The sequence below is a fragment of the Aphelocoma coerulescens genome, chromosome 4, assembly GCF_041296385.1.
Source record: "Aphelocoma coerulescens isolate FSJ_1873_10779 chromosome 4, UR_Acoe_1.0, whole genome shotgun sequence".
NCBI classification, from domain to species: domain Eukaryota; kingdom Metazoa; phylum Chordata; class Aves; order Passeriformes; family Corvidae; genus Aphelocoma; species Aphelocoma coerulescens.
Window position 1 is genome coordinate 57,479,098 of NC_091017.1, and position 72,089 is coordinate 57,551,186.

Genomic DNA, 72,089 nt, shown 5'->3' on the forward strand with positions numbered 1-72,089 from the left:
ACTAGATTAGTAATTAATAAGGCCAAGACCGAGCTAAACCATATGGATATAATTTTAACTTGATTACTTATGAACAAAATATTTCATAGAATCATAGAATATACTGAGTTGGAAGGAACCCATCAAGATTAAGTCAAAATCCTGGCCCTGCGCAGGATACCCCTAGAGTCACACCATGTGCCTGAGAGTGTTATGCTATATATTATATTGCTTCATCAGTTATCCCATTTGAACTCCTGAGTTAGGGCTTTAAAATAGTTCTATCTCAGAGAGGAAATCCATTAATACTGGTTTACTAATATGTGAATGTGCCGTTTTTGCCAAGGCCAAAAGGAGCAATGACACCATTAATTTTGTTTCTCCCCACACTTCTTTCCCTCTGCACAGACCATCTCCAAGGATCACCATGTGCCCAGGAGTATTCTCCAAATGCCTCTTGAACTCTGTCAGTCTTGGTGCTGTGACCACTTCCCTGGGAGCACGTTCCAGTGCCCAACCACCTTCTGAATGAAGAACCTTTCCCTGATACCACACCTAAACCTCCTCTGACTCAGCTTCATGTCAGTGGTCACTGGTCCTGTCACTGGTCACGAGAGTGAAGAGATCAGTACCTGCCCCTTTTTTTCTCCTCATTATGATGTTGAAGACAGCAGTGAGGTGTCCCCTCAGTCTCCGCTTCTCCAGGCTGAAGAGAACATATGGCTTCTCCTCAAGGCCCTTCACCATCTTTGTTGCCCTCCTTTGGACACTCCCTAACAGCTTTAGATCCTGCTTACTCTATGGTGCCCAAAACTGCGCACAGGACTCAAGGTGAGGCCGCCCCAGCACAGAGCAGAGCGGGACAATCCCCTCCCTTGACTGGCTGGTGATGCTGTGCCTGATGCCCCCCCCAGGACATGCTTGGCCCTCCTGGCTCCCAGGGCACTGCTGACTAAAATTCAACTTTCGTTGACCAAGACCCCCAGATCCCTTTCTGTGGCACTGCTTTCCAGTGTCTCATTCCCCAGTCTGTCTGTACATCCAGGGTTGCTCTGTCCCAGGTGCAGAATCCAGCACTTTCCTTTGTTAAATTTCTTACAGCTGGTGATTGTCCATCTCTAATTTGTCAAGGCCTCTCTGTGGGGCCTCTCTGCCCTCAAGAGAGTTGGCTGCTCCTCACAATTTGTTGTCATTTGCAAACTTATTTAGTATTCGTTCAAGTCCTGTGTCCATGTCCTTACTGAAGGTGTAGAAAAAAACTGGGCTGAGGATGGAGCCCTATTTCCTAGGATAGCATTTAAAGCCAGCTGCAGATTGGAGAATACCAGTGCTGAAATTTATATTCAAAAGATATTTTTGTTTACTAATATTTTGAAGATGAGATTGTACTCATAAATATAGAACAGATAAAATAAATCTTTCCAGAACTAATGTGCTTTAGGGTTGATGAATTGGCAACAATTAATACTCAAACACACTGTAATAAAATGTTTATGAAGTTTATTATTTGCCATTCTTATCAACTAATTAAAAACATCTCCAGGGTTGGATGTGTAATAAATGGGTTGGAGAGAAAGACAGAATGGATATAAACACATTTTTTCGCCTTGAATATTACAATGACTGTTGACTCATGGCACATTAATTCATGCTATAGAAAAGAGCAGTGAGATCATAAAAAGGGCTACACATTATAGTGTGAACTCTGGGTATATTAGGCACTCTAGCTGTAAGTTAAATTTATATGTTGAGATATAATTACTGTGCTGAATTATACTTCTAAAGTGGAGGCCATGTGAAACTACTTGGTGTGCCTAGTATTAAAAAGTAAGAGTTTATTCTGCTTCCTCTCAGCAAAGCTGAGAGACTAAAACCTGTTCTCTTTCCCACTTTTGTAAAAGACTAATGAGCTCAGAAGAGATTTCCTATCCACAGAGCTCTGATTATGTCTGTGGGTGCTGCTTTCTATGGAGATTCTTGTCAAGTAGAAGAATTATTTTCAGGGCAAGCTTTCCAGTGACCTTTAGGGTAAATTAATAGAAACGTGCAAGACAGAAGAGAAGAATGAGATCTGAATGAGTCACAACATATGTTGCTTCATCTTATCACTGAGTCAAGGTGTGCGCATATTCATAGAAAAGAATCTATCATAGAATGGCCTGGGTTGCAATGGACATTGAAAACCATCTAGTTCCAATTCAACCCCCCTGCCATGGCCACGGGCACCTTTCACTACTCCAGGTTGCTCAAAACTCCATTGAACATGGCCTTGGATAATTCCAGAGAGGGGGTATCCACAACTTCACTGGGCAATCTGTTCCAGTGTCTCACCACTCTCACAGTAAAGAACTTCTTCCTAATATATAATCCAAACCTACTCTCTTTAAGTTTGAATTCATTCCTCCTTGCTCTGTCACTACATGCTCTTGTAAATAGTCTCTCTTCATCTTTCTTTTGGGCTCCCTTTCAGTGCCGGAAATCTGCAATTAGCTTACCCAAAAGGCTTTTCTTTTCCAGGCAGAACAAACTCTATTCTCTCAGCCTTTCCTGATAGAAGTGCTCCATCCTTCTAATCAACTTGGTGACCTCCTCTGGACTCGCTCCAGCAGGTCCATGTCCTTCCTGTGCTGGGACCCCAGAGCTGGATGCAGCACTGCAGGTGGGGTCTCACCAGAGCAGAGCAGAGGGGCAGAATCCCCTCCCTGGCCCTGCTGCCCACGGTGCTCTGGATGCAGCCCAGGACACGTTTGGCTTTCTGGGCTGTGAGTGCACATGGCTGGGTCATGTCCAGCCTCTCACCCACCAGCATCCCCAAGTCCTTCTTGGCAGGGTTGTTCTTGACCTGTTCATCCCCCAGCCTGCGTTGATACTGGGGGCTGCCCCAGTATTCTCCTGATATTGTTTCCATTTCTGAAAGGAACCTCTCACGTGAACTTTAGAAGCTGAACCTAGGCAAGGAATGAGGATTCAGTACATCTATTAAGTTATACCAGACTATGTGTGTCAGGGATATTAGTAAAATACTTGCGGGGAGTGAGGTTTATACCAGGATATTGCCTCTTTGTAGGGAATTATTATCGAAAAAGTTTGCAACTATCTTTCTTATTTGTGAAAAAACATCTTTTTTTTTTCTTAGTTGAAATATTTGTCAAAGAATAAGGGTTAATGATGAAATATAAGATTAATGTTATATGACAATGCATATTGAAGTAATTTTTTAAAATGTGTTCTGAAACATAAAAAAATGTTCTCATGCAGGAACCAAAAAGATTGAGATACTTAGAAAATGTGTAAAAGGATTAGATTTAAAGTTCATTTTGTGGAGTATCTCTTAAAAATACTCCCAAAGTTATGTTTCTCCTTTGACTCACTTCCAAAGAAATGTAGGGCATGCTTTGATTTAAAAAAAACCCAAAATGTTATATTTACTTTTCAGTGAATGATTAAAGAAACTTCAGGCATTTTGTAACAACTTTAGTGAGAAACAAACTGAGCAGTCTACTGTTAGTAGACACTCACTTTGTCTGTATTTTATAAACAGCATGGTTTCAGACAACACTTCTAAATATCACAAACTCCAGTTTCCCAAAGGTCATAGAGGCTTGCCTTTTACCCTTGTGTTAGGGAAAACAAAATTCAAGTAGATCCCCAGTGTACTTGTTACAGTCCATTTTAGTCCTATTTATTCTCCAAATGTGTGAGGAATGGAAGACAGGAATATATACAAGAGGCATAGTAAATTAGGGATTAATACCCATCATCTCACCCTCCAAAAAAAAGTGTGATGTCATGTCCCTAAATGTTTGGGCTGGATTACATTATTCTACTTCTCATACTTTTCTTCCTAATGAAAACAGGCAGAGGATGTAATTAAGTTCTAAGGACAATAACTGGTAAATATAAAAATAGAGGCAATTCAAAAGATATATTGAACATGTTGAATGTATTCATTTTAATGAAAAAAACATAGATAATAAGGATTTTGAGATTAATCTTTGATTCTACTTTTTAATAATAATAAAACCTATTTTACCTGAACTAGTCCAGTAGTTACAAAAAGAATGCAAATATGAAAAGGATTATAAGGTCAAAATACCCTTCTGGAGATATTACCATATTGCTGAAAGGGCCATTAATTAAAAAAAAAAGGGATAAAAGAGGAAATGAATCAGAACTCAAAGGTAAAGTCTGTAAGATTGTTTCATTTCTTAGATTTTTTAACTCAGAAAGACATTAATTATCTTCAAACAGTGGGAAAGGCATTAAACAACTTAAAAAATTTCAAGGATAAGGAGCTGTATTAGCATACAGGGAGAATATCAACTTTATATCAGCTTAGCATAAAAAAAAATAGTGAGGGAGCAGGAATTAACATGATTGAATACTAAGGGTGTCTCTTGAATGCTGGATGAGTAGCACAGTGTGAACCATTAGAAAGTCTGCCCTTATTAAGCTACCGTACAAAAATGCTCAAGAGAGAAAAGTTCACTAGAATAGAAATGAACACATGCTGAAAGATGGTAAGTGGCACTGATGACCACTGTATCCTTATCCTGTGTGGTAATGTTTTCGGTTGTGTAATTGCATTTACATTGTTAAATATTCTGTTCACCCTGAGGAAAGTGATATTTCAAACCAGTATATCTTTGCTTCAGAAAGGACAGTGGCATAAATCCTGATAAAACCTACACAATTCTAAATACATAAGGTAGATCCTGTGTGTCAGGGCTCTCAATTGTTCATTGTTGGATTACAATACAAAACGTGTCATTTATTAGATAAACTGGTGCAGCAAACTTGAGGGATACAAGAAATTATACAGATCAGAATGAGAATCAGCAAAGCTCCCAACATTTACCTAACACAACATTTCAAGTTCCAGCTTACACTTTCAAACTATTCAGTTACAACAGTATATATCATATGTTTGACAGTAAAGGCATGATCATTCCACAGCATGTTATGGAACAGACCAATTGTTGGGTTTTCTGCACTGCCATCATCAACATATGTTCCTAGCATTATTGGCAAGACAGAGGATGTGATAGATTCCAAGTTTTTTTAAAGCTGTCTCCATGCTGTCTATAAAGTCTGACTCCAAAAGGCTGAACATGCAGTCAGAATCATTGTGTCTACTATATTTATTAATAAGAAAATTGGCAATAGGTTCTCATGCAGCTTATACCATGACAGCTTTTTTCAGTGATGAGTAAAAAGTTTTTTCTCCCCTTTAACATTTCTTGCTCCAGCTTCCTCATCTTAATGACTCATCCATTCCATAATTCCCTGGAACAATGAAACAAGTTAGTTAGATTCCCACATTTGCCACCTACTAGGTCAGGAATAAATTAAATCCTCCACTCACCTGGGGGTTTTTTGATGAGCCACTTGATTTGTTTGAAGGTAGTGAATAACATTGAACAAAACATAAAAGAGGCTCAGTCATTAAATGCTCTTCTCTGAAAATAAAATATCCTTTCTTCAAATTAATATCAGGGATGATTTCGACAGAAAATGAACTAGATACCACTTTGTGTATTTCACTTCAAATGCATCTAGAAGACCATGTCTATGACAGCTAAAACCACAACTATAAAATCCTATTAATAATACTCTGCCAATCCCTGCAGAAGGTCCTACCATGGTACTGTAAGGTCTATAGGTAGAAAAGGAAGCCAGAGGATTGTAGACAAACCTTTGGCTATTCTCAATCCCAGGAAGAGAATTTTTTCTACTGTGTATAGTCCAGTCACTGACACAGATGTTTGCTCTAGACTGTGATCAAGTTAGAGAAATCTGATTACTTCTGTATCCTTCATGCATAACTTTATATCCTTATAGATGCTTATCATCATCGTGGAATTCTACAACTCCTTGGTTCTCTTTCTATGCAATGTCTGAGTAATAAAGGCAGCTTTTTTTAGCAGCCAGTTTCTTCAGTGTGCTTCTGACAAAAACTGACATTGGTTTTCAATCCATATCATAATGAAAAGTCTCTTAATGCTGTTTATTTTAAGATCTAGAAATAAATTCCTTTTCTGTGTTGGAACAACCACAAAATAATGCTAATTAACAAATGGCAATGTTAAAGATTGCAGTGTTGATCACAGTATACTGAGTGCATCACTTGAGCACTTGTAAGTATCAGTGATGATCATATGTGAAAAAGGACAAGAAACTATCCAATTTAACAGTTCTGCAAGAAAATAATTTTTAAGTAGAACAAGACTAAAATAAGCATTAGAGAGACTTTTTTTGTTGTTTTTTAGCATTTACAAAAATAACTTTCAACTAGAAGAAAATTCACAAATATCTGCTGAACAAGATGAGATGAGAAATTATGAATGCTGTAAATTGGACATTCTGAATGCAACTGATTTACTGAGACCATTAGTGAAACTCCAATTGGATGCAGTATTATTATATTGCTCTACCATAAATATGGTTGATTTAAAAATTCTTTTTCTCAGAGACTGGAAATAAATGTAAGTTAGAGCACTTGTCCTCTGCTATAACTAGTTTTGTTAATAATAATACATATTTGCATAGGAAATTAAAATATAATGTAGGCTGTCATATACTTTTATTATTAAAGTCAGTACATGCCTCAAAATCAGTTAATATAATATCTGATAACATAACATCCAATGTAGTACCTGCACATGAATTTGAAAGCCAATATTATGTAACATAATGCACCATGATTGCTCTTACTAACTTCACCAAGTGGAAGTATTGTCTACATATACATACTTTTAAAATTAGTCTTTAACTGTATTTTGATTGAACTCTTACTGATCAGGGGAAAATTGCGTCATTTGGTGCCTCACTTTCATCAATGTATTAAATCAAACCACTGTTGTCTCTACATTTCTATCACTTGCAGTATCATGCAATATGATAGAATATCAATATCACTTGAATATCAACTCTTCAGTTCACAGTAACAAGGTTGTTTAGCAGCAGAAAAGCAGCAAGGCTTAGAAAGTCAGGGACATATTTCAATTCTCACTGACTTAAAGCATTTCCTCTTAAACCTACACAATTTTTGCAATTCAAACAAACGTTTTATTTAGTTTTTAAGTGGTAAAAGGGATAAAGAAATATTTCACTCTACCTAACATACATTTGCACACCCCTACTACTTCACTGAAGAAATTCCAGGCTTTCCTGATCTGCTGCCAATAGAAACTACTAGGCAGTTCTTCACTCTTTCTTGTGGAATCCTCTGAAATTGCTTTTTAACAGCCTAAATAGACTATGAAGTTTACTGAAAAAAATTCCATCAAATTTTAAAATATGACTGATCTGTCCTAAAAATCTGCCTACACACAAAATATTTTTTTTCCTTTTAACCATTCTTTTGACAAAACAAACAAGAAATAATATTTTTCATGTAGGATTTGGTTGTCCTTACCTCAGGCACAGTATTTTCCTCAATTAGTGGCATGCCTATTATCCTATTAGGCTAATCAGACAATGTAAAATTATTCTTTCAGATCCAACACAGATCTCTGCTTCCCTCAAAATTAGAAGTGCTCATATAATGGACTTTTTACTAGTTGATACAATTTATTATTAGCCAATAAATTTTTCTTTCAATTTTTCAAAATTTTACTGAAAGATTTTTAATACTGGGGGAGAGGGGTGAATTCTCAATTTTCATCTGTCTTACTTTTGTCATGTGGAAATTATCATTGAAGGATTAACAACCAAGTGGAGAGCTAGGAATTTGCAGGATTTAAACCTTCAACTTTTTCACTGTGAATAGTCTTTTGGAGTCCAGTGGCAATTCATGATGCATAAATTTTAGTGTCCATGTCAGTATTGGAGCTAGGGTTACGGCTCCACGCACAAGTTACAGCATTGCAAACTAGAATGCAGAATAATAATGCATATTCATTCCCTTGAAATATTTGTTCACATAAATGTGTTTTCTACAGCTGTCACTGAGATATAAATTATCATTTAACATGGGCTAAAAATGTGAAATGGTTAATATTGATCTGAAAATACATACTGAAGAACCAACCTTACAGTTCTCTAAAAAGGTGTGACATTGAATAGCACTCATGTCAGCAGCACTTAAAAAGAGACAAAACTATTCAATGAGTTTTTTTAAAAACCCCCCACCACAATTATCAGTAAAATGCATATGTAATGCTGAGTATTTGAGGGGGTTTTTCATAGAAAAGGTTTCTGAAGTTACAATCCAAATAATGAAAAGATCATTTCTTGGTTCCTTTTAAGGGCTAAAGAAAATAATTCTATACTTCCAGAAATGTTCTTTCAAACTCAAAACCTGGCAAAACCCTACGTGTTCAACAGTTTCCCCTTACAGTAAAACAAAGCTTTCTGACGCAGACTATACTCAAACAAAAGGTTCTTTAATCTCTGCCAGTTTCTCAAAGGAAAAGACAGTTTCAGCAGTGACTCTGCTCAAGCTCATTTTTGAGGAAACTTTAGTTTTAGGAAAAAAAAAAAAAAAAAAAACAAACCAAAAGCTCTACAGAATTTCTAGAAGGAAAACATCCCTGACAATTCAGGCCTAACACATGTGGGAGTGTGTTTGTTTAGTTCAGTCCGGGTCTACCCCCCATGTTCCGTAAGTTTGGTGTACCCCAGGTGGCACCCCCCCTGTTTTATTTAAATCACCCTGTCTGTCATTTTTGTCTCCTCCCAGGACCCTGTCTGTCACTCTGCCACCCCTCCCAGGCTTCTGGAAAGTTCTAGCCAGGGGGCCAGGTGATTAGTCCTGGGAAAGAAGTCCCTCCCTTCCCCTGTTACAGTTGGTTCCCTTATGTGTCCCTCGTTCTGCTTGCCGCACCCTTCCCTTCCCTGGTTGGTTGTTCTGTACAGCCCCCTCCATGCCCCCCCCGCCATAAAATGCCCCGGCGCGCGATCTGCAGGTGCTCCGGGTTGGGCACCCCTGGTGGTTGAGGTCCCCCCCTTCGGAGGACCAATAAACTTTCTGGATTTAACCCAACTCTGAGCCTGCCCCCTTCCTCCGCCGTCTGCCTGCATCGCCGCGGTCCCTTGGAAGGACCCACGAGCCAGACCTCTGATCCCTCCGATATCAGAGGCTGGCCCCCGTTACCTGCTGTGTCCTGAGCTGACCGGGCTGAGTGGGAACTGTTCCTTGGGGACACAACGGCAAACACAGCTGGAATATAGATGACACTAAGAAAGATGCTTAGACAGGTATACAAAAATTTGTCTCCTTGATAAAACTGGCAAACCAACAAAAATTTGTCCCTCTTGACAAGTTGTTACTGTAACTGACATATATGAGCACCAGGAGGTAATGCTGTGTTAAGTCATAGGTATAGTCAAGCATCCTGTCACTGACAGAGCCAAAAGTGGGTGTTCAGAGCAGTGTATACAGAAAGGAGGAAGGATGTGCAAAGCATCCTCAAGGTTCTCTTCTAGCTACCAGTTGTCTGAACTTCAGGAAACATGTGCGGTTTGGGCACACTTTGGGTTCAGAAAACCTCAGTCATTCCCTTCTCTATGGACACGTCTAATCAGTGTGACTTTTGAAATCCACAGCAGGCACTTGCAATGTGGTCTTCTGAGGCAAGAATGTGGTGCAACACTGGTGTCACATAATCTAGTAGTGAGCAATATTGCCTTTAGGCCATGATGAACAAGATAATGAATACATATGATGGTTCTCATCAAGTCAGTGCCCACTACCAAAGACGAGCACACTACTTTAGTGTTATTACTTTTTTGATTCATTGTGATTGTAATTTGAAAAAGTAAAGCATATCCATAGTAATAATTTGTGGGATATGCCCAGCCCCTGCCCTGGAGGGATCTCTGCTGAGATAAGAGATTTTGCAATCGGCCAGCAGGACTCCCTGGAAAGGCAACCACTTCTTGGGTCACGGCGAGAAAAGACAGACCCACAATCCTTTAGGAGACCCTATGCTGATCCCTTGTAACTCATTGGCCTTCACCTATCCCCTGTATCCCTATAAAAGCAAGCCCTCTGCCCCTGTGGAGAGAGAGCTCTCGTCCCTGGCTTTCCCCTTCACTGGAGGGGACCCACAATAAAGCTCCTTCCGTGCAGAACCAGCCACACGAGCCTCTCGTCTCTCTCTGGTCTGGTGTGGCCTGGAGGCTGCCCTGCAGAGCTGAGCTGAAATCACGAGCTGAGAATCACTAAAGAGCTGACAGCCTCTGCAAGGGCCCCTCTGCCATCAGCTGAGGGAAGACACCAGGCCTCGGGAAGGCGATTCCTTTTGGGACCATCTCTCCGGACCGGTCACCTCTTCCTGGGTCAGAGCCACTGACCCCATCGCCAGCTGTAATAATAATTTAAGGCTGTAAACAAGCATTTAGGTAAATGTAGAATATTGCACTTACAAAAGCTTATGCTTATATTTATTAGTGGTATCTTCCATTCAGGTCAAGTTCTATAAATTAAGTACTTCAGTCTGAAAAGTTCAAGGGTCCCTAAATTTTTTTCACAGTAAGCAGTAAAATTTTTTTTAACAATTCTCATTTCTCCTATCATTTTCATTAGGTATTTTGCCATTAACTTCCTATCAGTCTTTAAGCTGAATTGAAGCAAAAGATTTGCCTGTAATGTGCAAGACCAGCAAGTCTGTAACAGCACATTTGTCTTTATGGGCAAAACCCCCCTTTTTGCTTTTTGTTTTAATTTTCTCTGTAAAGTCCAAGTTAAATCTCTTTTGGGCTCTAATTTTTCTACACTGCCTAAACTTTAATACACAGAATATGCCTGTAAACTAATTTTATTTCCATCCTTATCCTTTTCTCACTTTTATGGAAGAGACTTAGAGATATAAAATCCTTCCTGAGGGTTCCCTGCCCGTCCCCCTCTCCCCCTGGCTGGGCACAGGTCCTGAGCCCTTTGTTATGCAAAGAATCAGCAGTCCGAGGCCTCTTGCCTGGGGCTCTGAGCATCCAGAGCTCCATATGCATCTCCCACTGCAGCAGTGCGAGACTCAAGAAATTCACCCACTCAAAAGACGAGCAAGACTGAGCACGGAACTAATTAGCATGAGAAGTGAGAGGATCATTCAACCAGTAGAAGGTAGAACACTAATTAATAAGAAAACGAGATAACTTTGTAGCCAATGAACTGTGATTTCTTTGTTTGCTAAAATGTATAGAGTGCAAAGTTTTGCGAATCAGCACGATAGCTTTGTGGATTTATCACCTAATACCCATCTTCAAACAAATATAAAATGAACAAATACCAGGGCTCTGTGTGTGAGATTGGCTTATTGCACACTGGGTGATGAATCCCTCTTTTAGGGACTACACACTTAGCTGATACACTTCTGGGAATGTTGCTATATTATACAGAAATCGGATATGATTCTTCCACTAGTTAACTTGACACCTGACATCATAAATTACCTTATGAAGAACTCAGAATAGATTCTCCTTGTCAATTTATTTCTACCATCAGACTTCAATTTTTTTTTTTGATGTTCCTAAAATGCTGTCATAACTCCTTCCCAGTTACATTGCTTGGTTGGTATAAAAAAACCCTACAGTATGTATGTAAATGTCTTGCTAAGTGCAATCTTTGATTTTTGAAGAAAGGCTGTAGGTACCTTTCATCAGGGAAGATTTTAAGATCTCAATAAGGCACACAAATGTGAGAAATATGAGTCTGTGAGAAGTCTGAGCAAGGCACATACGCAATAATTCTGAACAATGCACCTAAATGCTAAATGAAGGGCAGCATTTAAGACAAAGTACCACTGACTAGCTTTGACAGCTGCCCACTATGGAATACTAACTTGCATCTCTAGGAGTAATACATGCCTTATTGAAAGATCACATACATTGCTAAAAACTGCATCACTAGGGAGAGCTGGTGAATCATAAGGCAAAGAAACTAACTCAGTTTTAGTGTTGTAACCTCATGGAGCTGATGAGACCTAGAAATGTACAAAAGAGGCAATAGTGACTATGAATGGAGTAATTTTACCTCTATACAGGGTTGGAGACAACAATATTAGGATAGACACCTGAAGAATACAAGGAGGGAAACTACTGGCTGGATATTACTTTTTCGGAAAAGAGCTTCAGAACCTATTTTAAATTTCAAGCTGAAAATGAGTGAAGGACTGTGCTGTTGTACAGATAACAAGATTGTGAAGAAATCCTTATGTTCTATTTAGCATTAGGAAGGTCTTATTTGAAGTAATTTAGTTAGAAGATTTACTTTCTAGTAGTAAAGACAGGAAAGGGTTGGAACGGACTGCGGAGAAAGGTTATAGACTCTCCAGTAGTAGAAGTTTTTAAGAACAAGTCAGATAAATCTGGATCAAGAACATGTACAGCTGATCCTGCCCTGAAGTAGTGGATGAAGTGGACAAATTTGCCTAGTATCTTCCCAGCCCTATTTTGTATGAATACTATGAATTTTGCAATTATGTGAATAAAACATACAGTCCTGACAGGACGCTGAAATATAGGAGAAAACATAGAAAAGCTGAAAAACTTATGCTCAAATAGCTGTGTTTTAGTAAGACATTTAAAAGAGTTTAGGCTTCTTTTCCAAAGAAGTTGAAAAGTAGCTTGATTATTTGGTTGAAGTCAAAAAGCACTTGCAGAGAAAATGCTAATTCTGAAACCATCCTTAGTTGTGAAAAAATCCCTGTTTAGAAACCAGACTGGAAATAATGCCAAGGTGTTAACCACTGTGACAAACTGGTGGAAGCCTACAGCAGGACTTGAGGAAGAGACCTTTCTGAAAGATGCATTTTGGGGGAAGTTTACTTCAGCAAAGACAATATGTAAGTATGGGAAATGTAGTGGTATGTTAACATGAGAAGTTAGTTAAGGTTAGATTAGATTAGGTAACCTAATAGTCCCTTCCAAATTTCTGTGGTAATTAACCTATGTAATCCTTTTCTGAAATGCCTTAGTGTATTCAAAGCTTGATTTTTGATTTTATGAAAAGTCTTTAAGACGATAGCAATATCAACACAATCTCAAGCACAAGCTTTTTGCTAGGAACAGAAGAAAAATAAAGGATGAAAAGTCTTTCTGCCAGAAATATAATACAGTTTGGTATTTGTAAATATCAAACTGTATTATATTTCTGTTTGATACCGTTTGATATCTTGTAAATGGAATATATCAATCCTAATCCATAGAGCACAAAATAACTGTTTTCTGTGTATGGAACTATTTTGTTCTGTGAAGAAATAAAAAATCCATATGCTTGCAAGGCAAAGTATGTAACCTGCCTTGAAATTGTCAATATTTAACAGAATCTATTTGAAATTTTATTCTTTTGGCTGAGCATGTGCCTCATTATATGGAAGATGAAACTGAGCTCAGAGGGGTAAAAAAATTAGGAAATCACCTGTTATTGGCATTGGTTTCACTAGCATTCCAAATTTTCCATATTTCCCAGGATCAGGTCCCTACATTTTTTGTTCTTCTTCCTGGAAATATCTCTGTGAGTCTAATTAGTCTTTAACTTGGAAATGACAACAGGGGATCTATTCTTTCTGAACAACAGAAAATAAGCTTGCATCTGTTTTCTCTCCAAACTAGCAGAGCTCTCTGCTTAACAGAAATAAAATAAGTGATGAATCTCTTGCCCTCAAAAAAGAAAAAAAAAAACCCAAACAACAGACAAAAACAACCAACAAACAAACCCACAGAATAAAAAACAACAACATATCAAACCTATATCCATGTGCAATTTTTGACATTTTCTGCATTTTAGGCATAGTTACATTTTTCTTCCCAATTTGTCTATGAGGGCGCAATCGGAAGCACATTCTTTCAGACAAAGATGATTTTTAAATGAAAGTTTGTCACAAAACTTCCTCATTAATATATTAATTAAATCAATATTCCTATAGACTCCCAAACCTTAAAAATTCTGAATACTGATGATTAAAAATTCAGTGGTCACTTATGGAAAGAATGTAACTGTGATTCAAACTCTGTTGGGTAATGCAAGAGAAATAGAAACATTGGACAGAGGAGGAACAGTCCTTATGAACTGAAAGAAAATACAAACACATGTAACGTTCTGTAGGGAAAAGATGGTGTGAATGTTTATGGAATATAATGACACCTGCTGCCATTGCACACAGGTAACCCTAAAAAAAGGGGCAGAATCTCAAGGGAGTAATGAGATACTTTTTGACTTTATAAAGTTTTTGACAAATAAAAGCCCACTACTTCCTTTACAGGTCACAAATTTAGGTCTCAGCCCTAATTAATCTGCACTGAGTTTATCATTCTTTACTGTACATTATTTTTTGTTCCAATTACAATTTCGCTGTTTCTATACCTCAATAGAAAATCTTACTTTATAAATTTGTCAGGATAGATTATTTACACTGCTATTCCTTTAACAGCATGTCCAACAAGCCCAATGAAATTCCATATGCATATCTGACCCCTACGTCTCTCTCCATTAACAGGAAGCAACTGTTTCTGCTGATTTAGAAGCAATAGAACTACAGTAAACCTAGAACAAATATTTCAATTTGTCTATAGATCTTCCACTCCTTAAAGCAAGAAAAGCATCCAAGACTATTGCTTCCCAGCCAAGCCCTACAATAGAAGAATGCTCAGAAGCAATGAGCAAGGGAGATGAGCTGTGAAGCTCCGGGAGCAATGCAGGCTGTGATTGCCCACAGCTGCTGCAAGGTTTGCACCTCAGCGCACAGGGCACCTGAGGGCAGGCTTTGTTTTCACTAAACAGCCAATGCATTAGCGCATGGACTCTCAGGAGGTGCAAATGTCTCCCCCTGAGTTCATTAGGGAGAATGGGTATTTCGGAGTTAGGCCAGCGTGGGGGAGGAAGAGGGGGAATATGTGTCTCCACTTAACATGGAACATAAAAACCTAGCAACTAGCAAAAGTATTTAGAATCATAGAATGGTTTGGGTTGGATTATTAAGCATTTTCAAGTTCCAATCCCCCTGCCACAGCCAGGGACACCTTCCACTAGACCAGGTTACTTAGAGCCCCGTGTGGCCTTGAACACTGCCAGGGATGACCCATTCACAACTGGGAAACCTGTTCTAATGTGATAGGAAAGATGTGTGCTAATGTCTTTACAAACAATTCCATGGGTGAAGGTATGGGTGTTAATGTGTTTGAAATGGGTCTTAAGGCGTCGACTAACTTCGGGCAGTAGGTTTGTTACAGAGACCAGACAGCTTGGCTGCTGAAACAGACAAGCCTGAACTTCTAAACTTTGGGGTAAAATAACAAGTTCAAGGGGGGATACGGGGTAGGCAGTTTGGGAAGGCTGCACCTTCATAGTGCCTCAGCCAATGGGGAAAGGAAGAGGCAACGTGGCCGGGAGTTTAGGAAAAAAGGGGGCTGTGTCCTCCAAAGCCCTGGGAGAGAAAAATTCTGCAGGTACGTGCACAAGTGGACTTTCTTTTTATTGGAATAAAGTTGCAGAACTCTTCTGTCTCCTTTATGGACACTGGCTTTTCATAGCATGATTTTCTGCAGAAATGTTTATTTAGAAGAGAGCAACAAGCTTGAACTTTTTTCAACCCACGTATTCCTTTCTGGCAACCTCCAGCACCTGATAAAGACTGGCAATGGGACTCTGGTTGACAGTGTGACTGAACTGTGTATTGAGATTGCTATAGTTTTGCTAAGAGTAACTTACATTTCTAGTTGTATGTTTTATATCACTCTGCTAAATCAGACATACCTTGAAACATCATCTTGAAATAAGTAAATTTGATATTAAGCATGGGTCAGAGAGTTTTGGCTTTGCCAAAGACAGCTCTTGTTGTTTCAGGATGTGAGATGCTCTGTGATATTTTGACTCTGGGACTGTTTATTTTAATTTGTAGCTGCATATTTATTTCTCTTTCTCTATACATAAGAGACAATAGCTTTATGCATAGGAGGTGCTAAAGAAAACATAAAATTCAGTGTTTCATAGGATGGGTGGGCAGGGCAGAGCTGCAGCCTCGGGAGCAAGGGAGGGGGTGCCAGCTGGGAAAGGTTGGGAGTAAGTGAGGACAGCAAGAGAAGAGGAGAGGCAAGGATGTGGTTCCCACCACTGAGCCAGCCCGGGCTGCAGCCAGTGTGCTCACATGCAGGGAAAAACCACAGAATTGTGCTCTGAGTGGTGGGACTTGATGTTGTGCGGGGATTGGCCATCAGCAGTAAGTGTGCTCGTTGTGCTGGAATTTTATAAGGCTTTGCTTGAAAGTCCAAAAGTGGCTTCGTGTTGCTCATGAATCACATTAATCTCTAACTTTTTAACTTATATATATATATTCATTTGCAAGAATGTTTTATGTGTTCTGACAGGGATAACTTGCAGGCAGCTGTACTTGTCCTGGTCCTTCAGTGTGCTTCCTACCATCAGCTGGTAATTGCTACACAGCCTCACTCTCTGTAGCAGGACTGAACCCTGAACCCTGTTCCTTGGGCTGGCTGGTCTGTGGATGAGAACACTAACAGCAGCTGCAAAAAGCTTTGCCAGATGTGGCAAAGATGTGAAAGGATCCGTAACACTTTGAATATGCACGAATAGAGCTCCAAGTGATGGTCTCACAAAGTTGATTATTATGTTTATTTGAACTCTTAAGTAAGAGAATACTTGGTTGGTGGCAGTTGGCTTTTCTATCCTTTTTCCTCTACTATTTATATTTTTTTTCTGTAAGCATTATGAAATCTCTTTGGAAAGTGAATAGATGGTCATACCCTAAAATATTTCTGATATGGCCTTATCTTTGTCCATTGTAATGAAAAAAACCTGCAGTCAGGGAATTGAATATCTGACTGGATTATTCAGTCTTAGGGGAAAAAGTTAAGAGCATTTTACTAGTTTAGGTGACCCTATATTGTTTTACCTGCTTGGAAGAGTGCGTGTCATCAGGCTCCGGATTTCCCTCTTTTCTGAGGTTAGCTCTCACAGCGAGCTAAGAATGAAGGAGTTGTACAGGTAACAGGAGAACATGAAGAGGGTACTGAGGAGCTCGGCTGGGCTTATAAATGCAATTCTGTTTTCCAGCCATTTTTGAAAAATACCATGTCTGCCTTCCCAAGGTGCCTGAAGGGCAGGGGAAGCCAGAGAGGAGACACCATAACATGCTACAAATCTGAGATATGTTTCTGGGGAGGCCCCAGGCTCTGACCTCTTGTGGACAGGCAATTGATTAGCCCTCTGCAGCTGGGTAATAGTGTCTGCTGCAGCCCTGTGTTTTTTGCCTAGGACACAGAATGGTTCCTTCCAGGTGAGAGCCCCAGTGGCACCGTCACTTAATGGGAGTGTCACTGTCACTTCACTTGCCTGGGCAAGCAGTTTTCAGTATCACTCCCAGGTCCAGATGAGCAGCAAGAAGAGGCATTTGGTGCCTCTGTTTTTCCTGTCACATCCACCATTTGGCCCTTGACCCTTAGTGTGACTGTCTGAGGGATAGGACGTCCTCACAGATTGAGGAGTCACAGCTCAGCCAAAGCCTGGGATGAGACAGTTTCTCCAGGTGGCACCATGAACCAGCCCCCCCAGTGGTGGCAGGGACAGCATCACTCTCCCTGCCCTCCATATCCCCTAGCCCTAGGCAGGTGGCAGGTGAATGGGGGATGGTGGGGAGTGTCTTTCTGCTGGTTTTAAGTTTATTACTCTTGTATATTGCATTTAAAGTTACAGTTATGTAACATGAGAAGTATGTTAACAGCATAGCAGAACTTCATGGGTTCATGAAAGAGCTGTTCAAATACTGTAAAACTGCATGTTGTGGTTTAATTACCATGAAAAAGGTACTGAAAAAGGTGCTATATTTTTATGTATTGTCCTTACAATTATCCTGTCTATATACTTAAATAACATTATTAATATTTTGCTGGAAATAATTGGAGCTGAATTTCAATTTTCAGTAGTGAAAATAAATATTTGTGGAATTCCACAATGACCTGCTATGAATTGCATAGACTGTATGTCTTTCCACTTTTAAAATGAAAATTCATGTAGTACAAGTTTAACAACTTGTAAATGGCCCTTCTTAAGAATTATCGCCTACTTCATGTTTGGATTACATAAAGAAAGACAGAAATTCTAGATAAGTAATTTTCAATGATACTGGTTGTTTCAGAGCCTGGTGGTGATTTTATTTCCTCTAGCAGGTAGCAGTAAAGTTTCTAATTGTTTTTGTTTTAATTCTTTCTTTTTTTTTGACTCATCCAGGTGACACTTCTTGATGTGCCTATGTTTGTTTTGCCCTTGCTAGTCCATCAATACTTTCCTGCTGCTGCTGCTGACTCAGAGGCACAAGAGTAGATTTGATTGATCCTCATCAGGTATTAAATACTACAAGTCAGCAATTTCTGCATAACTTAGAGTGGGGAAGAAAATCCTACCTACTACATGAACTGTTAAAAGTAGAATGCTGTTGCTGGAAAGTTAGTTAGGGTACGCTTTAATGTGATGATGAAGACCAGAGTCAAGGTTAGCTCTGAAATGTGGGAGGAGAGTGACATAAACAAGGGAACTTATAGATTGGCACTGTCATTAATTTTTGAGAAACGTAGGACTCATTTTAAGGGAGTAAATAACCCTTCTGTGTAGGCCTGGAAAAATGTCAAGATACTCTGTGTCAGCAGGTTTTTCAGACCTTGCCATTCCTCTTTTGTTTCAGCCTGGGAAAATCTGTACCTGCCTACAGTTTAAGCTTAGTTATGGTTGTTTGGATAACTTTCAGAGGATAAACCTTGCTTGTCACCTAGAAACACCTAATAGTTCTCTAGAAACCTGAACACAAGATACCAGAGTGAAGAAGTAATTCTGCAAGAGGAAAGCATCAGCATGGAGAAGTATTGCCAGTGGTTCAGACAACTCTGCTTCCAGTAGGCTGGGGGGGTACCTGTGGGGCTGATATGCATCTGGAGCTGAAGGCAGAGAGAGAGCATAAAAAGGAGCAGATCAAGGGCACGCTTACCTTGTTACAGTTCCTGCATATCTTGCCAAAAAAGCTGCTTCTGGGAATATGGTCCAGGTAGATGCATCCAGGCAACTGTTCCAGCATAAGATTTCCATCTGGGACCACTCAGAGCCTGGATGAAAGCTTTTATCTTTAAGGCAGCAAGGAAACAACAGAAATGTCCCTTTTGACTTGTTGCAGTGATAATGATTTGTCTATACTAAGCCTTTAATATTTTGCCATTTCAGTTTTTTTCCCCAAGTGCACTCACCTGCATTTTTTACAGGACCAGCTCAGAGCTGTAGGAAATGATATCCAATGAGGGATTTTCTGAACAGATGATAATGATGAGCTGTGAAAGTATCAGGAACCTGTGAGATCCCCATTACTTACACACAGTGAAGTAGGTCAGCCTTAGTGCCTACAAGAGGGTTTCTTTTACCTGCCAGATGGGAACTGGAGGCCTGATCGTACCATGAATTATGCTAAAAGGTGGAAGAAGACTTGCAGAATAAAAAAGAAAGGCTTAAGGCTCAGACGTGCCGACTGTCACAAATCAGCAAGTAAGGTAACTCAAATCTACAAGTGCACTTTGATGAAAACTTAAAAATAATATGACTAATTCTACTTTATCAAGTGAAGAAAAAATAGAAGAGAAACTTTTTTTCCCTAAAATTCCTGTGGAAAACAAAGGATTATTTGTACTTGTTTTGGGCCTACAGGGAAGCTGGAGAGGAATTATTTGTCAGAAAACATAGTAATAGGACAAGCAGTAATGGATACAAAATTGAAAGAAGGGAAATTTAGGTTAGGTACTCGGAAGAAATTTTTTACTGTGAGGGTAGTTAGACACTGGAACAAGTTGCCCAGTGTTACTGAACAGGTTATATTTCTTTAAAAAGGAGTCTGTGCAGCAGTGGAGGGAAATGTTGGGACCTAATCAGCAAGAAAGGAGATTTAGTCTGTGAAACAGGTAGTAGCTAGCAAGCAAGCTCTAAGTGATGTCCACATGTTAGAAAAACAAAGTAAAGTTTAAGGCTTGACATGCTTCAGAGATCTCAGACCTGGGAGGAGGAAGTTAACATAGCTTGGGAAGAAGGATGCCCATGGATAATGGACACAAAGAACGCAGAATTTATGGGCAACAAGGACATTTGGTAGGACTCCCAAGATAAAGAAGAAACTAATAAAACCAACACAGTAATTGCGGTGAAATCAGATCCAAGTGCGTTAAAGGTGATTCTGGCAGGGGCATCTACGACCACCAAGAAACTCACTGACCCAAAAGAAGAGAGAACGGAGCACGAGTACTAATTAGCATGTGCCTTGGGGTGACCTTATGATGTGTATCCCATGTCGCTGCCTATGCCCAGAAATTAATTCTTGTGCCTTTCTATGCCTCTAAACTGAGCCTGAGAGGGGGAAGAAAAAACTGAGCAAACTTTTTCAAAGCAGTTTGTTTTCATGTTCCAAGGTCACACAGAGATAGCGACTTTTTTTTCCAGCTGTGGCAGGGGAGCGAGGAAGCACCCGGCTTGCTGTTCCCCAGTCAGTTTTTGGCCAGTTTCAGCTTCTTTTTCTCCAGAGAGAGACTGAGAGTTGACCTTTTTTCCTTCCCTGGAATTTTGGATTTTCTCCCCTTTCTGCTAGACTGCTTCAATATCAGAACACATCGGGAGGACTTTCCACCGGGCACAGAGGGCCTGGCCCTGGGCCAAACCCCAGCTCCAAGGAGACCAAAGGGAGGACTCGAACACTTTCCCAGGTTTTCCTCCACAGCAAAAGATTTTATTATTTAGCATTATTTTCCTTTTCCCATGTGTTTGTTAAATAAATAGTTTTTATCTCCTTCACTTTCCTTCGAGGAAAATTTATTTTTCTGAACGTGGTGGGGGAGGGGTGGTGACCTGCCTTCTCTCAGAGTATATACTTCTAAATTTGGCCAAACCGGCACAGCATGAAAAGCAAGAGAATCATTCACCAACAGAAGATAGAATGCTAACTAAAAAAAGAACTATGTAACTTGTAGCCAATGAACCTTCATTCCTTTGTTTGCTAAAATGTATAAATAGCTAAAAGTTTTGATAATTAGCATACATGTTAAGTGGGGAAATCCCCCACGTACTTCAGCACTGAACAAAGTAATGTCAGCTTTCGAACCTATCAAACTGGTTGGAGAGTTTATTTCCTGCTTTTTGGTGACACCAGGGAGGTTGGGGATGCTCCAGCCTTGGCATTTCAGAAGCCAGGTTGGATAAGGCCTTGAGCAACCTGAAAGGAAGGTGTCCCTGCCCATAATGGGGGGGGGGGGGGGGGTAGGATTGGATGGTCTTTAAGGTCCATTCCAACCCCTTAATATTCTGTGATTCTATGACCAAATTGCAGTTTCTGTTAAGTGGTGCTCTGCTCAAAACATTATGGCATTTCCTGCTTATAAATTTAAGATACAACTAAATCCTCTAAATTAAATCCTGTGCATTAAAGAAATAAATGCATAGATGTTAATTTTTTCCATATCTGTATTCTTAGTGAACATTCATGCTTTTCAATATCTTCATCATTTTCTTGCACAAGTGGAAGCTGGAAGCTGAAAAAGACTAAGGACATTTTAGGCAACTTTCTTTGAGACTTGATAGTATTTGGAAATAAATACTGAACCTGAAACACCTGAAAGTGATACATCCAAGAGTGCACATGAGAGGAAGTGACGGGCATGAAAAGTACTAGCTGAGGAATTATATTTGGCCTCTTAAACCTACTTAACATTACTCTCAGTAGGTCTAGGAACTAGTACCAGGATCTTAAATGCACCCTTTCCTAAAACTGCTTTAAAATTTGACACAGACTAACTGCTTTAAAATTTGACACAGACTGAGAAAAGCCTTGTATTTCAATGTAGATTCAGCTGAAGAAGAGAAATGTGTATTTCTTTTTGTTGGGATGAAAGAATGCTTCTCCTGTGTGGCATTTTCAGGTTTGTAATTTCAACTCCATAGGCAAACATCTGCACTTACATCAAACTGGAGTAAGAATAAATATAACCAATGGTATTCTTTGATCTATTCTGTAGCACCACAACAGTGTGAAGGATCTGTGTGAGATGTATGATTATTTCTCAAAGATACATTTAGAGGTTTGAAGGCTGTAACTCAACAGTGGTTTATTTCCAGGTTTAGAGATCCTTTAAAGGCTCTGTAGTGACCTCTGTGAAGATGGCACCTTCTGTGAAATTCTGCAATTCTTCCAGCACTCAGCTTAACTCACCACAGCCTTATTTTGAACAACCAAACCAGAAATATTCGGGATAAAAAAAGCAAGCAACAAGAACTCAAATACAAGCTGCTTTTAGCAGGTAAAGAACTGAAGGTCCCTCAAGGAATGTATGATAAGCTGTACATAATGGGAGCACATAAGTTTGTGAACAGGATGCTGAGGGAGGAAGCAGAAAATGCTTCTGTTGCAGGATTTTGTAGTAATATGGCCTGATCAGACAACTCTAACGTTTGGCATGGCTGTTCTAGGAACCCTAGTTCGGTCCACATCAGCAAATCCACTATCACACCTGGCACCTGAGTAAAGAACATCAAAACAGAAATCACTATGTCATTTTTCCTTCTCGATCTTTAAAGCAAGAGGATTTTGGTTTAAATGTAGGGGATGAAAGAGGGAAGCTTGTATTAATCTGAGGATTTCAGTACCTAAGAAAAAAGTGGTTCTTACTCATTTGTGCTTGTCCTACGGCATTATCAGGCAAGATTTTTTTTTTTTTTGGGAGAGACAAACCTGATGTTTGTAACTCACATGCTTTTGTAGAATAGAAAATAGCAATTTGGCTTGCTGCATACCTAATATAAGCAGGGGTCGGTATAACTGTCTTATTCCTGTGCTGTTTTTTAACTATTAGTTGAATCAGACCATCCCTATTTGATTTGGATTTAAAGCCTTCTAAGCCTGAGCATTTGAAGAGGTGAAAATTTAATGGTCATAATGTTTTCTTACAACTTGAAAACTTGGTGAAGATTGCTAGTCTTGTTAACAGAAAATGGTATCAATGCCTTAAAAAGCATCAAAGTTTTTCGTACCCCTGCCATAGTACCGATCTCAATGAAAGCCTTGGATGGTTGCACAACCTGGAATCAGTTCAGGTGGTGATATATGTGAGCATATTTAAACTGCTGCTTCAGAAGGGTTAGTTTAACCAATCATACTAATGTTTGTGTCTCCCCAAATAATTGTCTTTCTCCTTCTGGTCTTCCTGCCCATGCTTCTTTCTACCCAGAATACTTCTGCTGCTCAAAACCATTTCTTTCACTGCAACTGAAAGCTGAGGATGAAGTATTCACCATCCTTGAAGTGGCAAAACCTAATTTTTTGTTTTCATAATGGTCTGCTTATTCTCAAGTACTAAAAACATCAGTCTGCTGTTTGCAGACTACAACAAATTACTACAGTTTTAAAAACTATTGTTTTTTCTTTTTTTACCTGAAGTTGTTGATAGATTTGGAGAAAAATGGAGTCTCATGACCGGGAAAGGTTTGGACACATGGTAAAACACGTTATCATCAGGAGATCAAAGAGAAAAGGTTTTCCACAATGATGACTTAAGTTGTCAGAAGGATGAAATGTCTCAAAACAGCACTTTGAAAATTCCCTTTGAGGACAAACAGACGGGAGATGGCTGGGAAGAGAAGCTGTGATGTGAGAGACTTCTAGGACGTTGCAGTCTCAGGCAGAGCTTCACCAGGACAGAGTCCTCATCATTGCACAATGTGCAGTAAAAGTTCCAACTGCACCTCGAAACTTCTCTGCCACCAGCACAGCCATGCGGCAAACAAGGCTTGCATGTGCAAACAGTGCCAGGAGAGCTTCAGCTGCCCTTCAGTTCTGACCCAGCCCCAGGTGACACACATGGTAAGTGTGTATTTGAATGCAGACAGTGTGGTGACCATTTTACACACAGCTGGAGTCTCACTAACCACTGGAAGACTCACGGAAAGGAGAAACCCTTTGTGTGCACAAATGTGGTTATCATTTGAGGAATGCTTTTGAGCTGATGGCTCACAAGGGATTGCACGTATGATTTCATAGCTGTCCTTTGTGTCTCTGCAGACTAGAACCACAGGCATATGGAAGAAACAATCACTCTATAGGACCACATAGCCTCCAAAAGTTTTTGTTCTTTTGCTATACCTTAAAAGAGTGGCAAAAAACCAAAAAAACCAAAACCTCCCCAAAAACCCAACAAAGTAAACACCAGCCCCTAGTGCAAAGAGCCTGGTTGGTGTACCAACTTTTAGGAATCCAGTGGATGTGGAATTAATCCTGTCTCTTCTAGTAGATAAGTTTCTGTTGGGATGGAAAGAGGAGTTTACATTTATTTTAAAAAGTAGGGTAGGTTACTGGCTGAGATGAGAACTAGGAACTTGAATGATACAGTTTTGGTTCTGAGTTCAGGTACAGGATGACCTTGTGCTAATTACTTTGTCTCTCTGTCTTTATGACTCATAGTTAAAAAAAGAAATGCCTTTTTAAACTTAACATTTTCAGTGTAGAGGGTGCACTAATGTGTGCCCAGTTACTACAGTCATTAGAGACAGATGCGTTTAGAGGCTTAAAGAGCAACTTTTTCTAAAAGCCTCAATGTCTGTTCTTTGCTTTTTAAAGGAAGATTTACTAAAACTCTAGGCTTTAGAAGTTCATACATTTTTTAAAATGGAATTTGGTTTCCTAACTTCCAAAGGCATTTCTGAATATTATACTTTTGTAACCTTCAAGACTTCTGAAGGGATCAGTTCTGAAATGATTTTTCTTTCCTGACTATTGCTTCTAGATCTGCATAACTCTTGGTCATCAGCAGAAGGATTTGCACCTAAAGTTAGGAACCTTCTACCAGAAATCTTCTCCTAGTTTGTTTAAATAATACTTAGTTGAATAAGGAGTGACTTGAAAATCTGACTTAAATCTAGAGATGTGTGAGTAACATTTTTGCTATTATGACAAGCATCAGGATATTCAGACTGAAGAGGATTTTAATTTTATTAAAATTTTATTAATTAAAACTGGGCAGTTACAAAGAACTGAGGTGATTGAATATAGGGAGCTGACAAATTGTCAATTGGACAGCGCAGAGTTTGAGGAGCACTCAGTGTTTCATTATAAAGAACAATTAGTAAAAAAAAGAAGTCCTACTGGTTAAACCTTAAAAGACATAAATTTTAAACTGCTATCTCATAATCCTATTGATTTGATAGGTTTCATACAAATTGATTCAGTCCTCAAGAACTAAGGTGATCTGCGTTCAGTGTTGTATTTTTTCATAAAGCAACACTGAGGATGAGGGGGAAAAGCGAGACTTCACTCAGCGTGCATGAATCCACTTATACTTGAGATGGAGGTCACCCTTCAGCTGTGGTGTATTGTGTCAGCTGGATGGCCTGTTGTCTGAGGTGATTCAATAGTTTTCTAAAGTTACAGCAGTGTCTGAATTCATGTTCTTCCTGGTGTAGATGATGTCATCTGATTTTGGTCACTCAGATAATATTTAGCTCAGAAAGGGAAAAAAAAAACAACAAACGAAACAAAAGAATTGTCATTTCTGCCACCTAGATAATTTTCTGGATATTTCCCTTATAGTATGCTGTCAGTTGCTGGGATAAGGCCAAAACTGTCATTCACTCATCAGAAGACTTCTGAAATTTGAAGGCAAGCATTGAGGGACTGAAGAGCTAATTTCAAACTGGAAATTACCTAAATATGTTATTAAGAGTAGAGATAACTGTACTCTGTTATAGATAAAGATAACTTTATCTATCTGTGCAAAGTCGTATATACTGCTACCACATTTTATGACCTCCCAGAGCACAGGGCAGGAAGTGTGAGTAGGTGTGGCACTCTGGATATTTCTGAATGGCGTCAGGGAGGGTAAAGAGACGCAGCACTGCTCTCCTCCTTAGCTGTAGTCTCAAGTAGGCATCTTTTAGTGGTCAAGGTTATTATATCCACTTTCCACCAAAATGCCCATCTCTGAACTTTCAAAGCCTCATTACTTCTAGAATCCTCTCCTCTCCTAGCAGTTTTTCCTTCTAAAACATAGTTTAGCATTGCATGATTTAGAGAGTATGTGTAGGGCACAATGTCCATCAGGGTGGAGTATTAGATGGAGCATGGAAAAAACTTACATTTCACCAGAATTTGAGGAATGTTCAGTTTCTAATGCTTAACAAAAAACAGTGTGGAAGGTGTTGCACCTGTTCTAATTTTCATTCTTGGTCAGACAAAACCCCCTCATGCCAGTAAGTCTAGTTTTTGGAAAAACCCCTCAGCACATGAAAAAAGCATTTTTCGTATGTTAGATAAATGTGCAAAATCTACTTTTTTGTCTTTAACCATGTTAGCAGCAAACAAAGCAAAGATTATTTTCTAATATTGGAAAAAAAGAGGTGATGTGTGAAAGGACTGTGATGTTTCTATCAGCTTGTCAGTGGTTAAAAAAAATGATTTCCAAGTATATTTTCTGATTGCTTACATCTTTTTCATACTTCAATTTACAGCTACCACTTCCTCGCGTACATTTTAATGATTTGCTCTTCCAAATGATACTTATCAAATTAGCTTATTCCAGAAAAAGAATCCATGAGGTAGTCTTCCTCAATCAGCCTTATTCCTCGAATTACTTCCTTATGTATGAAAAGGCAGTTATCACTTTTGATTACTCTTAGATAATTAAATAATGACAAAAGTGCCTAATTTATTAAATTAAGTAGCTTTTGCTCATAGTGCCTTTTGATGTATGATCTTGATTTCATTAACACAGCTTTTGCTTCAAAAATTGAAATACCCATTTTTTGGTTTTGTATTGTGCATTAGATACTAAAATGGTATAAAGCTTTTAGATTAGTAAAGGAGATTTTGCAATTAGAACTTTCAACTTTTTAAATGTGTATTGACATAAATATACTTGATATTAAAACTGAATTTTCAGTAAAAGGATTCTAATTGTCTTTTTGTTTCATTATATTACTGAGAGAAGATGTGAGCTGGGATTGTCCCCTTCATGAGGTGCTTGCAAGCTCCCCGTGAGAAAGGAGTACTGGAATCTGATGTCCCTGGCACTGAAGTAGGGAGTTAAAGGGTGCTCTCTGACAACTGCTTGGCAGGTCCTTGCCTTTCTCTCCCTGCTCATAGCTCTCACAACTGAACACAAACTGGGAAGTCAGAAGTTCTTTTTTTAAGATAGAATATTGCTGATAAGCTTAGTGGTTTTCATATGCCCACCTAAATTTCCTAGTATGGTCTTATTGTTAGAATATTAATGACTACAGTCTTTTTATTAAGGCTTAGTCTTATTTCATTTGAATGAGAGAATTCAAGCAAAACATTGAGTTTCTTTATGGTTTAGGTTTTGGAAAAGAAGTGAAAAAAGGTGAAATAACTGTGTGGGAAAAATAAAGAATAAAATTGTGACTCCAGTAAGAAGAGAGAAGGTAACTTTAAAAGGCTAGAAAGGACAAGATAAATGAAAGAGAAGTAATTAGATTGAACTCTCCACAATATAGATTTTCTTCTCACTAACATTAATGGAAATCAACTACAATTCAAATGGATGTTCTTATTTACAAGTAATTTTGAATGGTTGTGTGAGTAACAGACATTCTTTGCATCAGATTTGAGAAGTGTGGCCCTGGATGGGCCACAGAAGAGGAAAGCCTAAAGTCTGTAATGCTGTATCTCCTTTCTATGAATAAATCAGGTACTTAAAGGGAGGAAAGGGAGTACTAACTACCATTTTTATAAAGTAGGAATAAGTTCATGTTTTGTGTCTAATTTGTTTTAAATTACTTCTGAGTAGTCCATTGAGAAACAGAAAACAATTACATTACTAAATGGCTGAATATTTATTAGTGTAGACAGTGTATATTTATACAAATGTATTGCTGGAGATTACAAGTTTTGATTGAAGTCTGTGGAGATACCATACTGTGAAACTAATATACTGATGATGAGGCCCAAAGGACCGCATGTCAGTTTGAATTTTATTACAGGGAATTCTCTCAAACTTGAGCTTATTAAAACAAAACCACATTAACTGTTTGTACTGGGAGCCTTTTGTGGTGATTGTGTTCTTCCTACTGGAATTCTTCTCTTTTGCTACTGTCCAGTTTTTTCAGAAACTATCCTGTGTGAACACTTGTAGCATTTGCTGCATCTTTCTGATCTTCTATCACATTTATCGTGATTAGCCTACCTGACATTTTTTCAATTGCAGCAATCGCTGTCACTGTGATACAGTGACTTATGAAATTCTTTTACTTGCACTCTATTGTCTTTACTTTTTTATTTCCTTGAATAGAAACAAGAAGTTTAAGTTTCTGATACTTGTAAAAAATGTTCTCTATTCCAATAACTAGTTGAACCCCAAAATCATAACTTCAAGGTTGTTTAATCAAAACTTGGACAAATCTTAAATACTAATAGTTTGCTTAATAACATAAAATTCCATTAAGAAAAGATTTGTAATGTGTGAGAGTGCAATGGATGTGATTACTGATGGCTAACTAGAGTGTAGAAATATCTTGCCTTGCTTTAATTTTTCTATATCTTAGCTATCTACTGATGTATCTGTCATAGCATAGAGATAGCAAGGCCTCCTAAATTATTACTAGTATGCAATCTGAGTTGTACAAATCTTGTTCAGAAATTTCTGATCTGGCCCACAGTTAAAGTAATAAACAATCACTTGACACTGAAGGCTATGGAATTTCATAAGGAAAAATATGACTGAGTAATGAGAGCTATGCATAGGACAAGGGAAGTTAAAGATGTGTACTTTCCTGTAGTTGTGATGTGTTTGCATTTTTTTTGAGTACAATTTCTTATGTTACTTAACATTAGTTGAGATATATGTGTGAAGAGTGTATGTTTGCTACTTATACTTCCAGCAGAAAGTATTCCCTTAGTATTAGCAGTATATATAAGAGATTGTTCAACATACTGGACAGATCTGGACATCTTTAAACACATACTCAAGAAGTAAGTGCTACTCTGCAGCAATATGGATTCAATCTGGCTGTCAGATGATTCATAAGTTAAAGTATGTCTCAAAATTATTACATAATTTCCAATAGTTTTCTCTGAAATTGCTTTAGATTTGATTAAGTTACTGCCAGAAAAAAAAGTATATTTTCTTTGCATTCATCTTTTGAATTAAGGTTATATTTTTAAATTTATTTCTAATAAGTAATACATGCTGTGAATAATTTTTCTTTGTTTATAGATGACTGCTAGAGCAGCTTGAATTTTATAATAATTCATGAGAAATTAATAAGCACTCATAATGAATAAACTTAGGGACAGTTTAATGACTATTCATCAGCAGTTCATGCACAACAAATCCAAATGTTTATCAAAGATGTTCATAAACATAGTGCACAAGCAGCTTTAATGAACTGATAAAGAACATTAATGAACATTCATTATAAATTTCCCTTTGCTGGGATTGACATCCTCAGAGGAGATCTTAACATTTCAAATTACTTTCCTTTTAAAGAAAAGAAATGTGGATATTTCAAAAAATACTAGTACTTAAGATAGTGAAAACAAAATACAAGTTAAATTTTTTATTGAGACCAGGTATAAGCTGTATTGGCATCTAAGATCATCTGCTCTTGTCACGCCTCATGTGAGACATCTTGAGAGACCACTTTGCAGAAAGTCTGCCACATTTATAGAGTTGTCATCTCCTAGTTTGTGGATTGGTATCTTTGGCGTGGATTTCATTTTTCATTTCATGTGGTGGTGTCTATTTTCTGCAGAACTTTTAGCAGTTCCTAGAAAATTCTGTGCATTAAATTCTATCTTAAATGTTAGTGGAAAAAGCTGTGTTTCTTCTAGCCAATCACAGAAGCAATGTTAAGTGGAACTTCAGTGCAGCAAATAAAGTAATAAGTTCAGGCAACTGTAAATTTCTCAGTTAATGGTTCAGTTATGGATATGTCTTAAACAAAAAAATAAAAAATATTTGATGTTAGGAGCAATATATTATTCCTCTTGATTATCATTTCACTGTTGAAAAATGACTATATGCATGTTATATTTTATTCAAATTGCATTCATGATCCAAAATTAAAAGCTTCTAAATATTTGTTATTTATCATGATTCATTTTCATTGATGGCACAGTCATAAGTAGACTAATTTCTTTTCACATTCATAAAATACAGCGTTGGCTTCCATGTTATTTCTAGTAAATGATGCTTTCTCCCTAGTACAGTGATGAAGACTTAGATGAATGACAATTTAGTTATATGCTGGTTCCTTTTCACAGCAAGTTAAAATGCCATGTGCATTGTAGCAGTCACAATCCCCTTGCAGAAACATTGGAGGTCAGCTGCATAAAATTACATTTATCTGCAGAGGAATTGGGGAACAAAACTATTACTTCAACTGGCATATGTTTTTTATCTCTAATTCGTAGGTATTGGAATAGGATGAAAGCTGTACTAATCATTGGGCTGAATTTGCTTTGCATACAGAATAACTTAGTTCCTTCTGGCTTTACTACTACTAAGAACTCTATAGATACTCATACAACACAACGTACTCAAAATCATGTTGTGGGCAAAAAGTAAACTTACATACATAAACCCAAGAATTCATTATTTGTATAACTGATCTACTCAAGCAGTTATTACCAGTCCACATTTAGTTATTACAAAAAATAAAGAAGTGGAGTGGAAAAGTCTCAGTAGCAGCAATCCAGTTTAGTCTGTTACATATAGACTTGCTGGTAACTACCACTGGTCCTGATGTTATACTCATGATGCTAGTGCCTTTCTGGGTCCTGCGGGCACGGAGCTCAGTCTGGTGTGTATGCATGCATGTTGGTGGAGGAGGAGTACAGTGTGCTGCAAGTCCTGCGAAGGCCAGAATGTGGAGTTGGCCTTTTTGTTATTCTACTCCATTTGTGGTCATTTTTTATGTTTTCTAACTTATTCTTTTTTCTCTTTATTACCCCTAAACCTGTTTGGTTTTTGTTTTTTTTTTTTTCCTTTCTCTAGCTCAATTTTTTTGACTGACCACCAGTGAGACCCCTATCCTTGGGATCTCCAATGTCAGTTGGGTCTCCATTTACGATCATCTCATGCCTGTAGTTCCACAGTGGCCAGTGTTCTCATTTTGGGAGTCCTCTACCAGCCCTGTATTTCTGCTTGCATACATTACTATATTGCAATCATATCTCACTTTACACAGAACAGCTACTTATTGTCATTGCAACATAAAAAGCAGAAATAGAAGTAGTTATAGCCATGTGATCATTAAAAAAAACCCAACCAAACAACCAAATGTCTGGTGGAGTTAAGTCAAGTAAAAACAAAGCTTCTGACACATCAAGGCCAAGCAAGCCTGACAAGTCTTAGTCCTGAGGCCGTGTAGGCTCAGCAGCCTGTGACTGGTTGCAGTGCTCCTGGGCTGCAGGGTTGCAGCCTTGACAGATACTTTCTAACTTCTCTCTCAAGATTAAAAGACTTAGTTTGAAAAGAATCGGATCAATAGTAAGTTCACTGAAGATAATGGGGTTAATATGCAATTTGTCTAGCCATGTGAAATAGTCTTGATTTTTCTGTTTTTTTCTCACTTATTACTTTTCCACTTGATTCTTGCACATCTTTAAACATGTTTCCTTTATACATGAGGACTTCTAAAGGGTTATAACTATTTAAAAACTGTTTTGCATTTGTGCTAGAAAATCTAAGCAACCAGGTATCTTTACCTGGTTCTTTATCAGATCCTTAAATAACTGATTTACAGTGCAGTCATCAGATTCCGGCTTGCTCATCTCTTGACGAGATTTGATTTGTCCAGCAGCATTTCTGCTGGGGTCTTGCAGCAGAACTTTGTTAGGGAGAGTGCATAGCAGTGAGAAAAGCCTCTGGTACTGGCATTCAGTTAGGTATTTAATCCTAATCATTATACTTCTGTGAATGAGGTTGCCAATGTGAAGATGTATCATATCTCTGAAAAAATATTGTGCTTTTCAGGGGCCACAGAGGATCCTCAAATGTGATTTCTTGTGCATTTCAATCTATTGGGAGTTTTCAATGGAAACAGGATGGCTGAAAATGTGCGAATAGTCTATGATAAATTTGAGGCCATATCCTAGACTTCTTCAAAGACAGTGACTGTGTCCAAAAACTTCATATGATTATAGGATAGTTCAAAATGGAAGTCTTCTCAGGAGGGCTGTAGCGTGAACAATTATCAACCACCTATGAGGTCAGACTAGATTATTTAGGGTTTAACCTGCTTGGGTCATGAAAACCTCCAGTGCTAGTTTTCTGGGCAGCCTTTTCCACTATCCAGTTTTCCCTTGTATCCAGTCTCCAGTTCACAAAGCTTTTCCTTGTATCCAGTCATGTTCTCTCTTGCTTCATTTTCCATGATCTCTCATCCCCTCAGCATGCACTACTATGAGGAGTCTGCTCTGTCTCCTTGATAACTTCTTCCTAACTATTTAAATGTTCTTAATAAATTTATTTTAAAAGCTTTTACACCAATATTGATAGAGAATAAAATGTTAATTTAATTTTAATGTAGAAATTAACAGTATAAGGGTGTATATGATGATGCTTTTTTTTTTCCCCCCCACCAAACTGCAAATTAATCTTTGGTCTTAGGTAGGTTTTCTATTTGCCTGCATGGAAAAAAAAAAAAGTTCTACCTTGACAGGATCATTCTTACTTTTTTGTCAGCTAAATTTAACATCTGTGGTACAGCTTTTTTATCTAATGGGCACACACTAGACAGACTGGCTTCTCAATAATACCATCATTTAAGAAAATTAATTCTTTTGTGTAGGGTATATTTCGAATTTGGACAGGTCAGATCAATAATATAATAACTGTTCTCTTTTAATTTCACTGAGAAGGTCCTGACTATCTACCACAAAGTGTTGCTGGTCATACATATTACTTTTTGTGTTTGGCACCATGCCTGCAATTGTCTTTCAATACAACATATCAAGAAGAATTTTGCCCTGAATTGTGGAACAAATTAGAGGTAGACAGGCATTTAAAAACAGATTTGATTTGCTGTATTTTGCAAGCTTTCTGAGGCAAAGTGATAATCCATAGCAGCTTGAAGTAATGTGATCAGAGCACTCTTATCACTCTGCATATGCTTAACGATATTTCACTGTCATGCTGCCCTTAAAAATTGTTTACAAAACAGAAAAAACCTATCGGTTTGATATAGATTTGTAATATCAGGAATGCTGAATCATGGATCCAAATAATCTGTGTGTAGAAAGGCATTACATGTTGAAGGAATTAATTGTATATTACCTGGAAATTTCCACAGGTTGCTATTTTTCCCACTGATGCCCATAAGAAAAGTTTAAAAGATATGTATTGAACTGGGCTTTGTTGAACATTATGGGGTTTTGTTTGTTTGTTTGTTTTTTCAGAACTAAACCAATTAAAAAAAAATCTTTATTTAAACAGCATTTACTAAACTTTCCTTTTTCCATATTGTAGGGTAAGATTTAAGTTTTGATGGGGAGTGTTGACAGCAAAACCCATAAGAAGGAAAATAGGATGTAACTTGATGAGTGAAAGGAAAACATTTAAACCACAGTCTTTATTCTCCAATACCAAATGCTTAAATCGGACTTGTTCTAGGAATGCTAAATATGTATGAGGCAGAGATGAAAAGACACAATAAAACTACATAGAAATAAATCTTGAGATTAACTCCTCGAACATACAAAACTTCATAGACACAAAGATTCATACTTCAGCGTAACCAATGCTAATAATCTATATTTTAAAAAAATGCCACCCAAACTGGGTTCAAGTCTGCATTTTTGGATGGGGATTAGAAATGAATAACACATCATAGTCGAGTCTTTTCAAAAGTGAGACTCCATAAATTGAATATTTTATATTTTTCAGAGCTGAAAAATATGCACTATAATATAATTGGAATCATAGAAGCCCTTTACATTTTTCAGCATAGAAGTAAATTCATTAATTATGAGCTGGTAGCAACAAACAGTTTTCCTTGAGATATGAAGAAACTACATGAAGGTAACAAAACCTTCAGGTAAAAATGCAATAAAATACAATAAGCTCTTACCTGACCAAAACAGGATTGGCAGCCTTTATTTTTGGAGTAGGAGAAAAATATGATAAGTGCTTCTTAAGAATAAACCCACATACAACCTTTACAGGACAGGATTGTGGGCTTTTTGATAGTCTCATGGGGGATTATTGAAAACCCCAGTAGGCTGAAAAAATTAGGCCTCCTCAAAGGTGTTGTGAGAGAAGAGAGAAAAAGTAAAGTAGTTCATCTCAAGCTCTGGTTCAAAACAGTGCATCCTAATGTTTTCAATTTCTACTTATTAATGAAAAACTAAATATTGGAATAGTATCAATTTTGTATAAATTTCCTAAGTTTCAAACATACTTAGATTTTGTGAGCTTTTCTTCACTATTCATCAGTGAAACTCAAATATGTCTTTATGAGACATTTTTTAGTAGTTAACTTGCCTTCATTATTTCTTGGACTGTTTTTTTTTTCCTGTTACTACACTCTGAAAGCTGGAGTAAGCCAGAGTACCTTGACTGGAATCTGGGTAAGCACAAATGAACAGGGGTGGCAAAGAAGACTTTATTTCTTCTATATCTTTCTTCCCAAATAAAACAGGAAAGTTCTAAGTGAATTCTTATTTAGGAAATACCATTGCACAGTTGATATTCTTTCCAATTTTGTGTTCTAGAGATAATAAGCTCAAGTGAGCCTGTAATGATGGCTAGACCTTTTATTCTATCGATTGCCACATCCTGTGAGTTCATTTTCTTGATCTGAAATGTCCTTATGGCTGCTTTATCGCAAAAGTCAGGGAGTGTCCTTTTGCTTTCTCTCAGCATCCAGACTGCCAGACTCTCTAGTTGAGAGCATGTTGTAACCTCTGATATATAGAGAGATTCTCACTTCATTTGGCTTGTTGAATAATTCTTTGCCATATGCTGAAGCTGTAGCAGAAGTTGAAGAAAGTTGGAATGTTCTCTGCAGAGATAGGAGATGCTGGAACAAATACCCTCAGAGTGATGACTGAGCAGTGGACTGGTTGTTGATCAGTTTCTAAAATAATTCAGCCAGTTGTTCTGTAACATCTTATATAAGTCTTACCTTCATAGGAGAGTTCAGAGATACAAAATCAATTGATTCATTTGCTGATGTCATCATTAAATCTGTACATTTTCAATCCTTCTTAATATATTTAAAGTATGCAAGATACAAATGTAGAGCAGAAAATGAATGAGTACTAATAACTGTGAGCAATTACTATGTTAGTAAGCTGAAAGGAGCACAGGCCTTGCTGGTGAAGTCCATTTGAAAAAAGACTTTGTCTTGCACAGATCACACTCTATGAACAGATCTTTAAAGTTTTCCAATTAAGTCCTTTTCTAACCTCGGTAAAAAGATTGAATTTTTTAATCACTGTTGGGTGTTTCTTTTTCATTGAGGGGTGTATAAATATAATCTCAGATTTCTGTGAATGCATTTCAGTATATAATTTTGCTATTTCCTACAAATAACCTGTGGCTAGAACTGCAAATGCTCTTTGTTTGGTCTCAAGGTTATGTATTATCAGGTTGCTAAGGAAAAAGGAAAACAACAACACAATGGTGTTGTGCTATCAAAACTGTCATTCACTCTCCTTGAACAAGCAATGCCAATATACTTTAAAATCAATGGTTTGGGATTTTTTTCCCCTTTTAAAAGGGGTTGACTATGAGTTTGTAAACTGGTTGGAGGAACTATTCTCACATTCATCACATTCTTGTCTAGTATTAATAGGCCCTGGAGAAGCAATAAGCAAATATAGGAATGTTTGATGTCAGTACTCTTGGAATGAATCAGAACTTTGATCTAAACCCTGAGCCTGTAACAGGGATTAATATTAAAATGACATGCTGAGGGAAAGTTGTATGATTTCTCTAGCCATCATACAATATGGACAGTATTTAAATATATGTATTAATGACATGACAATCAGTTAATATTATCAGTGATGGCAGATAATAGCTATGGACTTTCCTAAGACTTGGCCTAACCCTGCAGTACAGAATGCTTCCTGATGCTTCTGACTTCTCTTACATGCAGTTCCTGACACTGCTTGACTGGTTGGGAGCTTTCAGTAGAGTTGAGGTGTTCTTTAGGCCAAATCATCAAACAATATTTCCTAGTATATTCTGGCTGCTTTTTGTTTTTTTCACTAAGGAGATGTGAATGTAATCAATTCTGTAATGATGTTTTTGAAGTCCTTCTTCTAGAGCTAGCTGTTTGGTCTGTCCAAGATACACAACCATTATCTAACCTTGTTTTGATTTAGTAGTTCCCATGACTTCACCAAGTTGGTAGTGATAAAACTTTTGTTTTGAAGTCTAAGGATGATAGCCCTTTCCTCTTGCTCACACTTTTATTTGTCAGCCATGAAAAGCTTTGACTTACTAACCCCCGAAGAATTAGCTCCTGAAGAACATAGCCAGCTTGCTCCTTCAGTCAGTAACAGGAGAAAGCCGGGACATTTCCAATCCCAACACACTGGAGGAGACCTCCAGTGGGACCAGTTGCAGCTGGGTTATTCCACTTTAGACTCTGAAAAATAGATCTCTGAATGTAAAAATAATTTAGCTCTCTAAATCATTAGATGTCTTAATTAGAAGTTGTAAAGTTTTCCGACATTTCTATTCAGTTTCCTCTTTTTTTAAATTGTATAATTTAATTTTTCTTCTCATAACTGACCCTAGTGACAAAGAGGTTAATTAATGTTAATTCTGATGAGCTTTCTTAGATACAGATACCTGTCCACAAAGAAATGGATTGATGCCACCACATTATCTCATGTGGCTCCCAGAAGAACTTATCAGATGATGAAGTCTGAGTTGCTACTGACCTGTGAGGCAAACTCAAAAGTAGTAAAAAAATTCACACAAAAATTATGGCACTTAACCAGTCATACTCTGCCTTCTTTTTTACTCTTTATGGCATATGAGTTTAAATGACATTTTTCACCATCCTACTTTTCCTGCAGTTGCATGTCAACTCTGTGTTTTTGCTACTCAAGAAAGGGGCAAATGTTTCTTTCTCGTAAGTGAGCATATCAACCTACTTGAAATTTTTCTATGACAGCAGAAGGCTGTGGAATTTATGCACAAAACTTTACAACAGCCCTGTTTTCTTAAGTTATTTTTACTACTAGCTGTACTTATTGCCTGTGTTTTCTACTGTGTATATAAAATAATTTATTTTTTTGTCAAGTCATTTCAACTTCTAAAGCACCCAGTGTAGTAAAATGTAAGTACTGTATTTCTTGTGAATTTACAGAGTTTCAGCCTTTCTACCTTTGGTGCAAGTCAACAAGGACTTCTTGCCTAGGATGTGGTTTTAAAAGAGTGGATTATTCTTTTGAAAACCTTTGATCACTGCAGTCATATTGTTGAACCTTTTATCTTGCTAGTACATTGATTTTAGCCAAAGATTGCCTTTCATGAAACTCTGAACTTTAAAAGCACCTCAGTTTCAAGGAAAAATATTCTGTGAAACATCTGAAGGCTCAGGTTTGATCTTTTTTTGTGCCTATTACTTCTGACTTATTTTCTGTGGGACAGTTGTATAATGCTTGTGCTTCTAAAATGTGAATTATTCACTACCAGTATGGAAAAGATTGTGAGAATTTAAAAGTGTATTTTCAGGAGTGAAAGCTTTTTTTGTTAATTAGTTAATTGGGCAAACCATCTATGTCTTGATATTATTATAGATATTGAAACACAAAATTCAAGGGGTGGATGTGTGTCTTATGTAATCTTAAATTGTTTTTCTTAATGTCTATTACTCTTTGATATTCTCTAGAAGTTTCTCAACTGGACTACATAAAACACCTTATATAATTTTTAAAATGTGTTGAAAGACATGCAAGGAAATCTATGTTTGCCTGGAAAGCAGGACAAAGAAAGATTTGGAGTGTGTATTACAAGCATTATTACTATACTGCATAATTTTGAGTATAAGTGGGATATTAACTAAATAGACATAAGAAAGCATATTTGAACTCTGCAACTCTATTCTTGTGTGTGTTTCTGAGTTTGTAGCACTACATTTCATGCCGCTGGTACTGTCTTACTATTAGTCTTACTCTGTAAATTCTAGGAGAGCATAAAATGTCAGGAGAAAGCCTTCACATTAATTTTTTTTCTCCACACAAAATGAATCCGAACTAAGTTTTTCTGCAAAGGCACTGCAAGATTGCAACTACAAGATGAGGTCTGGCAACCTCATCTGAACAGCCAGCAAGGAAAGAAAATATCTGTGTTTAAGTTGGCAGTGCTCTAAGTCAAGGTCAGTCTGTTCTCCCAGAGCACTCCTTTATCGACATTTATATTCCCTCTAAAAGCTGTATCTCAGAAGTCTTCATTTTAGGAAATATTCCCAAATGGTAGCTGAATGTGAGAAGTATATTGAGCTTTCTGGAGCACTGGAGCTTTACAGCCTATACCAAAGCATGTACAAATGAATGTCTTGATTTAATATTTATTTATAAATTCATATTCTTGAGATTTTCTTATCTAAGAGTGTCTTAAATCTTATTTACTCATGTCTAGAATTAAAGGAAATGGATACAATATTGCTTTACATTTCAATTGTCTAAAGTTCCCTTAGTAATGCTGGACATAAACCATTTGAATAGAGGAAAAAATAAAACTTTATGCCACATCTAAGTCTTTCTGTTAAGCTGTGTCAGTTTCTTCATTAGAATTAATATGTAGGAATTAAGATAAATTTTACCTATCTTAATTGGATAAGAATCTGTAAAAAAAATGTGTGATTCCAAATACAGTTGAGACATCGATATCTCCCATTATCTTTCAACAGTCCGTGGGACTAAAATTTGGGTAATAATTGAAAGGAGGTGGATCATCTATCTTATAATTGTCAAAAAAACCCCTAAATGTAGCCAAAGATTTAAAAAAAAAATTGCAGCTGATATTTTCCTTTTTTGGTGTAAGAGTAAAAATCAGTTTTAATTAATTTATGAAGACAGTAGCATCCTTATTTGAGTGTTCCCACTCAAATAGTTGTTTAAAAAGTGGCTCTCACAATTACAAGATACTCCTCACAGGTGGAAATATTGGTTGTATTCTATGTTAATTTTGCTATAATTTGGTCTTCCAGTCTCACACTCTATGCTAAAATTTCAAAAGCCAGTGTATTGCTAAGAAGTACATGCTTTTCTTAACTCCTTCTTTGTCTTTGAGTACATTTGTTTGCCTTCTACATTTCATGTCAGGCTCAGTAACCCTGTTTTTATCAGGAGGTATTCCAGTGTTCACTAGTGTTTTTCTGTGACTTTTTGGTTTGTCTGTGTTCCTCACTCATTTTACATTCATATCTGCAGATTTGTTTTCTGTTCATTGTACTTGTAATAAAGCCATTAATTTCTGCAAATATGAGATGTAGGTTAGTTTGTCAGATTATTTTTTAGGCATTAGCTGTTTAACAAAATAAAGCCTTTTAACTCTCTCTGTGAAAGTCCATGAATTTATGAAACCTGTGGCAGACTCATGTTAAATAATTTTCACGTATTAGGATTTTGCCTGTTAAAATCTCCCATTTTGCCTGTGCCAGCATTTAATTTCTTCTTAGTTACAGAATCAGGGAATATTCTGAGCTGGTATCATCAAGCCCAACTGTAAAGTGAATGGGCCATATGGGGATCAAACCCTCCACCTTGGTGTTACAAGCACCATTCACTAACCAACTGAGCTAAATATTGTTTAGTCCTATAGACAACCACGTTTAGCTGAGGTGCACTAAATCTAGAAATCAAGCATACATTTCAAGTGAGTCTTGTAAGCACACATTTATACAAACAGTAGAGATATGAAAGATTTTCTATAGAAATTAATCTAACTTCTGTAGAACCGTATCTTCAGATGGGTGGGATAGCATTCCTGGAGATGCTATCATAGGTGCCTATCTTGTGATAGAAGCAATAGCTATTCTGTATTTGGGTTGTGTGCCCTTATCCACATTCAGTTAGCAGAGCCAATCTAATTTCCAGAACTGTAAGACAGGTGACTTCTATAGAACTTTAATAGTTATTTTTCTCTGCATAGCCTAGGAAAATAGTGTTTTTAGTAACAATCAGCATAAAGTGTCACGCAATTAATCATTCCCTACAATAACTCATAGTCATGCAGATAAACAAGAATGTTAAAAAAAACTTTAGAAGTGTTGCAAAAACGTTGAAAGTTAAAAACCAAATCTTTATTGCAGATACTATTGAACTGTATTCAGATTCAAAATGCTGAAGCCAGACTTGGAGAAAGATGTGAAGCAGCCAGGTGTAATGAAGTGGAGGTGATGTTTTGCTGCTTTTTTGATGCCTATATTTGTTAGTAGTGAAACAAAATGATCCATTCTAGTCAGAGTTTCTCACTCTAATTCTCTTAGTAGTAATTCCAAATATGCTAGATTTTGTTGTTTGGCAACTCCTAAGTACTCAGTGCTTCCATTGTTGCTGGACACAAATTTATGGGGAAGGGAAAAGCTAAAAAGGCTATAGAACATTTTTATTATTGCTCAGCACAGTGCATGTGACTAAGAAAAGGCATGAGTGCTGTGCATTCTCACTACCCTCGGCCTCAGCCTGATTCATACAGACTGTGGCCTTTTCACCTTCATAAAATATTTGTAAGTTTTTTTTGTTGTGTAGTCAAAATTACTAGGCCAATTATTTCCGGGAAAGAATATTTTAAGTCAGAACCCAGAAAGCACTGTCAGAACATAAACTTCCCATATCCTAAACTCACCCATTAGATTCTCCTGCTGCTAGAAGTCTGAATCAGTTAGAAACTGGACACCTTTGGACAACTGAGTGAGGCTAATAGCCCCAGCTGTTAAGAAGCCAGCTCCTAAAGCAATGCTGGACAGATCTCCTGGTGATCTTATACCTTATACCCTTATACATCTGATCTGGGAATGTACCTGGCCTCCATGATGCTTCCTGAACAGTTGGGTGGGGTGGACAGTACCAGAGCCATGGTGTAGGGAAGCTCATCCCCACAGCTGTCCTGTCTCCACTCATATACTTAACACTAATGTGCAAACATGTCCTTTTTCTTTCTCCCTTAAGAACAAAGAGGGTTTTTCAAAGGACTTCTTTTCAAGGAGGTATGTGGGAATTTTAGGTGTGAATTCTTAGAAAGCTTTTTGTAATTTTATTGACAGCACACTCCTGGAACATCTTTGAAAATATAGCTGTATTCTCTTCATGCATAACTAGGAGAATCAATTTTTGAAACAAGGGTGTTTTGGGGGGAAAACAGGGGCTCAAAGAGTTTTCTGCTTAATTTTCTAAAATTGTAAAGGATTTCATTTCTAAAAAATAATTCCACAAGAGCACACCATACTGTTTATATTTAGGCTTTCTGAAGGCTTTAAAGCTCTTTGCTGTGAAGGTTATCTTGTAATTGAATGTGTGTGCACAGTATATACTGAAAGAAATTCTAACTCTGCCTACAAAGGAATTGCATTTTTAAGCATTTCTTGCATGAGTGAGCTAGGACTGCTATGTTATTCAGAGTCACACTGCTTTATTTAAACTCAGATACCGAATCAATGAAATCTCCATCACAATTCTAAGCAAATCTTGAACCCAGACAAGTAACAAGACTAAAGCCCAGTAAGAAAATACCCTAAGTGGAAAAGTTCTACTGCTGTTGAAATGTTAACAGTAGGAAGAGTTACAGATCATGAATTTGTTTGTCTTGACAAGCAACTGCTGCCAGTAAAAACAAGACAGAAAAGCAGTGCTTTGACTGACTGAAGCTGACCTCTGTCAGTTACTTTGCCAGAGATAAAATGGCAAGATGTCACTGTGATCGTGAATAGACTCATAAATACTCAAATCTCCATCTCATATTTTGGAATACTCTGATTTCAAACACATATGAATTAGTTTGGTAAAATTGAGTTGTGCTGATTTGTTGGCAAAGGAGTTGATTACTGTATTATGCAAAACCACTAGAGCAAATGTATGTGAATATTTCTGGAGTTCCTCAAAAGGTTAAACGTTATACTGTGATGACAGCACCTGGGGAGGCAAGCCTGAATTCGTTCACAGTATACAGTCTCAACTCTGTTCACAAATTTATGCCGCTGTAGGGTGCAAGGCATGAGGTCTGCATACAGCTACATTGTTGTCTGCCCGTGGGAACATTTCCCCAGTCATCTGGTACTTCAGCAGAGTTCATCAAACCTGTTATTTCTATGTAAAAGGAAAGGAGGAAAAGCAAAGCTGAAAGCAATGGGAAGCCTGTCACTGAGTTTGTCTGCATCACACCATCCATGTGAACTCAGTGCCAAGAGTCCCAAGGAAGTGGGAAAAGTGGCAGAGTCTTTTTACCTCTCCACAGAGGGTGCTACTGCCTGCAGGGGAGGTTGAACTACTGAGGAGGGGATTAACCCTCACAGTGTGAGGATATTTGGATCAGAATGGCAGCAGGTTAGGCTATTGGATCAGGCACGGGGGGGGGGGGGGGGGGGGGGGAGGGGAGGACATGTGTGAATGAGTCTCTTTGCCAGAGTACAAAAGAAAAAATTGTTTGGAAGGCTACAAGAATTTTGCAGTGTTAAAAGCCTAAAAATATAACTATTATTCACCAGTAAAGAAACTCTGTGCAGAGTAAAGGTTGTCTTATTTTGAGAGAATTTCATAACACCAATGAAGTGATTAATGCGCAGTTTTTGGCAGGATATGAAGGGCATTGAGTTTTAACAATTTGCCACGAAAACCTGATGTGCTAAAACAGTTATGAAATGCAAGTCAATGTAGATTTTAACAACACAGCATGACTTTTAGACAAAAATTTTTTTAAAATATCACTGCAATACAAGTGGTCTTAATGGTATTTTTATTCTGAAAACTGCCTACTGACTTATGCATATGCAGGCATATATGTTTACATAAAAACAGACTAAGCAACTGCCTCCTTACACTTTGGGAAAAGGAAGAAAGGTATAAGAATATGCTGATAATTAAGAAGAAGAGAGGTTTAAGAAGGGCATTTATTAGGAGCTGTACTGAATTTTTAACCGTATGGCATAAGAATTTCCAAATAAATTTTAGTTTTCTATCAAGCCTTCTAGAAACTTAGTATGGTGTCTGAAATAAATAGAAGTATAATCTGATTCTCCAGCCAATTTTGCAGTGCTAAAAGTACAGACAAAACCCAAAGGAACAGAAGATCCCCAAGTTTGTTGCTCCTTTTGCTACAAATACCAAATAGAATAGCAAAAATTTGCTTAATGAAAGTGTTGAAATACATTGTGACATTTCTGAAAATCAGATCCAAAAAGTGTGTATATTTTCTAGCTGTAAGGGAACTATATACATACTAAATACTTACATACTAAATACTTAAATATCTCCACATACATACATACATACATAGCTGTAAATACTATATGCTGTGGTACATTCTTTCTTTTCTGAAACTTATATTTCGAATGAATGGAAAACCCCCCCACAAAACGAGGAGTCCTGTTAAACAGATGTCACCTTGGAAAAAGAAGGATTAAGTCTTAAAGAGATACTTTGCTATATCGTCTTCAGTTTCTGCGTTAATTCAAGGAGACTACTCTGGAGATGACAAGAAATGAAGAAGCACGCTCGGGTTATGAATATTCTGGTTTCTGCCTTGATGAATGCAGTGCTGATTGCTTCCTAAAGATGCAGCAATTCATGTGTTACCACTTTCCAGTGTACAAAGGCATATAAAAAGGAGCCAAGAAAAGTCTGGAAAAACCTGGAACTCATTGATAAGGGCCATTTTGCACTGAAATTATTTTTCATAAAAAACAGTTCATATCTGTCTGCCTAGCTGCTATAAGCAGTTAACAAAGGTTTTTTATAATTTTAATTTGCTCTGATTAATAATATTTATTGTATAACATAATCCTATATGTTAAAGAACAACATAGAATAGCATATGTCTGAGGTATTACCCATCTGTTCACCTAAAAATATCACCTGTGTATTTTTGTATGAGGGACAATGTCAGTGGAAGAGGTGTGTTCCCTGGGAAGTGACTGGTAGGCAAAGGATATCTGAACTGAAGAATAGTAAATGGAAAAAACATGCGTATGGCAAAGACTAAGAGCAAAAGGGTGAGGAGGGAGCACAGTTATCTCTGAGGATGAGAGGAATAGATGTATGGATATATAGCTATTTAAAATCATGCATGTTCATAGGGAGAAACAAAATATTCACTTTCAGTCTGTATTTTTTTCTGCAGAATTTTCTTCTGTTTATTGGGTTTTTCCAGTCATACTAGCTAGGATAATGAAGAGGGTTAAAAAACTAGTATTGATATTCATTTAAATGTGCTTTGTTTCCATGAAAAATGCAGTAGATGTATCAATAAATATGCTGAGGTTGTAAGAATTATGAAGAAATTGTATAAGTAACTTGATTTTGAATTAAGTTTAGGATTCTAGAGATCAATGTAACCTCTTGTATCTTCAAAAATAATTAAAATAAGCATACTGGATCTTCTAATATTTGACCTGTAAGGCTGATTGACAGAAATAATGAGTTTTTCCAGCTTCCATTGAATTTACCTGGCACTCATTACAGAACTGAATTTAATAGAAGGAATAGAGAAGGAAAAAGAGGAAGCACAGAGAGAAAAATCCTAAAAATCCTAGAATAGATCCCAAAACTGAGTAATCATGTGCTTTTTTTAAACTAAATATTATTATCTTACTTGATGTACCTGGTCCAGTTCTTTGGTTCCTTCACATATCCGTTGATAGTCCATGATTCTAGAGGGAGGGAGAAGTCATGTATCAGATGAGAAGAGGGGGAAGAAGTTTTTGTCAGATACAGCTGGTTTCATGAAATAGAATCTGTGTGTCTGAACAGAAGAGTAATTTTATGAGTGACATCTACCTGGAGCTCTTGTCTGACATGACAGAAACTGTAGAAGGAGATGTGTGAAAAAACAGGACTGAAACATCAGGACACGTAAATAGTGGTTATGCATCACACATTCCATCATGGGAAATTAAAAGGTTAATGAAAATCCCTGATTTCCAAAACAATACACTTTCCAATTTTTAAATGTTTTGTCAGCAAAGGGAAAACAATGTCATGGGGAACATGGGAGAAAACATAAACCCCTCTAACATCTGTTCTGGTTTTTACTCATGAAATAAACCCAGGAAGATGAAGCAGATTTGAGAATATTTGCTGGGTGTGCTCTGCTACAGCTCAACCTCAAGGGCACAATAAACTTAGAACAAGTGCTTAGAAACAGATCAAAGATCCAATGAATTATTTTGCATTTTTAACCTCTGACCAAAACACCATATCCTGAATACTGTTGCTGTTAATTGGAGAGCTTAAAAGATAAGCAGCATACAGGGACAACCATTGCCATAGGAAAGTAAAACTTTGTGATTAATTATGGCATATTCCCTTGTCTATTCAATATGTTTATGTAGAATCTTTTTATTCTTTCAGCAATAATATTAGAACTTTTCCCCTACTGAGTAATATTTAAACTCATGTGTATGCAAATTTAAAAGGTGAGAATGCACATAAGTATCTATTGAGCTTATTGTTACCTATGTAAAAAAATTAAACACAAATCTAAGTGAACATTGTTCACTTACATTTTTCACAGTTTAGTGGCAAAAGTTAAATTTATTTGAAATCTAAGTCCAGTTTGAAGAGATCAATACTTAAGCAAACTCCATTTTCAATTTGCACATTGGTCTATAAACTAATGATATTTCTTTAAAGTTCATTGAAAAGTCAGTGTGTTCTTTTCAGTCTGTCTTGAATAATAATATCGCTCTGGATCAAGTTACCTGTCTGTTAAATGTTGATGATCAAATGATTTTATAAATTGATGCACAATACTTTGAATTATGTGTATTCAGTTTCATGACATTTTTTTGTTATTTTCCCATGTTTTGGTGACTAGTTACCAAAATATGTGAAAATCTTTCTAATGGTATAACAAACTTAACAAAACAGGAAAAATGTGTTACTGAATTTTAATTCCATGGACTGAAATTGAAATTCATATCAATTCAGCACATTTAAACAACCAAGTAGTACTGAGTAGTGGATAAATGTTTTTATTTGCATGTTTAATTGTTTCTTTAGACAATAACAGTAATGCTACTTTATAATATGAAAATCCTAGAATTTAATTGAAATAATAGGCTTTTGTAATTTAAATTAATAGCCTTCAATCCTGTGTTTTGTATGTTGACAAGTCTGTGTCTCTGACCAGATTGCTCTTCTTTTTATTGGTTCAACCATACACTCAGTGAAGTGGAACTAAGAGCTTGACATTCACTAAAAATTACAGGATGCATTTAAAAGCATTTACCTGGTAGTAAGAAAGTGTTATGATCTACAAAAATCTGCATTTTACCCTATTACTAGATTTAAAGAGAAATATATAAAAGTAGAAGATGATTCCTTTTAAAGCTAATTATGGTCTTTGTTGTTTTTATTAAAGGGAAAGCCTCTTGATTGTCACACCTGGGTATAGGATCCAGAGCTTTAGATTCAGAAGAAATTCTGGTCATAAATAATTTTAGCATTAAAATATATCTTCTACATCTATATTTTTCTTTTCCCAACCTTTCGATCTTAGTTTTTTACTATATATGGTGATGGACATTTATACCTGTTAGTTTGGTGTTTCATGGCAAGCATAACAATTTTAGAATTTGCAGTCACATTGTGTAACAAAAAATGACTAATACCCAGAGACTGACCTTTATTAATTACCTGTAATTTGTCAGCTGGCACCTTAGGGTTTGGTTTGTTGGTTTGGGGTTTTTTTAAAAGAAAAAATCCTGCTTAACGCAATCAGTAGCAATTAAAAGAATTACATATGGCATTTTCCTTTTTTTAGGATAAGGTCAAGAAAAAAAAAGTGATGCCATTTCATTAAAATGTAAATATGTCAACTGAAATTTAGGTAACTGAGTATTAATGATTTAATTGACAGGATGAAACCTTCCTAAAAGCAAAGAGAAGATTCAATAATACCAGTCTGAGCACAGGTAATAACTGATTTCAATGGAGAAATACTGTCTTCAGTGAAAAAGTCTTTTCATAAAATCATGAGCTTGAATATATAATAGTTTATCTTTAGTGAATATATTCATGGAGAAATAAAAGGCTGAATAAAATTGAAAGAAAGCTATCAGCTGTATCACAATTTCAGGTTAGGCAATTTAGATTTACTTCAACAGTTTTTCTAAATAAAGCTTTGATATGGTTCATGAAAGAAAAGTGCAATTTGCTATTAAATCGGTCTATTTACATAAGTTTTGAGAGGAATAACCATTCTCGCTAAAAAAGTAAGCACTTGTACTCTATATAGCTCTGAACATTAATGATTATGTGCCAAATACATCTAGCAAATACATTTCTCTTCTGTAATTCCAATCGAATTGCTGTTGCTGAACTCAGAGTTGAATTTAGTTCTGTGTGCTTCAAGACTAATGACTAAAACTACAAGAGATGCTAGGCCTCAAACACTGGCAATAAGCATATCAATTTAATATGCAGGTCCTCCAAACATTTGTCTATTTGTCTTTTAATTCTGGAGTCACCCATAACAGACAGGCAAAGACTTTAAACTTTTTGTTGGTGAAGTTAACCTGTGTGTTTCAAGTCATCTCTATGACAGCTTAAGCATTCACAGTGCTTAATGGTCAGGTTGTACAACAGCAGTTACCAACAGTTGTTGTTCAAAAGTGTAAATATTTTTACTCCAATTTTAGACACATCCAATGGCTTTTAACAAGGTTTGGATCATTTTCTTAATTTCATCACTTGAACCGATTGACAATGTGTTATCAAAGTGATGACAAAGGATGGCTAGGAAGTAGGTTGTGCACAGACTGAATCAGTTCTATCCACTGCAGCTTTCCAGGTATCTGAGCTAAAGCATAAAGCTGTAGTTAAAGCTTTTCATAAAGCTTGTTTGCAGCCAGAAAGCTGCATATCTAAAGCAACATTAGCTGACAGAAGCAAACAGGGCATTTCTTTAGCACTTAAGTACAACTTTTAACTCATTTAGGCTTCAAAATCATGAAAATTGTCTCTATAATGTCATTAATACATCAGTTGTCTACTAGAATCTCTGTGAAGTTTGGTACAACTGGCAACTTTACTAGTGTTGTGACACAGACTTTTGCTACTTTTTGCTATGCCACTATTTTCTTTAGCATGTTATGATCCACAATTGAGGCCCTCTGATTTACAGGTTTGATTTATTAGAATAGCAGACTTCACATAACGTCTTAGAAAAAATATAATTGTGTTGATCCTGCATTGGACAGGAAGATGGATTATGAATGTCCTATTGAAATTTGTTTCATGTATATTCTATAGGCATCCTATCTCACTCTCCTGAGAAAATAGCTTCCCATGGCTTGGACAGATGCACTTGTAGCTGGGTTAAAAATTGACTGGATGGCCGGGCCTGGAAAGCGGGAGTGAATGGAGTTACATCCAGATGGGAACCAGTCACTAGTGGTGTTTCTCAGAGCACAGTGTTGGGGCCAGTCCTGTTAAATATCTTCACTGACTATCTGGACAAGAGGATTGAGGGCACCCTCAGTTTTGGATGACAGCAGCTTGGGTGGGAGTGTTGATCTGCTGCAGGGTAGCAGGGCTCTGCAGAGGGACCAGGACAGGCTTGATTGATGACAGGACAATTGTATGAGGTTCAAAATGACAAAGTGCTGAGTCTTGCACAACGACCTGGCAGTGCTGCAGGCTTAGGGAAGAATGGCTGGAAAGCTGCCTGGTGGAAAAGGACCTGGAGCTGCTGGTAGACAGCCAGCTGAACATGAGCCAGCTGTGCCCAGGTGGCCAAGAAGGCCAATGGCACCTGGCCTGTGTCAGCAATAGTGTGGCCAGCAGGACCAGGGCAGTGACTGTCCCCCTGTACCCGGCACTGGTGGGGCCACACCTCAAATCCTGTGTCCAGTTCTGGGCCCCTCAGTAAGAGAAAGACATTGAGGGGCTGGAGCATGTCCAGAGAAGGGCAGCAGAGCTGGTGAAGGGGTTGGAGAACAAATCCTTTGAGGAGCAGCTGAGGGAGCTGGGGTTGTTTAGTCTGAGAAAGGAAAGACCAGGGGGAACCTTATTGCTCTCTGCAACTACCTGAGAGGAGGTTTTGGACAAGTGGGGGTTGGTCTTTTCTCCCACTTAACTGGTAACAGAATGAGAGGAAATCTCCCCATTGTGCCATGGGAGGTTTACATTGGAGACAGGGTTTTGTGGTGAGGATGGCAGAGCTAGGCTAGGGTTTGGAGTCAATGATTTTGCAACCTTAATGATTCTATGGTTCTCCATCTATATTCTATGTACTTACAACTGCCATGCTGGATTGGACCTCAGGAAAGATGAAGGTGAAGTAATTGTATTTCATGTAGTACCCTGAGAGTTGCATCAACAAGAGAGGATATGGGAGTTCAAATTATTGATTGCATGAAAAACCTGAGTATTTCCTCTTACAGTATAGAATAATACTGTAAACATTATCTATAATGCATTCTGGATATTTAATTTATCTTTTTGAATAAAGAATAAAGAATAAAGAGATGTTTAAAATGGGGCAGTTTTATTATGCCATTTGCTTTTTTGGAGTCCATTAATAAAATAAAATGGAAAGAAACAGAATTCTAGGGAATTCTTCTCACTCACAGGACCACTGGATAAGCAAGGTCCCAAGTAAACCTATGGATGAAGAGTTTTCATTGGAAATACAGAGATATATTTGGCCTATGTTGGTTTGAAGTTAGGCAGCCACTGAGTGGCAATTCAAAAGACATTGAGCAGTGAGGTGTGAGAGAAGACTGACAGGGGTTTTCCAAAATATCCCTTCAGTTACTTCAGCAATACTAATATCTTGAAAGCTGCTCTATTTAGATGAACCAAAAACCTTCCTGTATAGGAAAAACCACATTTTGTGCATTAGATCTCTATTCCTCTTTCATAATTTTGAAGGATGATCATTGCTAGAACAATAGCAAAAGAGTAATTTATTTACCGTGCCAGTGAGGAAGTCTATTCCTAGTCAGTCCTGTGAAAATAAAATTAAGCCAGAGCAGCGTTCAAACACAGAATATTTTATTTGGCTCTTGAGTATTATATTCAAACACACAGACTCAGAAATCACTTTAAAAAAAATCTTCCAGTGTTAAAAACGTTCCTAAACAAATGATTCTGTCAGATTAACTGCTGCACACCTACATTAGTCTGAAATAAGAATATGTTTTCAGGTATCGTATGGCTACCCCTTATGAAGCTGCCACACAGCAGGATTGTTGGCTTATGGCTGTTGATAGATTCTATCAGTATCTGCTGATAAATATTGGTTCTTCAAGTGATGATGTCTTAATAGTAGCCACTGAAGTTATGCAAACTTCTTAGTCTTCTTTAATCAGCACTGAATAGAAAGAGAATTTTTAAATTAAAAATAAAGCTTTATTGCATTTATGTTAGGTCACCAAAAATTGCCATAATCATAGTTTCTAAAGACTGCTCATTTCTAACATAACTGTATTTTAGAAGAGTGTTACTGCAATTGTTCATCTCTCAATATGCAGAGATTATTATTTAATACATTTCAGTCAAATTGTGGAAAGACCAAAACTTGCTGACACTTCTGAGACTTCTATTCACCAATGCCTTTATTATAACAGTTTCTCAAATGTAATTGCTCTGAAATTAATTTTCTAATCCTACAGTTTCAATTGTTGGCAAAAGATTGAAATAGGAACAAGAGCCTAGATACTCAGAGGGTTCTCAGAGGGCTTGGACTTAGGTCTTGCTGTTGTGTTAGCAACTATGCAGTAGTTGTGCCTTTGACCTTAGCTTAATTGCAAAAGATGATCTGTAATAAGAGCTTTATATGAAATGTAAATAAATGTCAACTGGTGTATTAACGGGCTAATTTATTCATTCGTGTAACAATAGCAAAACAAATGTAGTATTCATTAATGAAAACCAAGCATATGTTGAGGCTGGGAAAGCACTGTAGCTGTGTGGCTCCTCCAGTAAGTATATTGGCATGCAAAATTACAACTCTGGCAGAGAAAATGCAAATGAATAGGGGAAAAAGCAAAATGGAATACCATTATTGTGCTGTCGGTATCAAAGTTTCTCAGTGATCAGACTGGGGACCAATTTAATTTTTTTAAACTGGAACTGAAGTGTGAAGTTCTGCTGAAAATTCCAGTGAGCAAAACTGGAGGACACAATAGATAAAGGAGTCAAAATAGCATTATAGTCAGAAGTGAATGATGATTTGCTCTTTAAGCTAGTAAGTAGAAATGAGATGTAACTTACTAGTATAAAGTGCAAATCAGGCACTCAGGTAGCAGACAAATGATTCCCAATCCTCAGGCAAAATTACCTAGTTAACTTAAACTGTAGTTAGTTCTTCATTAGCTTCTCAGTTAGACTGAGATGGGCTATGGGAAACAGTTTTTAGAATACATTAGGGAGAAGTAACAGGGAAAGACAGTGACTAGTAGCTGGTGACAGAGGAGCAAGAACCACTTTACTGGCACAAACAGTCCCAGAAGAGAATGCATGTCCTCAGCCTTGGGACTACAGTGGTCTGAATTCTTCTGGTTAGCTTAGGCAATGTGATATCCCAGTTTAAATATTCCAGATGTGAGAATTGCAACACTGATGCCCAAACTATGCTCACTATAAGGGCAAGTCTTTTATATTTTAAGGGCATATCAACAGATAAAGATTTGGTCAGTTCATTTGATTCATAGATTCAGTTCAGAAATGCCTAACCCCTGTCCCTGCTTTGATGAAAAATGCAAAATAAAACTTGCACCATTTTATAAGAAAACCTCCTTAATGATTTTATTTATATAAGTATTGTGCTGTTCCTTTCTATTGAGTTGAAGTTAGATGTGAAAATGGTTTTAACTTTTGAATGAATAAACCAATTTTCTGTCAGTTATTATATTGTGTGGTGAGGTTGGGGAAAGATGGCTGGGGATAAAATTAGAGGAAACTGGGAAGTTATATTCACATCTTAACAGAAGTTATAATGGTACTGAAATTATGGGGTTGCTACTCCCTGGATGGAATGCAGCTGGCATGCTCAAAACATATTCTATGATGATTCCCCATAGACACAATCTGCAATCATAAGCACCTGGTAAGGGGGATGGAATGGAGGGTGAAGCAGAGTGCGGACACTGCAGCCAGGCTCTGTTGAAATCTTTGCAGGGAGGGGAACTTGGTGGTACTTTGCAGCTGAGAATCCATGTAACACCTGTCAATCAGGGGAGAGAGGAGGAGATGCCTTGTTGCTGGGCCAATGACTGGGCCAAAATTGCTCTCCTCGGATGAACTTGTTTTTTTATAACGTAACTGTAATATGAATGCACACTTGCACTCCAAAGGTACTCACCTCCAAGGTGCAACCAACCCTTACTGGGCTTGTGCTCTTTATTTTATTGACTATACATCCATCAGTAACAAAGGTATGTATGACTAGAGTCACTCAAGCTCCACCTAACATATAGTATAAAAGTAAATTGAGAATGGGGAAAAGTTAGGTAAGACTCTATCATAGCTGCTGGGATTAGTGGATGGGCTGGACCTGTCTTCTCCCCTGTGGAGACACCTATTGCATAAGAATCATACTCTGTGCACACTAAATAATTTAATTGGGGATTAGAACTTGTCTGTGTATTGCTTTAAATACATTTTTGCAGTCAGATACTACCACCATCAATCCTTGAACCTTAACTTGTTACAATTTTATATTAAAAAAGAGTGTGATTGTCTTGGTGTGAGTCCTTCTTGGATGCTGCCAGTCCCCAGCAGCACACAACATCCTCAAATAAAGTGGAAGATCCACTGAGGGATCCTAAAGTGGGAAGACCTGCTGCGGAGTCTCCTTTGGTGTGTCCCTGAATAAGTCAGTCAAAGTGCCTCTGATCCAGCAGGACTGCTCCTGGGTTCCCCCTGACAGGATGCTGACACTGGTCAGACACAAGGGTCTCAGCTTTCCTGGGATGCTGACAGACAAATCAGACAATAAGGGTTGAGGAAATCTCCCTTTTCACATGACAGAAGGCTTTTGCTATACTGTTCAAGAACACACATAACTAGAGGATGATATTGCTACATGCTTTTAAGAAACTTATGAATATAAGAGGTATGGGTCCAATGTGATTAAGTTATTACTGACAAATAAGTCCAGACAAAAAAATCTGCTATGAAACTAAAGAAGGAACAAACAGGTTAATTCTTAGAATGGGAATTGCTCATAATTCATAGAATAGCAAACACATTGGGTTTTAGTGTGTTTAGAGCTACGAAAGAACAAACCAATATCTATAAACTTAGAGGACTAAACATTAAACATAATTTGCTTGTGTGTAATTTGTGCATACTTTGTTTTCTAGCAAGCTAAATTGAAATCAAGACAGCTAATCTGAATTGCCATAAATTCTGCTACTATATTCTGCCATGCAAAATTAATGAACAAAATAACTAAATAAGGAGGTACTCTAAATGAACTAAGGAGCACAATTATACCAAGACCCTTAAAGTGAGATAATGCAAATCCATCCTGGAAATATTTGCAATGTGTGCAAAATATGTGTGAAAATGAAAACACATGGCTATTTCTCACCAAATATTCTTGCTCACAATACTGTAAACAGTCATAAAAATATGTAGCAGCAAACATGATATGTTGTAACAGATTTTGTTTAAAAATGCCTAGAAATGAAGCAGGAACTAAATTTTCAATAAGGCAGAACTAAGAAATTAAGGTACATGGATTAAGTATTTGAGGAGGTAAATATTCACGATAATCAATACATTCATATAGTCCACTATAACTTTTGAAAAAGTATATCAAGACCTGTTCCTAGACACTTACATGAATGACACTCTTGGGTTTTTCCAAACATACTGTTCACTCACTGCAGAAAAAAAACTCTTCAAATTTTAAGAAGAACAAAAGTTATACAGAATGAATAATAAGGTTAAGATCTTTTTTCTAGTCTGATCTGCATATGTGCTCACTGGAACATAACATTAGATATTTGGGGTTTAATTGTTTCCACCAAAGCACACACTGAAATCACTCAGCTTTGCTTGACTGGTGTGGGGTTTTTTTGTTTGGGGTGGTGTTTTGTGTTTTATTTTGATTTTTGGCTATTTTTTCCTTCTATAGGAAAGCAATAACCTTTTTTTTTTCAGATTATTAAAAAAAATAAAGTAGAACTCATAAGTGAAAATAGTAACTTCATTGAACATAGATGTGAGGGAGGAAAATGAATAATAAATTTTTGTGTGTAAAAAAAGTATTGCTTCAATCTGAGCAAAACTGTGAGAAAAACTGTGAGAAAAGAGGCTAAATGACTAGAGAAAGCAACTTAATTAAACAAGGGGCTCATGGTCAATGGCAAGTTGAATCAGCAGTGTCCTGGCAGCCAGGAGGGACAGCCATGTTCTGGGGGGGGCATCAGGCACAGCATCACCAGCCAGTCAAGGGAGGGGATTGTCCCGCTTTGCTCTGTGCTGGTACAGCCTCACCTTGAATAATGTGTGCAGTTTTGGGCACCACAATATAAGAAGGATTTAAAGCAGTTAGAGGGTATCCAAAAGAGGGTCATGAAGATATGTGAAGGATCTAGAGGGGAAGCCATATGAGGACTGGCTGACTTCATTTGGTTTGTTCAGCCTGGAGAAAGGGAAGACTGAGGGGAGAACTTGTAGCAGTCTACAACTTCCTCACAAAGGGAAGAGGAGGGGCAGGCACTGATCTCTTCTTTCTGGTGACCACTGACAGGACCCAAGGAAACAGCATGAAACATGTAAATGGTTAAACCTAAATGAGCATGTGGGAAAATTCCTAGTCACCTTTACATTGCCTTAGTTTGCCCCGCTATAAGTGTCTCATTAAAAAAAAAATTGTAGGTAAGGTTTTGTTGAATTCTAAGCTTCATCGTCTGACTTTATCAAGCGCTATATGAAAATTACTCAAAAGATAATATAGTTACTCAAAAAACGATGAGAAACATATAATTTATCTGCTTAAGCTGGTTAACATTCCCACAAATTGGCTGGACAAATATTGAATCGCTAACCATGAAGCAACACAGGTTTTGGTAAAATAGCATTATTCCTTATTGTCCATGGAAGTAACTAAGACATGCAGATATCCAAAGCCTAGCAGTCACAAAGAAGAACTAAAAGTGGTGGATAGAGCCTCCTTTTTTTGACTGTTAAACTCTTTCTGTCACACATAATGAATGCTATATAAAAATCCATTTAACAGCAATGTCACTGAGCCCTGTCTTACAGATTTTTCCATGACCGATGAATGTTTCACAACTACATAAAGATCCAGGGACAAAACCAAATTTGAAGCAGTCTAATCACATAAGGAGTTTCACAATCTATTCAGATTCATTTCCCAGAGTGTTGCTTCTTATGCTGTCTGTTTCTCTGTAAGCCTGTTTAAAACGCTAATATACTTAATACATATTTGCAATACCTAAGAAGTAATCTTGTCCATTCAAACTCAACACATACTAATTTCCTCAAGACTCTTGAACACTTTATAGTGCTAATTATGTCTATTACTGTCATTTACTTTGAAATTGTATGTGGGCTCCCTTCTGAAACAGAAATCCCCAATTTTGCTTAGTAATGAAGAAAGTTCTATTTCAGTAAGCCTTTTTGATCTAATGGCTCTGATTTCATTTAGAAATAATACGTTTACTTGTACAAAGAATGGTGACACATATGTTTAATGCAGATAACTGACTGCTTATCAAATTTGTTCTAATTAGCCTTTTTTTCTTATAGGGTTAATGTAGACACTTTTGGGACACTGCGCAAGAAGCATATGTAATTCACAAGTGAGATGATTTTTAAAAGCAATTTTGCATTTTTTTAATGTTGTTTCTCCAATATATATGGGGTTAAATATAGTACTAAAAATAGTCAATGTCACTAGAATAAAGCTGAGATACCTTGGTTCTAATTAAGTTTTAACCTGATACATTGCATATGTCTGTCTTTCTTTGTGCATCTATGAATTTGTTCATCTTTTTATGAACATGAATCCCAATTCAATCACCTTTCTGTTACAAAGGACTAATTTACATAATTTTGCACCATAGTTTCCATTGTGAAGCACCTTTGAAAAAAAATTAATTACTAGAAAAATGAGCTGCTTCTTCCTTTAGTCTGAGAACTAGACAAAATGGCTTTTTACTTGAGGTTTTGTTTGTTTGATGAAGATGCAGGACACTTTATTTACAGTTGTGTCCTCATACTGAAGGCATGGCTAAGGATCAATATTCTAGTCCTGATCAGGTTGAAACATTTAAATCCCGAGGAGAATGTGCACTTAAATCATTATAAGTATTTTTTAGTTTTATTTTTATTTTTGTCAGAGACAGATAATTCCTTTTGGTAAGATAAACATGAGACAAGCAGTCTTGTGCTATATGATGCCATGGGGCTGATGTATTTAAGATCTTTCTTTGCTCTACACTGAACTGTAAAAATACCTGAAGATGATGTAAGGTCTAATAATCATCTACACCAAAATCACTGTAGAGAAGAAAAGGTGGAGGGAAGACTTATCATTCAAGAATGCTAAAAATTACAAGAACAAGGAAGGGTGGCCTGTTTTTCATGTACATTTTGGATAAAGCTGGCAAGCTTTATGAAGAATCAAGGAGTTTTATCAGAAAAAAACCCCAACCTGCTTGCTTCTAAGGAGATTAAGAGAATGGGAGTTGAGTGGAAGGAATACAATTCTAAAAGTCACATCACAATAATACGGAGATTTAGGAAAGAAGGACAGATGAGTTCAGAATGTATTATATGCCTTCTATTTGTTTTGATTTAGATCAGTGGCTAGAGTTACAGATACAAAGTTATGACATTATTTTATGTGTACATACACCAGTTGGAAAGAAAATCTAAGGAAGATAAGAAGCAGGAAAAATAGTACTGAGAAATTTTGTGAAAAACCCAAAGCAGCATGGTGTTATACTGATAGGAAAGGGAAAAAACCATGAGAAATCTGATCAGTTAGTTTTTCTGAGGATATCAGAAACACTTATTTCCTTGAAGAAGAAAAATTATAGTGGAAGACAGATTTTAAGAGAAACAAGAGAAAGAAATCAATGATTTATATAAGTCACCAAAGCTCCATAACTCTTAGAGATATGGCTGGGTATTTGATGTACTCAGGTATTAATTTATTACTGTGTAATAACAAGAAGCCTTCCTGACCTATGTTGTATGTTAGCATTCACAGCCTGAACCATTTGCTCAGAGATGGTTATGTACATACATATCTCAAATCAGTCTGATCCTCAGCTGAGGACTGTTGTGGTTCAACCCCAGCCAGCCACTAAGTCCCACACAGCTGCTTGCTCACTTTGCAGGTAAGGAAAGCTGTTGCTGGTTTGGCTCCAGGATGGAATGCCCAATCCAGTATGACTGCCAAATTGTGAGGCATTTTAACGTACTTAGCTTATACCATGTGAAGTCTTAGAGAAGTCAAGGTGACTCTTCATGAGATTAGTGCTGCTAGTGATGAATAAGGTTATCACAGTAAACTGATTATCTACATGTCACTTTAAAAATAATTAACGTATTATTAGAAAATAACAAGATCACACCAGCCTCAAAAAATCTGACATTCGTGTTGAAGAAAATGACAGTAATTGGATACCAACTTTTGCTGCAAAGAAGGCATTACTTTAATATTAATTCCATTTTATACAGATATTAAAAATTGAAACAGTTGATTTTACTGACAGCAACTAAATCAGAAATGGAAAAATACATTAGCATAACAGAAATATTCTTCAGTCCAATAAAAATCTAAAATAACAGGGCATGTAGAAAAAATACCAAAGTGCTAAATAAAATTATCAATGAACCATATACAAGAAAAGAAACACATATAAGAAAATAACTTGCTGACAGGGAAGGATTAACTATCTTAATTAAGAAGTACTGGAGTTGTTATGTCAAACAGCTTAGATTTTACCTAGCAATTGGAAATCTGGCAGGATTTATAAAGTACATTTTTCTATTAATAGCAGTCTGTAGAAGTATGGGGAAGAAATGCAGAGAATGCACATTTCAGATCCGCATAATGACATCCATCACATCCCTGTAGGGACATTAGAAAGAGATGTTTAAGTTATGTACCAATCCCATTTTGCTGATAACACTTTTCATCAGAAAAGATGAAACAAATGTGACTTTCAAAATTTAATCATGAAGGACAAGGACATTGGATAACAGTAACCACTTTAAATATCTCAGGAACTTGCACTGTAAATGTGCATGCTATCAACTTGAAGGCAGACCAACAAACTTCAAGGCAAACTACACAGATTATTTTAACTCTTGAAGTAGGAAGGACACACAGTACTTTAAATGTATTATACACATTACAAAAGAGAGGCATATTCTCAGCATCACATAAATATGAAACAGTCAGAGGTGAAAAAAATCTGTAACCAGAGGCCATTAGGTTGCTTTAGGTGGATAAATAACTCCCAATAGCAAAGCAAACATGCAACATTTCATCAAAGCTACGACTTTGGTAGTATGCCTGAAAGAAACATTTAGTATACAGAATGATGATATATTGACAGCTAACACTGAACAAAAGAAATTACATTCTAAATACATTCTAAATTACAGAATATGGTTATGCAATTGAAAGATACAAGTAGATTTTCAAGAATGTTGAGTAACGTGAGAGAATAATTATAAAGATCTTACTAAGAAAATCAAAATTTATTAACTCAGTCAGAAAACCTGATTATAAAAATGACACTGATAAACAGAAAAACAATAATATCTTAATACTGCTGAAATACATATTACAATGCGCCAATATGTAAGAAGGGGCAAAAAACACATTTGCCTTTCTAGTCTTACAGCTAAATAGACAAAGATAAAAAGACTTATGGCTTTATTCTATTGGGGAAAAAAAAATCCCTGAATAGAAAATTTTACTGAAGGATATTTCAATTATTTCAAATATTTCCATATTAGGCACACACTTTTTCCTGTACAACTATGAAGTCAGGGATGGTTACGAAAGGAGTCATAGACAAAGTGTGTATACACATTAAATTCACATACAGCCATGTCACTATCAGCGTGATTTTTGTGCATTTTTTCTTTACTTAGGTATGTTTTTACAGACATTTATTCATCTGCTTAATCAATACAAACAGCTCTTCCCACATTAAATGAATTATTCATATATGTACAAGATTAAGGACTAAACAGTATCTTCCTGAAATGAAAGGTGTTTATCCCCTCTACCACACCCTTGTGAAAGCCCACCTGCAGTGCTGCATCCAGCTCTGGGGTCCTCAGCACAGGAAGGACATGGACCTGTTGGAGTCCAAAAGAGCACTATGAAGATGATCAGGGGGATGAAGCACCTCTGCTGTGGGGAAATGATGAGAAAATTGGAGTTCCTCAGCCTGGAAAAGAGAAGGCTCCAGGGTGACCTAACTGCAGCCTTCCAGTATGTGAAGGGAGCCCACAAGAGAGAAAGAGAGGGACCTTTTACAAGAGCATACAGTGACCGGAATTGGGGAAATGGATTCAAACCAAAAGAGAGATATTAGGAGGAGCTAACTTGCTGTGTGGTTGGTGAGGCACTGGAACAGGTTTCCCAAAGGAGTTGTGGATGCCCCATCCCAGAAGGTGTTCAAGGCCAGGCTGGATGAAGCCCTGAGGAACCTGGTCTAGTGAAAGATGTTCCTGTTCATGTCAGGGGGGTTGGAACTAGATGATATTTAAGGTTCCTCCTAAACCAGGTCATTCTGTGATTCTACGATCTCATGATCCTCTCCCATCATTGAGACTGTAAAGTGAACAATTAGCTCTAGACTGAAGAACAAAACTACATATTAATCTAATTCTCCATCTGATCTTTTACAGAAAGGGTTTTGATGTTTTGTTTATAGTTAATTCATACTTTACCATTGTTATTTCCTTCCATTTCATGATACTGGTATACTGGTCAGAGTAAAATATCATGGGAAAGAGAAATTTGACAGATCGAGCATTTTTTACCTTCCTCCTTCTATGGTTCTCAAAAGAAAACTTGTATCTATGACACTTTGGGACTAATATTGCAAACTTGACAGGTTCAGACAAAACTTTCTGATGTCTTTCCTCAAGCTTGAACATTTTTGTCTTCATTCCCACTACTACTGAGGATATTGAATACACTGAACAAAAACATCATGCTATTCAAAATTAGATGTTGAAATGACAGGATGAATGTGTAAAAAAACATTCAATTACTTAGATATATCTCATTGATTTTCAATATGAAAGTACCAATCACAGTATACACCTTTAATTCCCTAAGAATATCAGACCACACTCACTGTTTCTATGAAGACAGAAAACTTGGTCTCTCTAATGCATAACTAGAAACCAGGATTTCACTTCAGAGGATCAAGCTTTTATCTATAACAATGCAGTATTTTTATTTCCCAGAATAGCTCTCATATAGAGTTGTAAAAGAATTTCCATTGGATCGAAATTCTCTCCTCATTCATCCATGTGTAACAGAGGCCAGAACAGACAGAGGTATTTAGGAAAAGAAGAACAGAAAGAGAACAACTACAAAAGTAATTTTACCTAGTGTACACTCTCGACTTCTAGCAATCAGCACTTTATCTGGACTATCATTATGCAATTTGCAAAGAATATCTGTTAGAAAGAGTAAAGAATATGAAGCCAGACTCTTCTCAGTGGTACCTGGTGACATGACAAGAAGCTTTGGGTACAAACAGGAAGAGTGGAAATTCTGACAGAAAATACAGTGAGGGTAGTGTCAAGAGACTGAAATATTCTATTACTTAAACATTTTCATGAAGGACTTTTAAAATTGTATTACAAAAGCTGCAGAGAAGACTACCGCACCCTGAATGGGGCCTTGAGTGAGGCCTTACCCGGCCCGCTGATGAAGATAAGATAAAGTAACAACTCAGGGCTGAGGACATTCACAAAGCACAAGCTTAACACCTCCAAGGTGGAGACCACAGCCCCAGGGCTATCAGCTGCCAGGCTTGCACAGACCCTCCACCAAAGGGTGGGAGGGAGGAGAGGCTTTGGGTGTGTGTTGGAAACGCCTCTGGTCAGAGGCGCAGTGACTGCCCATCCTCCACTGTGCAGAGGAGCCCAGCTGAGGGGCCCTTCACCCAGTGGGGGGAAACCTTATCCACAGCAGAAGGGGGTGACATGGCCCATAAAAGGTCCCCCCAAAGGGGTCCCCAGACCCTGCACCAGAGCACCAGAGATGATGCAACAGACCCTCAGTGTTGCAAAGGACAGTGTGTCAAGCCAGCCCCTGCAAGGAAGATGTGGGTGCTCCCACCTGGCCCAAAGCGTTTATTAATCCATGGGATTCTGTACTCTCCAGCGCGTGGTGTGGTGGCGTGTGGCAGTGTGGCCACGGCAGCGACGGGGGACCCTCACCACCCAAAGACCAGATGGAGGGGAGCAACGAGACATCGTTGGGACCCTCGGACGGGTGATATGCTTCCACCTAACCCCTGTCCCCTGTCCCTCTTCCCATCCACTTTTCCATTTCTTTTTCTCTTTCTTTTCCCTTCTCTTTGCCTCTTTTACTATTAAATAAAATACATCCATATTTTGGCATCAACATCTAACCTCATTTGGTTTTAATCTCATTTCTGGAAATATTTTGAACCTTCTAAGTTTTTTCTGGTTTATGCACAGAGACTTAGCTTGCTTTGCTTTTCTGCGTTTAAACCAGATCGTAACAGGTAGTTACACTGGAATTGATTGCAAAGAGCTGTGGATTCTCTGTGCTTTGAATTGTTCAAAACCTAAAACCTATAACACAACTGAACACATTTCTAAGCAACCTGTTCCAGCTAATCCTGTTTTAAGCAGGGTGTTTTTCCAGATGACCTCTACGGGTGCCTTCCAATCTCCACAAATCTCTGATTCTGTGGTTCACTTACTTAAGGGTGGGAATATTTATGATATCCACAAAAAATGCCACACTTCAGAACTGCATATGGTTGTAAGTGCACTTGGAAAGCAAAGCTTATGCTTCTTTTTGGATCTCTGCCCAGGAGTAATAGAAGTCTAACCTACACCCCTAAATATGCTTCTCAGGCAGAAATGTACCTGCTTGCATATCAATGACATCAGTGAAGAGAATACAGTTTGTAAAAAAAAAAATAGCAGTTTGAAATTGATATATGATCCTGCCTCACTGAAACAATAATTTCTGTGCTGTCACTTGAGTTTAAATGTAAATAGACCCAGTGCTCTGCTAAAATTATAACCGATTTCCTTTTCACTCACCTGTAGAAAAATAGTATCAAAGTAAAAATGCCTAGTTCTGTGAAAACCTGGTAAAGGTAAAAGTAAAAAATAACCCCAAACAAGTTATAAGTACATGCAATAGACTTGTAAAATAAAAATTTCAAAGTAGATGGAAATCTAAATGTCTGAAGAAAGGCTAATGATGCATAAACTCCTTATTAGATATTTCAGATGGCCCATCTGAGTCACAGAGATTTCCTTCTCATATTGTACTTTCCTGACTGTAATAGCAATGGAAAATTTAATTAAGAACTGTTAGATCATGTGTATCTTTCATGTATAAACTGCTGGAATTTTAAATCCTCCTTTTAACAAGGGAGGGACCTACAGAACTGAAGGGCTTGTAATTGGGGACTGTACCTGAGGTTTCAACTCTACTTCCTGTGCTGAAGATCTTCCTTATAGCACTCAAATCCTCAAACTATCTACTGAAGTTACCTTCCTTTGATAGGAACCTTAAAGCAGCACTTTCCTTGAGGCGACTGCAAAAAAGTCATAGATGCATAAATAGGCCATTAGTTGTCCCTTAAAAAGAAAAAAGAATATCAGTGTTTAAATATCAACATGTTATGGAAATGCTTAAAAAGTAGAAATCAGAAGACACATGAAAATGCTATTCAGGAATAGCCATAACTGGTTTTGCTTATTATTTCTTGTAAAGATTGTCGAGATCATATCTGATTTTATAGAATATTCCCAAATTAGGATTAGATTTTTTTATACACAGAATAAGAGACAGACTTATTGTCCTAGACTTCAAAGTCAGACAAGAGAGGTTTTGTTTCTCTTTTAAAGAGTGATTAAGTGATTTAATGTTGTATGACTTTTTCATCATGTACAAATAGCATTCAGATTTTTTGACTTTCTGTTCTGTTCTTGATACACTCTTACTTCCCTCTGAACATTATCTCAGGATGCCTAGAGTCATATTTACAAGTAAGTAAATGAAGAGGAATAAATATTTTAGGTTTTTAAACACAACTTTATGACACTTTTCAAATAAAGAATCATAACAACATTAGTGCTTCTAATTTAGATAGCGTTTCAGAAAACTACTAGTATTAAGAAACTATTCTTAATTAAGAAGTGCATTTTTAATACAATAGGTACTATAAGTAGCTGTCAGTAGAAAATCCCAAGAAATTTTTATAATGGTGTAGATAAAAAGATGAAATTGTGCATTTAGACTTATTCATGAATCAACAATTAAAATTAGAATAAATGTCATAAATAAAATTTTTAAAAAGAGTTTGACTGAAGCACCTTGACAACTCCAAGCAGAATAATGATCAATTATATCTCTAGAATCTATGTAGTGCAATTATAAGATTCCCAGAATTATCTTTAAAATGATAGATCTATTTGTTTGTTGTACCTCATAGATAGGAAAAAATAGAAAATAAATCGCATTGAGCTAACAAAGTAATTCCATATTGAATTATTTTTCCTTTTAAAAGACAATTGAAAACAAGGACAGTCATCCCTCTGAGCAGTTTAAAACACTGTGGCATCTGAAATAAGTTAGTGAACATCACTAGAGAAATGGTAAGAAATAAAACATGCGGATTTTTGGTAATAAAATGGCATGTTGGTTGCTATCAAAATCAAACATCAGGAAAAGAAATAGTCTTGTCAGAATTATCACAAGAATTGGACAAGGACTACTGAAGATAACACACTTGGATTAAAGGTGAAAAAATGCAGATCTCGAAGGACTTTGTCTCTGCAATCAATTTAAAACAATTCAGTGACAAAAGTATTACATTTAAGGGTACTAAAAAAACATTTATCCTCTTTATCCTTGAAAACAACAAAAATTATTTGAATAGGACAGATATAGTATGTAGGCATGTAAATAACATTGGAATTAGTAGTGGAAGCTTGTTGTATTATCAATTTATCTAGTTTTTGCGTATTAGCTAGTACATTTGATGGTTTGGGATAAAGGAAAGAAAACAACAGAACACAATAACCAGAAACAGAACTTTGCTTTATCAGGATGTGTAACAAGACATTTGATTTAACAGCGTATTTTCTTTCTTGGAAAAGCAACAATTTTCAGGCTAGAATCAAAAAGTTTCATTGTAATCATGGTAACTTAGAAGTAACTTCAGCAGATTATGACCTTTTTTCTATTCCCTAGTTTTTATCTGGAGAAAGAATGTATATATATATTTTCACTCAATCCAGAAATTATCACTTTGTAATCAACCAAAACTCAGGTTTATCTACAAAATGGCAAGCGATCAAACTTTCCTAAAGGAAGGTTTTCCCTCAACATCTCTTTGAGAGTGTTTGAGGGCATTCTAATTATCGGTACATGTCACTTGCTCATTACAAATGTGACTCTGAACTTTATGCATATTACAAAGATTGAAGGATAATTCTTAGTGCCCTCTTCAACAGAACTGCAAATAGGACTACCCTAGACCCAGAGGACAGAAGAGCAGCTTTATGGTGGCTTGTGGGAATAACATATCTTAGTATGCCTTTTAAATTTTAAGTACTTTTAAAATTATGAAAAGCTGTACAACTTCAATATTTAGAGCAAGTTTTTGAAATTTGGCCTGGAGACAACTGTGAGATAAAAAAATAAAATGCACAACATTTTCTTCTGAGATTCTCTTTAGGTTTGAATGACATGAAGTGTGAATTTAATGTCAGTTATCTTTTTGGTAAAGTTCTGATTGCATGTTAAGATAACACACCAGGAAAAATATCTGTCAAGACATAGTCTACAAATAATTTGACAATAATTCCAGCTAGTGGCACTGGCTAGTTTTTCTCCAATTCATTTTAATTTTGTTATCAAAGTCCAATTTCTGAAAGCTGAAATGTTGCATTTAAAGATATTGAAGATTAATAACCTCTTATGCCAAATGTCTTTTCAGGTGGTCTGTGTGAGAGCCATTGCTTTTACTCAAGAACAGGGATGGGAAAAGAATACATTTAAAATAATTGCAAAATAAACATGTATTGGCTCTTTTTCTTCTTATTATTATTTTCTTTATTTTTTATTTAGAAAAGAGGTGTCATTTCCAGGGCAAAAATGACATGGGAATAAAAAGTCTGGGGGGATGGAAAGTTCCTCCTTTACAAGTCAAGATCTGAAAAGTGAGAGCTCTTCATGTTAACAGTAGAGGAAATCACCTACGCGTTAGAGAAACCTGTGTTGCACTAGTATGAAGAAGTTAGCTAACAATTTTTTTCATTTGTGTATCTAAAAAAAAATCTGATTGATTATAATATTTTACCTTAAATACTTTAACTGTCATGAAAAAATGTTTTGGTATTGAATTAACTAAATAACGAATTAAGTAAATAGTCAGTGCTGGCAAAAATGTTGCTTGGTGTTGCAGTGTAAATAATGATATAATATCCCTTACAATGTCACATCCATTTTGTGTTATAATCTAATTTTATATATCCAACTGTTTTTCTACTTTCTGTCACCTTCATCACCAAGTTAGAGCCAATGTATTCCTGGTGGCAACCAGGCAACCAAGGACTATGTTCTGGAGAGATTTCTTTATAATGCAGAGGCCACAAAAGTCATCTCAGGTAACATGTGATGTTCCCATGCATTATTTCTTTTTCTCCCTTCCTGTGACCTGCAGCAAGAGGTACGGATGAAAGAGTAAGGAAAAAACTTTTAATCAAACACAGGAAGACGAGATACTGGAAGAAATGACATCATATGCAATGTTACAAAAGCTGTATAGAATTAAAATCATCTTTTCTGTCCCTGCACATTTTCTTGAACATTTCTACTTAGTTACATCCAGAGATGATAGAGTCATGGAGTATGCTGAACTGGAAAGGGCCCACAAGGATCATCGAGTCCAACTTCTGGCCCTGGTGAGGTAGGCATCATATGCCGACTACACCAGGAAGCAAAAATCCTTCCATAGTTTGTATTTCACAAAGTTGTTTTTCAAACTCAAATTTAGTATTGGTTGTATGATGGAGAATTGTATATTATGGCATTAGCACTGACTACCATTTGAGAGTTGCAAAGACAGTAGCAGTGTAATTCCACTTGCAAGAATTCCTTCTTCAGGGATTGCTGAAACTCTACTGAATTCAGGCTTTTAAGAAGAGAATGTGGTTTTTCAACAGAACATGTCAAATGTCCTACGTTTCAGTTACTTTGTTTTTTCTGTCAAGAGCAGCCTTTAGAGTTGCACAGTACTAACTGAAAAAGGATGTATACCCTTGACAGAAGCTAGTCATAAAATCCACTAGAACCCCAAACCAAAAAACCAGCTCGTCTTCCAGTTGACAACTGCAGTTTAATGCAAAGGTGAAATCAGGTATTTCTGATGATTGCCAATATAGTGTATACAGTTGTGTCCAGCACTATGGTGTTGGACATACATCCCTAATTGAGGTCAAGTGGTGTCTACTTTTCATGACAAATGTTCTGTAAGAACCCATAGAGTGTAAGTACTACATATTCTTTCTAATTTTACTAGAATTATTCTTGGTTTTGTATCCATCCTTTTCTAGCCTTGTTAGCCTGTCTTCATCACCAACATTTTTATGCAGTATTCTGCCCTTTGTGGTCTGAGTTTGCAAAGGTTTTGGCCAAGCTGTGCCACCTCATTACCCATCTGAGATTTTTTCAGTTTCAAATTGTTTGGAGAGAACCGATTCTGCTGTAGTTCTGCAACAACACCAGATTGTGCACCAGGTCTGACGTTATTCTGTATGCATCAGACCTGCAGAATATGTACAGATCCATTGGGAACACTCATCACCTAATGCAACGCCTTCTCACAGAGATAAATGAGTGCCTTATGTTTGCCCTGTGTTAACTCTTGAAAAGTCCTTTGCATCGAAATCACCTCTTACACAGAGGTGTAATATAAAAAAATATAACTATGATATAATCCTAAAGATGTGGATTCTACTTTTTTCTTTTTCACACTAGAACAATTAAGCTGAAGCCCATCTATATTCTTGACAGCTACTGTCAAATCACCTGCAAAACCAAGAGAGTTCATTAAAGAGAACACATTTTTCACAAAGATGTCTTTGGTCCCAATGAAAATACAAAACAAAGGCTGCAGAATAAAAGGACATAGGAAAATAAAGTCTCGAGGAAATAGGCTCAGACAAGAGACAAACACTGAGTTGGAGGATAACAAAACGAGTTCACCAAGTAAACATTCTAAACCAGTGAAATTAGTCAAGACAGTTCTTCAAGCACAAATCATATAGCAGAGTTAATGAGAGGAAAAGCTAAAAAACTCCAGCTCTGAAACCAGCTCTCAGGTATTTTGCATATATGGCAATAATATAGAAATTACTAGAAAATTGTTTGAAGTAGCTGTTTGTTTTGAGAATGTAAACCAGATTTTACTTCAAGAGCAATTTCATAATAATGACGTTTCACATGGAAGAGAGAAACCAAAATTAGAGAGGAAATTCAGTACTGAAAATATTTCTTTGGTTTTATTCCAGCTGATGTCTTTGCTTCCTGGATGTCTGTTTTCTTTTTTATTATTTTTTTTTCAATGTAGCAGGCCTTTACCTTATTTGGCTTACCTTTTAAGACCAAAGTTACTGTACCTTTCATTCCCTGATTCATATTTGCAAGCCAGCAGATGCTAATGGTGCAGAAAAGTGCATATGAGCTTGAGAAAAGTGTTGAATCACAGCATGAAGCCACAGATAATATGGATATATACACTCTAGTTTTACTGACACAGACTTTGAACTGCCATAGATTTGGATAACAGTTGGTCAAATATTTCATTTCAAGGAAATTATTTTTTGTGTGTGTGTGCCAAAAGAAAATATGATGTTAATCTCATGAGACTTGGGCCCCATGCTGCTTCAAATAAGATTAAAGGGATTGCCTACCAGGGTGAAGTTCTATTAAATTTATAAATATTCATTGCTATATTGAAAAGTTTAAAGCAGACTGGATTTCAGTTAATTGCTCACAGAAAGTAATCTTCTTATTTAAAAGAATACTGTTAATTAGATTTTCAAGGGAAAAAGACTGGGATCCAAAGATTTTTGTACAAAGAGAGGGCTTCAGGCAGCTGAGTTTTATGAAAAAGAGAAGCGATCAGATCTATTATGAGGGTAAAATTAGTTACTAGTTTGGTATGAAAATATTTTCCAGTTACAAGATAGTACCACTGTTTTTTTAAAGGATTAATTTTAAAGGAATTTACTCAACCAGTCAGAAGTTCCTGAGTGTTGGTTCAAAAGCTACAGAATCCCTGGCCATATCAGACAAAACGAAATTACTTAAAAGACTTGAGCTATGTCATGCAAAAACACAGACGAGACACGTCAGAGTAGCAAAATGGTCTGTATCAGAAGGGCTACAACAAAAAGAAAACAAAACAAAGCACACCTCTGCCCTCCAAAAAACCACCTCCCCAGTGTCAGTAGACAGCACAGCTCACACCAGTACTGTAATGATGAGAGTAGCTACAAAATGTCAATACGGAAGGCATTACTTGATAACGAATGTGTAAACAATGTTAACAAAGCAGCATTTTCCTCATAATGTCTTGCAAAGTGCTCTACTTTAGCTGTATTTCCAGAAACAGCATTTACAAGGCATACTGTTGGAATTCAGCAACACACAGGAAAATACCAGTGGTAATGAAAAGTACTGATACAGTGTTTTTGCCAAGAATTGCATATACTCAGGGTGCTCAAGGCTAGAAGCTACAATTTGTCTATCAAATTGGTTTATCACAGGCTGCAATAATTGAACAGTTGTCCATACATTAAAAAAAGAAAAAAAAAAAAAGGCTGAATTTGGCTAGGGTTTCCTCTACATGGGGAAATAAATGGGAAATGAACTAAAATGTAAAATGAGAGGCCACTAAGTTGTCTCAGTAACTCTCCATAAGAAGACTCCTTTGCTGTAAGAGTGATGCTGTGAAATGGATTTTATCATGCTTTGGGAACATATTAAGATACAATGCATTAAAGTTTTCTTTAGTATGACATTTTCTTCGCCAAACAGGCACTATAAGAATGGCAACAGAGAAGTAAATAAATTCCTTCTTCTCATTAATTTCCACATGTAGATGGTTTTTAAATAACATCTAGTTAAAATTTGTCACACAGGCTATACTGGTAGAGAGAATCCACTTTGATTATTTATACCAAAGGTTAATCATCCTTTTAACAAGGATTTTTCTTTTCACATTTAGAATATATACAACCTTGGCTTCAATCCTTAGTTCTTTTTTCTCTTCTTTTTAACTATTCAAATAAGGGGGCCTTTTGTAGTCTATTATGAATATACTGAATGAAAAGAATTTTTAAAGTCAGTGGAAAAAGCTCTCATTAACTTCAGAGGGTTTGAAACTGCTCCAGAAAATCCTAAAAAGTTTTCTTACTTTTTTTTTCATTCCTTCATGAAGTGTGTTTTCCAGTCTGCTGAATAATGAATATTTTGTTCAACATTGAGGGAAAAAGCACAAAATAAAACTGATTTGTTCTGAGGGGTAATGCATAACCGCTTCTAGGTTGTTATTAAAGTAGGAGTGAGCCCAGGAGATGAATCTGTAATTACATGGATCCAGTTGTTTTGATATTTCTCACAGCTAACATAGTTCTAGATCTTAAATAGGACAGATGCCTGCCTCAATATGAAGTTGTGGTTTAACCCAGCCAGCTACCAAGCACCACATAGCTGCTTGGTCACTCCTCCACTAGCTGAATAAGCAAGAGAATCAAAAGGGTAAAAGCAAGAAAATTCATGGGTTGAAATAAAGACAATTTAACAGACAGAGGAAGTAAAAGTCACTTATGCAAGCAAAGCAAAACAAGGAATTCATTCACCACTTCCCATTGGAAGACAGGTGTTCAGCCATCTCCAGGACAGCAGATCCCCATCCCATGTAATGGTGACTTGGGAAGACAAATGCCTTCATTTAAGATGTCCCCCCATTCCTTCCTCTTCCCCCCACTTTATATACAGAGCATGATGTCACATGGGCTGGAATATCCCTTTGGTCAGTTTGGGTCACCTGTCCTGGCTGTGTCTCCTCCCAACATCCCAGGCACCCCCAGCTTCCTCGCCAGCATGATAATACAAAAAGCAGAAAATGTCTTGGCTCTCTGTAAGCACTGCTCAGCAATAACAAAAATATCTATATATTATCAACCCTGTGTTCAGCACAAATCCAAAACACAGCCTCATACCAGCCACTGTGAAGAAAATTAACTCTACCCCAGACAAAACCAGCATACAAGTTGTTGCACTCCGCTGTGGCGAACTGCGGGGAGTTAATTTAAAGCAGATGTTCTAGAACGAAATGAAGCCCAATGAGGAAAATATTATATCTGAGAACCATTTATTGGTAATGAAAAGTGCATTGCCCTAGTAAAGAAGAAATGAAACAACAGAAAAGGAGGAAGGAGAAGGAAACATAATGGGGGGAGAGAGAGAGAGAAGGGAGAGAGACAGAAAAAGTGGGCCCAACCACCAGAACTTTGGAGCGCTGTTGATGTCCAAGTGGCAGGGAATGTGTGCACGCTGCCTGCCAGGGAGCCTGCGCAGCTCCCGGAAAGGCACAGCTCCACAGGCACAGCTCCTGCAGCGATGGGTGGCTGCACATGAGGTGAGTGGGTGCTCGGGCAGGAGGCGCAGGGCCCTGGACAGGGTCACAGTGGGGATCGCCATGGTGGGGTGGATTGGTGAAGCAGGGTGGAAAGCTGGGGATTCAGGCAGGAATGAGATAGGCAGGGACGAAGCAGGCAGGGTGTCAGGCAGGAATGCGGCTGGAGCAGGTGAGGGAGACAAAGTGGTAAGGCAGGACACAGGCTAGGCACAAGGCTTGGAGGTGGTCAATGAAGCAAAGTCAGCAGCTGTCCAGCCAAGTGTTCAGCAGTGTCCAGCAACAGGGAGAGGGAGAGGGCAAGCCTTATAGTTTCTGATGCAGTTGCTTTTATACCCCTGGCTCTTCCCAAGGTCTGCTCACTGGCAGGACACCATCAGCCAGCCAAACGTTCAACTGCAGTCCATTGGTGGAGACCTTTTGCCACCTGATTGGAGAACCTTTCTAGAGGGTACAGTGTCCTTGGTGGTCTGCTCCTCCTCATAGATACTGACTGCCTATTCCATGTGAGACATGAAACGGCTGTCAGGCAAAGTCCCCCTAGGGACAGAGCTTTTCTCCATCTTCTCCTGGCTGCCTCATGCACATGGCTTGTAGGCAGCCCCTCCCCCACGTACCTCTGGTAATATTCAAACAATGTTGAGAAAAAAGTCAAAATTAAATTTGTTCCTCACACAAGTAAAGGCAAATTGTTGTGTTACTGTTTGTTATGCTTGGATATCTATTATGTCAGAAACAAGTTTTGCACAGTTCTGAAAGCATTGTTTCCTAAATTAAGTTCCCTGAGAGTCTGACTTTAGAAGAAGAAAAGAAGAAGTCAATTCTCTAGAAAAACAATATGAAAATATTATATCATCCCAGTAATTAATATTTCCCTAAAAATTATATAGCTATCTAAGTTGCAATGAGAGATACCCTTGTTCTTTGATCTTTGGTTTAGAAGAGAAGTAATAAAACACTAATTTTAAAGTTTCTCAGCCAAAAATACAACCCCTAAATCAGAAAGGTGAAATATAAAAACCCCTCTACACTTTGTTGAGATCGCTGATCTTGT

General features: G+C 37.3%; 1 long non-coding RNA gene across 1 annotated transcript; it reads left to right on the top strand.

Annotated features, from left to right (window-relative positions):
• The first annotated feature begins 15,288 nt into the window (after positions 1-15,288).
• LOC138109096 (uncharacterized) lies at positions 15,289-26,885 on the top strand. The gene is made up of 4 exons (XR_011150259.1): positions 15,289-15,366; positions 18,164-18,276; positions 22,067-22,248; positions 23,385-26,885. It is a non-coding gene; the product is annotated as an uncharacterized lncRNA (long non-coding RNA).
• The last annotated feature ends 45,204 nt before the right edge of the window (positions 26,886-72,089 follow it).